This window comes from Brachypodium distachyon, chromosome 1 (genome assembly GCF_000005505.3).
Source record: "Brachypodium distachyon strain Bd21 chromosome 1, Brachypodium_distachyon_v3.0, whole genome shotgun sequence".
In the NCBI taxonomy this organism is placed as follows: Eukaryota; Viridiplantae; Streptophyta; class Magnoliopsida; order Poales; family Poaceae; genus Brachypodium; species Brachypodium distachyon.
Genome location: NC_016131.3, coordinates 48108687 through 48161471, shown reverse-complemented (window position 1 = coordinate 48161471; position 52785 = coordinate 48108687). Strand labels below are relative to the sequence as shown.

At 46.1% G+C, this 52785-nt stretch overlaps 6 protein-coding genes and 1 pseudogene across 10 annotated transcripts; 4 read left to right on the top strand and 3 right to left on the bottom strand.

Moving 5' to 3' along the window:
• Positions 1-13560: 13560 nt before the first annotated feature.
• Positions 13561-22185, top strand: LOC100839162 (annotated as a pseudogene).
• Positions 22186-22461: 276 nt separating this feature from the next.
• LOC100838272 (ubiquinone biosynthesis O-methyltransferase, mitochondrial) lies at positions 22462-29926 on the top strand. Its single transcript, XM_003564276.4, has 9 exons — positions 22462-22814; positions 23554-23643; positions 23923-24001; positions 24462-24539; positions 25895-25943; positions 26267-26316; positions 28004-28153; positions 29313-29393; positions 29468-29926. Exons 1-9 carry the CDS (start codon positions 22531-22533, stop codon positions 29594-29596), a joined length of 990 nt encoding a protein of 329 aa, XP_003564324.1. The 5' UTR covers positions 22462-22530; the 3' UTR covers positions 29597-29926.
• A 563-nt stretch (positions 29927-30489) lies between these two features.
• LOC100837462 (transcription elongation factor 1 homolog) lies at positions 30490-32778 on the bottom strand. The gene is made up of 5 exons (XM_003564273.4): positions 32623-32778; positions 31570-31701; positions 31403-31473; positions 30991-31012; positions 30490-30902 (listed from the first exon to the last, which is right to left on the bottom strand). Exons 2-5 carry the CDS (start codon positions 31680-31682, stop codon positions 30839-30841), a joined length of 270 nt encoding a protein of 89 aa, XP_003564321.1. The 5' UTR covers positions 31683-31701; positions 32623-32778; the 3' UTR covers positions 30490-30838.
• LOC100838857 (pentatricopeptide repeat-containing protein At5g39710) lies at positions 32749-39941 on the top strand. Of its 4 annotated transcripts, XM_024456512.1 has the most exons (4): positions 32749-35137; positions 35977-36263; positions 38620-38822; positions 39325-39941. In XM_024456512.1, exon 1 carries the CDS (start codon positions 32841-32843, stop codon positions 34929-34931), a length of 2091 nt encoding a protein of 696 aa, XP_024312280.1. In that variant the 5' UTR covers positions 32749-32840; the 3' UTR covers positions 34932-35137; positions 35977-36263; positions 38620-38822; positions 39325-39941. The 4 variants fall into 4 exon arrangements, with proteins under 4 accessions (XP_024312280.1, XP_024312279.1, XP_024312281.1 ...); XM_024456511.1 differs by lacking the exon at positions 39325-39941 and having other exon boundaries at positions 38620-39012; XM_024456513.1 differs by lacking the exon at positions 39325-39941 and having other exon boundaries at positions 35971-36263; positions 38620-39012.
• LOC100838546 (GDSL esterase/lipase At1g28600) lies at positions 36762-39599 on the bottom strand. Of its 2 annotated transcripts, XR_002961546.1 has the most exons (6): positions 39284-39599; positions 38603-38812; positions 38380-38525; positions 37996-38269; positions 37179-37567; positions 36762-37119 (listed from the first exon to the last, which is right to left on the bottom strand). XR_002961546.1 is itself a non-coding variant. In XM_010229728.3 (5 exons), the coding sequence occupies exons 1-5, from the start codon at positions 39558-39560 to the stop codon at positions 37353-37355; spliced, it is 1122 nt and encodes a 373-aa protein (XP_010228030.2). In that variant the 5' UTR covers positions 39561-39599; the 3' UTR covers positions 36762-37352. The 2 variants fall into 2 exon arrangements, 1 of the variants encoding a protein (XP_010228030.2); XM_010229728.3 differs by having other exon boundaries at positions 36762-37567.
• An 895-nt stretch (positions 39942-40836) lies between the features above and the next one.
• On the bottom strand, positions 40837-43536 carry LOC100838249 (GDSL esterase/lipase At1g28600). The gene is made up of 5 exons (XM_010229729.3): positions 43230-43536; positions 42405-42614; positions 42183-42328; positions 41644-41917; positions 40837-41259 (listed from the first exon to the last, which is right to left on the bottom strand). The coding sequence occupies exons 1-5, from the start codon at positions 43507-43509 to the stop codon at positions 41045-41047; spliced, it is 1125 nt and encodes a 374-aa protein (XP_010228031.2). The 5' UTR covers positions 43510-43536; the 3' UTR covers positions 40837-41044.
• A 1196-nt stretch (positions 43537-44732) lies between these two features.
• LOC104581647 lies at positions 44733-47583 on the top strand. Its single transcript, XM_010229727.3, has 3 exons — positions 44733-45223; positions 45970-46076; positions 46152-47583. Exon 3 carries the CDS (start codon positions 46826-46828, stop codon positions 47405-47407), a length of 582 nt encoding a protein of 193 aa, XP_010228029.1. The 5' UTR covers positions 44733-45223; positions 45970-46076; positions 46152-46825; the 3' UTR covers positions 47408-47583.
• Positions 47584-52785: the final 5202 nt, after the last annotated feature.

Below are 52785 nucleotides of genomic sequence, written 5' to 3'. Positions count from 1 at the left end.
ACACCAGGTGACCTCTACATCATCACGCCTAGTCATCTAGCGTTGAACCCATAATAGCGTGGCGTTGCCTGTCCAGCATGGCGTTGCCGAGACCCAGGCGTGCTCATGTAGCACCCCGTCATGGGGGCGTTATACTGCAGCCATAGCGCCTTGTCTCTGGACGCTATACCCCCGTGCCTTAAAAAGGCCGAAGCACTAGGGCCTGAGGCAGGGGCAGACAGAAGAGTGGCCTTTAGTTGAAGAAAGGTGTTTGTGGCTCTGCCTCTCTCCCTCACCTCAAATCCTCATCTTTTGAAGGCATTCTTCGTGGAATTGGGCTCTCTTCCTCCCCCCAAGGTAATCTCCTCCAATCTACTCATTTTCATCCATAAATTTCTCCAATTTGGGCAAACCCTAGTTAATGTGTGGATTTTGTATTCTCCATGGAAGAATGACATGGTTCTTTCTGTTTCAGAGCCTACATGGGTATTATATTAGGCTCGAATCCAACCGAAAAATATATCATATCGGCAATGTGTGGTCTATTTTCATGTTTTAGTATTCTCATTGCTCATGTTTAGAAATATTGGCTATTGAGTCACAGTCCATTTTCTGTGTGGGGGAAACATAAGGTTCATAATCAGCTACTAGTCGCCAGCTGCCTGCCTCCCTATGATTGCACAGAAAAGAGATGACATGTTTTGGCTGAATCCACAATATGTCAAGTGAATGGATGATCTGGGCTAAACAATGTAAATATGCAAAGTCACAACAAATGGCATGATTCTTTCTGTTTTACAATCAAAATATTGTTACTAGGGTTTATATTATTTTTTATGTGTGATGAGGCATATTGAGGCATATACGCTGAGTGATTTGGCTTACATTAGGTCTTATGGATGCCTTTTTGCAACTTGATATAGCATTTATCTCTGACTTATTGGTAGTATAAATTGGAATATGTAGGATGGCGCTACTCAAGGATCACTACGATATGCATCACCATGGACGTTTGATTCGGGATGAACAAATGGTAATGAGAATTTACATGTTGCTTCCTTTTGTACTTGTTATGTTAAAATGTATAAGTAACACGATCGTACTTTTATTTTTTGCAGGATCTTGGACCCCTGAAACTTAGGTCTCACGGGGCCTCCTCCACCGTCATGTCTTACGATGAGCGGTACACACCGTACATCTTGAGGACAGGGCTCTTCCCATTCATCCATATGGTGACCCAGACGACACCTTGGTTGAACGCTTGTGCAATCATGGCGCTTGTCGACCGGTGGAGGCATGAGACGCACACATTTCACCTCCAGACCGGGGAGATGACCGTGACTCTTCAGGACGTGTCCATGATCCGACGGCGAACCGGTGTGTATCAACACTGACTCTACGGGATGGTGCGACTAGATGGCGGTTCTTATTGGTAGGGCACCGAGGTCATAGCACCTAGTGACAAGGTGCTATGGCCGGGGAATAACGCCTAGGGCGGGATGGGGCGGTACATGGTGGCGCGTGGGGCCCGGGTATGCCACGCTGGCAGGGATTCAACGCCAGGTGACTAGGTGTTATGCTGCGGAGGTTAACGCCTCGAGTGCAGGTGCTATGAGGAAGGGTCAGATTTGTGAATTAGTTTCGCCAGAGTCCATATTTCAAATTTCTTTCGAGTTTGGCTCAATTTTGTTGATTTTCAGGGTCTCTTCCACACCCCGAAAGAACCACCTTCATCTTCATCTTGTACTCGGTCCAGTCCATAAGTGTCGCACATTTTGTACTAAGTTAGTCCAAATTTTGTACTGAGTGAGTGACACTTTTTATGGATTGGAGGGAGTAACTTTGAAAAATCCACTGTATCATAATTATAATTTTTATATTTATTTATCACTCTTTATGCTTTGAGATTAAATTTAATCGCGATGGCAGAGCAGCGGACGTGCGCGGTTGCCGGCTGGTGAGTGCAAGAAGGGGCGAGATTAATGATGCCGGGTTGGTTTCTCCGTTGAGCCGGTCTGTTCCGTAAGACACAAACTTTTTATCTCTCTTCATTAATTTGATGCCAATTCAGCAAAACTATGACGTGGAGAGTCTAAGAGTCGGTACAAGGTGGAGCACTCGGAGAGGCCTCATGCACATGGTCTCTCGAGAGATCAGGTCTCTTAGGGCAACTCCAGCGGGCCGACCCAAACAAACCATTTTTTGCGTCTCTTTTGGTCCGTATGGGTTGCGGGACGGACAGAAAAAGGCCCTAGTCTGGCCTTCGTCCGTTTGGGTCGGGCCACGCGTCCAGTGGTGCCACCCATTTGTGGCCATTTGATACAATTCTCTCAATACACCAAAAAATAAAACAAACGTTCGGAATTATTGCAAATCATCCTACAAATCATATGTTCGGAATTATTACAAATCCTTCAACACAAATAATGCAAATAGACAAACATAGTCCAAACATTGAAATAAATAGGAAATCCACTATTGATTTCCAACATGCTGCCACAAATGCTCAACCAAATCATCCTGGAGTTGGTTGTGAGTTGCCCGATCCCGAATTTCATGATGAGTATGGAGGAACTGTTAGAAATATGCCGGTCCAGGTTGGGGTTCAACCAAATCACCGCAGAAATCCCACTCTTGATCATAAAAAGGAATCATCCCGCTCGTCCTCGACAATCATGCTGTGCATGATCACACAAGCAGTCATCACCTCGGTCATGACCTCCACATCCCATGTTCTTGCAGGATGACGAACAATCGCCCAATGAGCTTGTAGCACTCCAAATGCCCGCTCAACATCCTTCCTAGCACCCTCCTGTTCTTTAGCAAATCTGCATCTTTTCTCTCCTTGCGGCCTGCGGATGGTCTTCACAACTGTCGACCAGTCAGGGTAGATGCCGTCGGCAAGGTAGTACCACTTGTTGTATTGGTGGCCATTGATCTCATAGTTCACCACCGGAGCTTGGCCTTCCGCAAGCCTAGAGAAGACCGGGGAATGAAGCATGTTGATGTCATTGTGAGAGCCCGCCATGCCGAAGAAAGAGTGCCAAATACAAAGATCATGAGATGCAACGGCCTCAAGAATCACGGTGCATCCCCCGGCATGGCCTTTGTATGCACCCTGCCAGCTGAACGGACAGTTCTTCCACTCCCAATGCATATAGTCGATGCTTCCTAGCATCCTAAGAAACCCCCTGGACTCATTGATCGACAACAAGTGAGGTGTGTCCGCAGTCGTCGGTGCCCTCAGGTATTGTGAACCAAACACTTGAACCACCGCGGTGCAGAATCCATACATTGATTCAAGGCATGTGGTCTCGCTCATGCGCAAATACTCATCAATACTGTCACCGGGAACTCCATAGGATAGCATCTGGATCGCGGCCATGCATTTCTGATATGTGAAGAAGCCAACCCTGCCGATAGCGTTCGGCTTGCATATGAAGTATTCATCATATCCGGCCACCCCTTGCATGAGACGCCTGAACAGCGGCCTCGTCATGCGAAAACGACGTCGGAATAGATGGGCAGGAAACACATGGTTGGTCCGATCAAAGTAATCGTTGAAAAGAAGAACATGGCTGGCCTCTCTGTTGCGGTCTAGCATGGCCCTGCGCCCCCTAATCGAACCCCTATGATTGGACGCTCGATCTGATTCTGCCGATGGAAGTAGAGAGCTACAGTACTCACCAGCAATTCGGTCTCGCCCTTGTAGTCCTCATCAGACGAGGTGTCGATGAAGTAGTTTAAGAAGAACTTGCCGTCGTTATCAGCCATGGCGGGCGCCGCCAAGTTCAACTCGGGCACGGCGGCGGTGGCGGCGAGCAGAAGGCCGCCGGGAGAACTCGGTTGTGCCGGCGAGAAAGACTGGCGAAACAGGTGGTGGCGGAGGCGGTGGCGGGGATGGGGGCAGGAGTCGCGGTGTGGAGATGGAGAATGGAGATGCGACGACCTTGTGTTGTGTGGCTGACGGATGGGTCCCTATGACGCTAGGGCGGACGCGACGGCACTCTGTGTGCGGTCCGAATCGTCGCAAACCTGGCCCAAATTTGGAACGGATATGGGTCCAATCGGACCAGAATCCGGACCGCCGCACAAATGGGTCGCTCCGCTGGGGGTGCGTTTTGTCTGTTTTGGTCCACAGGCCCATTTTCCTCACCCCGCTGAAGTTGCCCTTAGGCCCTCCACAATGTTGGCCAAATACCAATGCCACATTCACTTTTGCTCATTTGGCACCGGTGCCCTCCGTTGCCCGGTCGGTGCCAGAGAAAAAATTTAGGGAACCGGAGCAACTCCTTGCTCCGATGCCCAAACTCTGCCACTAAGAGCATCTTCAACGCAGGTGCTTAATAGGAGTGCTTAAGAAAAAAAAAACCGGTTTATTTCGCCACGTCAGCTGGACCAAGTGCCTGGAGGACGCTTGAGGTGCCCCGTTTTGCTTCGGCGCTTGCCCAGTGCCTGCAGGGAAAAACTGCTCTCTCTGCTAGACAGGTGCTTCACGAGTGCTTCAACAGGGTCCTTCGTCTTAGTGTCCTTTTCCTGCAGCAAGCCTAGTTCCACGCCCTCAGCGATCCCCGGATGTTGTGGGAGGCGCGGCGCGTGCGTCCACGCGGGTGAGGCAACTCACCGCGTCGAGCTCGCCGCCTGGCTCCTGTAGGAGCACCGCCGTTGCTCGCTCCTCGCAGCGTGCCGCCCGCTCGCGCTCGCAGCCTATAGCCCGCCGCTGTGGCACCGCCCGACCGCCCTCTCGCTGGCGAGCTGCACACCTCGGGCAAGCTGTCGAGCTGCGTCGGGGACGAGCTGGGGTGAAGGCACAACTTGTCGGCGAGCTGCACGTCTTGGGCGAGCTAGGGGCGGAGGCGAGCTGAAAACCTAGGACGAGTTGAGGGCGGAGGCGCAGCAAACCGGCGACTTCAAATCCTGGATGAGCTAGGGGCGGAGGCGCATTTAGCATGTGAGCTCCATGCCTTGGATGAGCTAGAAGATGAAAACCCAGTCAATATTTTTTTAACGAAGCATTTGTGCGTTCGACACCAGAGGTGTCTGAATGAGTGCTACAAAAATGCTCACACGAATTAAGCACCTGTCTAGACTTCTCAGCATTGAAGTAAGTTTATTTAGATAGATGTTTAGTGATATGACAAAGCTCTCGCTCTTTTTAAGCACATGTGTACGAGCAGCTTGCATCGAGGATACTCTAATAATAAAATAATGATTCTATACAACTGCCAACCCCGTTGTCTTCCCTTCGTTCCCTGGCTCCGTCGAGAGCAATTCGCGCACATCGCCGCCGGACGCCGCGCCCCGGCTTCGGGGCGCACCTCAGAGCCGCCACTGCGAACCGCGAGACTTGCCTCGGAGTTTCCACATCGGGCATCCTCGCCGATGACTCGAAGCCGCCACTGCGACCTTGGACTCTTGGAGCTGCCTCACCGCCGTGACCGCTCGGTCCAAGTCCACCTGACTTTGAATCGGGAAGAAACAAGGAAAAAAGCATGGGATTTGTTGGATCTTGCTCTCACAAGAGAAGGGGATTTATTCCTCCCCGTTGAAGACCAAGAAGAACTCGCGGGAAGGAATTAGATGTAGGTTGCCAGTCAACTTTTTTATTCAGAGTGGGCCCTATTATTTCAGGGGCGAAAGACTAACGCTGTGAGATCGGTGCCTCAATGAAATTTCTAGGCATCGATATGAGGTTGTGTCAAACATCTGTCATACTGTCATTGACACGCTGTGGAGGGCCTAGGATTATTTCCTCTGAGGTGAGAAGGTGAAAATGGAGGTGCGTTCAATCTGATGTGGCGCCACATCAGCTTGAACCAGAGTAAAACTAGTAATTTCAGGAATATTAAACAAAAGTAGATTTAAGGATACTGCATCTGTTTCATAATTTTTGTCATGGTTTTAATTCAAATTTGTATTAAACCACGACAACAATTATGAAACAAAGAGAGTAAATGTTTAGGGGGGTAACGCGGACTTCATGTGCATAAATTCGTAGGTCCATCAAATACCCACAATGACCGTACTTCATTGTCATACAAGCTAGGGTGCTATAATGAGACAGGAATTGTCCTTCGAAAATAATGAGACAGGAATTGCCCTTCGAAAATAATGAAGATGACCATTCATATGCTAGCCCGCTTGACACGCGCACACAAAATTATCATATTGTCAATTCAAAGAACGAAGATTCTAGGGCCTGTTTGGTTTACAACCAAAATAGCCCCACACAAAATTGGTTTGCCTATGGTTTTTTTTTAGAGTAACAGAAGGCTTGAAACCTCTCGGTCCCATTGCATTAATGAAACCAGGTTATACAGAGTTCAAATTAAAAGGAGTATGTCTTCTCGAGCAAAAACAAAAAAGAAAGAAAACTGCCTAGAAGCAGCAAACGAGATACTGAAACATCCATTACAGGCGCTGAATTCTCAGACATCAGACATCAAGTTGGGCGCGCTCAGCAGTGAGGCGATCCCGCACTTCCTGGAGCTTCTCATGGATTTCAGGAGCGGACCGCACCCCCTTGCTGGGCAGTCCAGGCAGCCAGTTGGAGATGGGTGGCGATGGGTCTGAGATGCTTAGCGAAGAGCATCCTCCAGAGACCGCATCCGCCAGAATTGCTCCAAGCTCAGGGGTCGCTGGTGAGAAGGAAGTAGAGAGGTCGAGAATCTTGTTCATCTCCAAGACAACTGAATTGGTTCCTGGAGGAGACCAGAGATGTGTTTGCAGAACTTGTCTATTGCAACTTGCATCTGCTCCTTGAATAGTAGTTCCCATTTGCGAATAGTTTTCAGGGTTAGCCACCAAATCTGTTTAACATCATGCCAGCGCTGATGATTAAAAATCATGTCATTGCGGAAAGTCCAGATATTCCACAAAACAAACGCAATAATAGAGTTCATAGCATCATCTGGCAAACACGTGCTGACATGAAATTCCGGGACCTGGAGGACCATTGTTTGATTAATATATCTCCCTTTCGCGCAAAAAGAAAACATGCCATTGGAGATGCTGGTTGAGGAGGAGCAGGCGCGTGAAGCAGCAACAGGCGAGGGGGCGATAGAAGTTTTGATGTTGATTTTGGTTGATTCCCTGGTTACTTATGGTGTGTTGTGGATACGATGCGGCAATGAGGTAGAGGTGGAGGGCGACGGGTACCGCGGCGGTGGCAGCAAGCCCTGCTCACGGGCAGGGCGCGCCGCTGCCTCAGTAGCTGAGGATGAGCTCGTGGTTTGACGTAGTGCAGTGCCAAGCAATGTATTCAATGAAATGGTTGTGAAGCAACATGAACGTGGATGTGCCATGCACTTGTGTATAACTTATATTTCTTAACACATTGAAATGTTCGATGTTGTTTACTGTTGATTGCCCGGAACGTGTTTTTATCACAATTCCATGTTGTTTGCTCCTAATTGCTATGTCATGCACTAATAGTTGTCATGTTGTTGGTCACAATTATCATGTCCTAATTGCCACGTTGTGTAGCGGGTTCATTTTATTAAACAAACGCGTAACACAGGTGTTGAGCTAAACGTGCAAAGCTTTAGGTTGTTGGGTTTGAGTCAGCAGTTAGCATTGAAAATAATAGGACAACCAAAGTTAAAGCAATATCAAAGAATGGTACTCCTCCCGTCCCATAATTTTTGTCGAAATATTACATGTATCTAGACGTATTTTAGAAATAGATACATTCATATTTGGACAAATTTGAGACAAAACACAAACAACAAACAAAAATCTTATTGTCCAACTAAATAGCAAAAACTATATAATAATTTATATCAAAATTAATTGATTGGTCTATCTTATGTAATTGACATGTGATGCCTTGATTAGTAGTGATGAGATCGCACTAATCTATAATATCTATAAAATTGGTCCCCACTGAAACTCATTTAATGTTTGGAAGCTCAACATGCAAGGTGTCCACATCACCATCCTTCTCACCATCCAATTCCCCACTAAGGTGCATTTAATATTTGCAAACTACACATGCAAGGTGTCTACATCACCATCCATCTCACCGTCCACATCATACAACCCACAAGCAATTCATTTTGGTGGAAAAATCTTCTATGATTCATTTTTTTAGCACCCAAGACTTTTCACCTAAAATTTTCATCAAGTACCAATATTTTTCTAGGAATTGCAAATATTCAGGTTCCTACATCTCTTTCTTTTTTTACGAAATAATTAGTGTTCATGTACATAAAAATGCTCCTATTATTTTGCTGAAATGTGTTTTGTATGATAAAATCGTTTGGTTCTACAATATTCATATTTCTTTTACATTTGATCATTTTATTATCATTTGTTCGTAACATCAAATGCAAAAAATCAAATAGAATTTTCCGTGGAAACGCGCGGGGAATCACCTAGTTAAGTAGAATGTTGTGTTATAGTTGCATGTGTAGGAAATACTTAATCGTAATGGCTTCATGATAAGTTGCATGTATGCATGAGCAAGAGATCCTACTAAGGGTCTATTTGTTTGGGCTCGCAAGAGCTGCTTCCACAGATCTGCCCCGCCTCCTGCTGGTCCAGCTCGAGCTGCTTGGATCTCCACTGGGCACGCGTGGTAGCCACCTCTCAGCAGCCGCGGATTCCCCTCGTGGTTGCCTGCCATGGTTTCCTCTCTCCCCTGTACCAGCGTGCTCGCCACCGCTCTACTGTTGTAGAAGCTGGCAACCCCAAGAAATGGCAGTCGATCTACATCTCGGATTGAAGATAATAGATGTTGATGATGTGGCCAGGGATCTAGGTTGTTCTATTGTTTTTTATTGGTTGTGTTCGTTATGCTCCGTTGCCTTTTTCTCAGTTTTTTATTGGGCCGTCGATCTACACCGAGGAAGGAGCCTTCTTCTCCCTTGGCTTTTGTTATGTTCTTTTTTTTAGACACCTCAAGAGGGGTAGGGAGCTCCTGCATTGCATTATAGAAGAAATAGAGTTGCCCAATTAATTAAGGAAAACCGGACGAAAACCAGATACAAAGGGAACGAAGCCCTAAACAATCATCAGAACGACCGGAACGACAAGACACACGCACCACCTACACGCCAACACTCCGATGGAAGCAGCTGAAGAAGATCCCCGCCGTGACGAGAACCACGTCACATTCCCCACCAAGCAAGATCCGGCATGACCCGCTGGAAAGGGGCTGAAGGGCCTCGACAGGCTCCGAAGAAGAGCACAATGAAGCTTTGCTAGAGCACCACCACCGCACTGCACACACCGCCACCCTCCGGCGGGGTGAGAAACCAATTCCAATAAGAGAGGAGCAGAATTGGACCGCCCCGACAAAGGTGGAAGTGTGGCACACCTCAAGAGCCCAGCATTTTCTCATCCGATCTGACCGTCTGAGGACCGAAGATTCTCGGGGCCGCCACCCCGGCGTCCAAACCCAACTACGCCCAGCATAGAAAACCTCCTTCACACCCTTCCGAGATCGCCGCCTCGACTTCCTCTGCCACAGCATGTCTAAACAAAACCCGCGCCCAAGACGCCAGATGCCAAGACCCATCGCAGCCTATTTCCCGGACCACCATCCCGGCATCCACCGCCGTAGCCACGCCGGCCAGAAGCCCGCACGTCAAAGCCTCACACGAGGGCAGGGGGACACACTGACTGCACCAGATTAGCAGCCAAAAACGCCACCTCGAAAAACCTTGCCATCCGCCAAACAAGACTGGCCCGGCCGGCCGCCCGTGGCACAGCAGGCCACCGTCAGGACGAGCATCGAGCGAAGCCCCACCACCTTCCTCGTAAGATCCGGGCTTGTGCAACAGACTCCAGTCCGGCCACCGCCGGACCCAAAATCACCGCGAGCCCGGCCCGAAGCACCTCGCGGTAGATCCGGCCACCGCACCTGGCCACCAGCGCCTCCTGCGGCAAACCCCGCCGCGCTGCACCTCGCCACCATGCCCGCAGCGCCAGATCCCGCCACCGCCTCTGCCTACTAAGAACGCGCCAGCAGGGCCGCCGCCGCCAAGCCGCCGAGGCCTCCGCATACCCATCCGCCCGAGAGCGCCGCCACCACGGAGAACACCCACGACCCTTCGGGCTGCGGGCCCGGCCGCCACTGCGGCAGAGGAGGCCAGCAGCGGCGGCGGCGAGGGGGAGATGGAGAGGAGGCGCTAGCGGCGGCGGCTAGGGTTTCGCCCCGCTGCCGCCCGTTGGGAGCAACACGGGACGCGTTATCAATTCGGATTCAACTCGCTTTTGTTATGTTCTGCTCCAGGAGATTGCTGGATATTTTCAGAGATAACAACCACATCAAAATTTATTTAAATGAGTATATAATTCCAATGATTACTAGCTTCACCGCAAAAGAACACATTATTTGTTATTTGTATCTATTATATGATGTATCCAATTATTGTCATGCATTACACTCTCTGATGGAATGAAAAAATGATCATCTGCAGCAAAAAAAAACTCTTAAACAACTAATTTACATGTAAAATAGTACAATCACCACTAACACCAAATTTACGGAACTACATGGTCATTGAAGTCATTTCAATACATTCCAATTGCAGCTGCAGCCAGACCAGCTGTACAAACAAACATGCATCAGACAGTTCCAACCTTTCTAACTGCAGATGACACCCACAACTGATTCTAAAATCTGCAGTTATGAAGTTGCAACCCAAATTAACAAACACAACCTAAGTAGGAGTAGTCGTGAATAGATTATGATATGATAATGTGTTTAAGAAAAATACTCAGTAAAAATGGCTTGTATAAGTATATATATACTCCCTCCATCACAAATCCACGTCACTTATTTGTGGACGGGGATATATAAGATAAGCAAATTAAAATGAAATGAAAATAGCTAGGTAGGATATGATCTATGGAACGAACCAACTAGGCTTAGTTGAGATCACATAATTATCCACCGGTGTTCTGTAGGAGTAGTTATTAACCTGATCCAGCGGTGGCGGCCATGTGTATACGCACTCCAACTTGTTATCCTGCATGCTGTAGCAGTAGGCGGCGTTGTTCAAAACCCAGCGCTGGTCATGGGCATAGTAGATGGGAGTTCCGGCCATGCTGTAGAAGCAGGCGGCGGTGCTAGAAACCAAGTGATAGCAATAGACATAGTAGATCCGAGTCCCGCTGATGCCGTGGGCGTTCTCCCGAAAGCTGGCGTGGTATCCATCCAGGAACAGTTCGTAGTCGCCAGCATCGGCTACCTTGCGCCAGCATTGTCCTCCTGCAGCTAGCTCGAAGAGGTCGAAGGCCACCGGGCGAGACCACTTAACCGTGACCCTGACCAAGACCAGCTTGCTTGGCAACGCAACGAGATGGACCTGATATTCCAACTCGAAGAGGAATGTCGGTAGAAGAGCCAGAGCCGCCGGTGGCGGGGGCTGGACCAAGCAGAGGACGTCAAGCGTCGTGGCGTCGAACACCGTCAGGATGCCGTCGGACTCCAGGACGAACACCTTGCCGGCATGGTAGGCGAAGTCTATGAAGCCGAAGGCGCCCACCTCCGGCCTGGGCTTTTCCACCTTGGTCCAGGCCGCGTCTCCGGGCCGGCAGAAGACCATGCCTGTCGGGCCCAGCAGCGCGTGGTACATCATGATCAGCATGCCCCCCTGATCTGCGCCGGCGGGCGGGACATGGACGGCGAAGCGCATGTACTCTGTGAAAGCCAGGTAGGTGCTGAAGCCCCAGACCCAGAAGCCGGGGCAGCCTATCCTGATCTTCTCGCCTGGACCCCAGAGGTGGCTGCTGCGGCTGCCTCGCCCGCTTTCCTTGTCGGTGTAGTGAAGGTAGTATCTTCCTTGGTCGTGCGTGATGATGCCGCCGCGGCGGTCGGCGCGGCAGACGGCGGTGAGCTTGGGCAGCGCGGCCGTGGCGCCCGTGGCCAGGTGCGAGAGGTGGCAGGAGGCGTCGCGGGCGTCCAGGACGAGGCACCAGCCGCGCGACAAGGGGAAGACGAGCAGCGCCTCCTGGGAACGCCGCGGGGGGATTAGCAGGAGCCGCGGCGCTGGTGCTGCCGCGGCGCGCCATGTCCGTCACACGGAGCGGAACGCGGCGAGGCCGGTGACGGCGTCGCGGGACCTCTGCGCGATGAGATCAACGAGATCGGAGGGCAGCTCCGACCAGTTTTACCTCGGGCCGTTGTTGCTCGTCCATTGTAAACCCCGGCCAGATTTAATTAATTGTGGCCAGATTTCTCTACGGATTGCCCTCGTATATTGTTACTGGAGTTTGTTTACCTCGCGAACCCTTGGGATACCCCACGCCCGCTAGCTTCTCCCGCAGCGTCCGGGACTCCGGGAGTCCTGCGTGGGCCGGCCCATTAAGAACATTTCGAAATTTCTACAACCCGGCCTTCGTCGTATTGGGGCGTGCTCCACGACTGCCCCGGAGTGTTCTTGGTTGCCCGTGCTCAAGGCCTAGGCGCCTAGCTCAGATCTGCCACGTAGTGTCGTATGTGTGTTTGACGAAAATTCGTCGTCGTCCGTACATGTGCTAGAAACAGAAAGAGGTAATTGCAACACTCACCAAACAACTTGAGAGGTGGGAACCAAACAACTTGAGAGGTGGGAGCAGTTTAGTCCATCAAGTTGCAAAATGAGCAAACTCAAATTTGGCAAAAAATGGATGTATCTTTTCCTAAAAAACGCATAAACGATACATGTAATATTTCGACAAGAATTATGAAACGGGGAAGTGGTACTACTCAGTTTTCTGGAATTTTATTAAATTCCCGGTCACTTTTCACACTACTACAAAACAGTGCATATCTGACGAGTCATCAGTGACGGGTCTTTCGCACCCGCCACTGATGATCCCTCATCAGTGGTGGGCGCACCACGCCCGTGACGGGCGCACAACACCCGTCACTCATAATTCATCATCAGTGGCGGGCGTACCACGCCCGTTACTGATGAACCCTCATTAGTAACGGGCACGGAAAGCCCGCCACTCATGGCCAAATATGAAAAATTACAAAAACACACTTCAGTGGCGGGCTTTACATCTATGCCCGCCACAGATGACCCCCGAAGACCTTTGAAGATTAAAAAAATCATAACTAATTCATAAAAAATCAGAAAAATGTGATTTTTTTGCTAAAGTCTTATTTTTTCTTTCTTAACATAGTGTAATAATATCATATGGTAATATTTTAAAAATGACATATGTAGTACAATCTTGATATTTCCCATAGTTGAATTTTAGGTTTTAAAACAAATGACCAAAGTTTTGTCCATTTCTATGCCACATTTCATGATAATATGGTTCCAAATTTCACTTATCCAATTTTCACACACTATTTAAGTTTGGTTTTTATTAGCCCTTCTTTAAAATTCATAATGAGTGATGTAAATTGTACAAGACAAGAACCAAATTGAGTAAAAGATAACAATAAGATGGAAATAATATATGTGTCGGACACTAGTGTCGGTCTTCTATTCTTGCCCGTCACTGATGCCATGAAAACACTATTCGTGTCCTAGGCTCTGATTGGTGGAAGTGTGGAGGCGTGGATCGATGAGGTGGCGTCTTCCGAACCGGTGGATCTTCTCTTTATCCACCGACGAATCCCTTCCACGATCCCACCTGCCCATCGATCTCTCCTTCTTCTGCTTCATCCTCTTTCTCTCCCACCCTCTCTTCTCCCACTGCAGCCACCTACAGCCTCGTTCTCCACCGCACTTCCGGTCCCAGCCGCCGCCGCCGCGCAGGAGGGCGCCGACTCCTTCTCACCCCCCAGCCCCGCCCCCCTTCTCTCCCTCCTCTCCTCTCTCTCCGCCGGCCGCGCCCTGCTGCTCCCCATCGGCTTCCGTGCGCCGGCCTGGTGCTCCCCGCTGACCGACCTCCTCCGACGACGCCACTCCTCCGAAGATGGTCCATGACGCCGCCGACCACCCGACCACGCGCAGATCCGGCCCCCATCGGCCTCCCCGCCGCTGGATCCACCGTCCCCGAGCACCTCCACCACCGGATCCGCGTCCAAGACCCCGCGCGGCGCTGGATCCGCCGCCCCTGAGCACACCTGCCGCCGGATCTGCCTCCGTTGATCTTGGTAAGTACTCTTTATCTCTCTTGCTCCTCTCCCTCTCTCTTCCTCTTTCGGTTTTTGATAAAGCTCTCTCTCTCTCAGATTTCTCTGTGGCCGGCTCTCGGGAAGCAATTTTGGCAAGCGTGGTGAGCAGATTTAATTCGGTGATTTGTTTGGGTATAAATTTGTATATAGGATCTGTATGCATCTCTACTGCTGGATTTACTGATTGTTGTGGTGTCCAAAATACGCTTATATACATATTTTGTTTTGATTTGTGATTTGGTGAACCGATGAACTCGCGGGCCGTGTGGCCTGCCTTTTTTTTTAATGTAAAAAACGATATCAGTGTCGGTCCCTGCAGTGCCCGCCACTGTTTGACCGTTACTGATGATGGTTATCATCAGTAACACGAAGTTAGTAAAGGCGGCCCCGACCATTACTGATGTTATTTTTCGACCGTTACTGATAAACTTTTCTGTAGTAGTGTCAACAAGCCGTTGATATAGCATTGTATGGACCAAAATGGATGTACTCACTCCGTTCCTAAATACTTGTCGTGGTTTTAGTGCAAAACGGAGGGAGTAGTTGTTTTGAGCAGTCTTTGGGCTTTGCTTTGAATTTTGCTTTTTGTTTTTATAAAAAAAACAGGGGCAAGTACGTAATACTTCAGCAAGCCTTTTAGGCATAGGCATATCTTCCCGACGTGGCTTAAGTACAGCACGCAAACTTGGTCAAAATGACATCTAGATTAGATACACGCAAGAGAAGAATTCCTGCGTTGCAGCGCTTTTAATTTTCCTTTTTCTTTTTTTGACGAAACACATCTATCGTTGGGTTATTTATTGCAAGAGAAATGGCCAAACAATTTATGACCAGGGAAAAAGTGGCCCATTTGTAGGGGAAAAGACAACGCTAAAACACGAGCGATAAAAATAAACACAGTACGTGAAAATGGACGATAGAAAAGAGAATCACTAAAGAATCAAATTTTGGTCGACTACGCGTGCAGGTCGCTGGCCTGCCGGCTGCTAAGCGGTGGTATACGTTTACATTACTTTTGCAACAACTGACGGCCGGATTTCAACCGTGGTCTGCGTTCACAAGTGATGAACAAAACTCCTAGCTAGGCGCAGTGTCGCTGTTATTTCAGTGGCGGCGTTGGAAAAAAAGTCAAAAACGGTGCCGTTTCACAGTCTGTTGAGCACTTGAGTGTAAATGTCAAACTGTGGCTGCAGCAGGCCTGATCGTGTGGTAATGTAAAACTCTGTAAATCTTAATCAGGAGGCTGCTAATGGGAGAGGGACCGGTGGCTGTTTCATCTGGCTCACTGGAGGATCATGCTCGCCTAGCTATCGGATGCCCGATCAAATTAATGCTGGACGGAAGAATGCTCTGTCTTGATACTTTTTTGCGAATTGTTTCGCCTGCTGTTTCTGAACTTTGCAACGGAGGAAGGAGCCTGGTAGTCAGCGAGTTTCCCTCATTCTCAACTTCTGCTCGTTTGTTGTGCTGAACAGTGTATTTCCGTTATCTTTCGTAATTGAAACAGGAGAGGTCCCGGGTTGAAAAAGGAGAGGCTCCTAATGGAGATTAATTTGCATTAGAGCAAGTTATGAAGTTAGTATAGCTTGTTGTTTTGGCTAACTGGACGCTTGCAAATAACTTGCACGCGGGTCTCCACAAGTTGGATCGAGGAAGACGATCGATTTAGGCTCTTTGGATTTAGCAGACGTACATCGACATCACAAGTCTCTCTGTGCAGTGTACAACTGAGTGAAGCCTTAGTCAGGAGGCTGCTAGTGGTTGGCAAGTACGAATTGGCTCTGAAATTGCAACGAGCTTTGCTGCAATCTAGTAATAGCTGAATCGCCTATATAAAAGGTACCTGGTTGCCATTATATACTTACCAAATTTGGAAGCTACAAACACACAACGTACACACACCTACAGGCATAATCTGCATATAATCTGCAATTCTGCATGGCGTCCGCCGTCGCTGGTGCCACTGTCGGGAAGGTGCCCGCCGGCTTCGAGCCCTCGGTGTGGGACAACTTCTTCGTCCATTACGAGCCGCAACCACTACAGGCATGCATATACTACGTACTCCGTACCTTTTAATTTCTATTCTATTGTGCTCCTTAATTTGGATAAACAATGAGACACGATGTCTAAATTAAATATGTTATTTGACCGTCGTTTTTAATGTACATAGTAGTGCAAAATTACAAAAAAAATCGTCCCGCAATGCTTCATGCATGTCACCCTCATCGTAAACTCAATTTCGATGGATCGGTTGTTTCTAGCTACTCCCTCGTTCTAAAATACTCTCTCCGTTCCATAATATCAAGGCACACGTGTTTTCAAGATTTTTCTTTGACCACCAATTAGACCAACAAAATGTGAATTATGTGTTATAAAAATTATAAGATTCATATCTGAAAGAAGTTTCCGACGGTATAATTTTTATAATACATAATTCACATTTTGTTAGTCTAATTGATGGTCAAAATTGGACCTCGAAAAGCATGGATGCCTTATTTTATGGAACGGAGGGAGTATAAGATTTTATCTTTGTCCTAGGTCAAAAATAAATAAAGTTAATCAAATTTATAGAAAAATATAGTAATATTCCATAATTCAAATAAACATTATTATGAAGAACTATATATATAATGACCAATTTTGGTACATGACACAATATCAAATGTGTACACAGGGAGTATAACATTTATCTTTGTCCTAGGTCAAAAATAAATAAAGTTAATCAAATTTATAGAAAAACATAGTAATATTCAATAATTCAAATAAACATTATTATGAAGAACTATATATATAATGACCAATTTTGGTACATGACACAATATCAAATGTGTACACAGGTGATCTCTATATATAGGTTAATTAATCCTCACTAACGCTTATATACATGCATGCAGAGGCATGCAGAGGTCAGAGGAATGGATGAAGTTGAGGGCCGATAGCATCTTCTTCAAGACTTGCAGCAGCACGGTGGGAAGGATGAATCTGGTGGATGCAATCCAACGTCTATGAATAGATCACCTATTTGATGAAGAAATCGACGCTGCATTAAGTCACATCCATGGAAGCGAATTCATTAGCTCTAGCCTCCATGATGTTGCTCTTCGGTTTCGATTGCTCAGGGAGCACGCGCTTTGGGTATCTCCAGGTATTTTCTATCTGCTCTTTCCGTTCTGAAATATAAGATGTACTATTCCGGGTTTTATTTCTTAAAATTTGATCAAGTTTATGTAATTTACCAACATTTATAACTTTAAATTAGTTTTGATTTTCTTTAGCACTTATTTTATATTGTAGATGTTAGTATATTTTTTTTGTAAATTTGCTCAAACTTAAAAAAATAGAGGTAATATTAATTAGAGAAATATATATTTATGTGAATAGATGGATATGTAGAAAACAAGCTTACATATATAATGCAAATTAGTCATCAGGGTACCCCGGTGGATTACTAATAAGCACATATAATGATAAAAGGTTTTAACCATAGTCGAGGAAATTGCATGCCAGATCCTCAAACTTGGCAGTGATGTTCAGTTTCATCCATTAACTTGCAAACTTTGAAAACGATACCTTAAACTTGGCAAATTGGTTCATTTTAGTCCAAATCAACGAATTCATGATTAATTCGGCTAAGCTGGCAACTAACGTAGACATGGCTGGCATAAGGGGTCCTTTTTGCAAATTTTCAGGCGATGGAATATTCCGTTTAACCCCATGAAGAGTTAGGTCTCGTACCCGGTCCACAAAGCCAAATCCTTCAAAGTCTTGAACCGATGGTTCAGAAGCGCCGCCAGCTGCTTCGTCGTATAGCAGTCAACACCACTGCCCCATCACCTCCCCCGTTCCCTTGGCCGCCACCGATCGCGAGAACATCGCCGATGTAGGGCCGAAGTGGGTTCACCAGCGAGGGAGGCGACTCTATCATGTCTTGGCCCTAGAGGATGATGAGAGCATATCGTGGCCACAGGGAGGATAGTCAGAGGATGAGGAAGGGTATTTTGTGAAAATATCGTAGTTGTCACCTCCTCCAAGCGAGGGCTAGACCACGGGTTCAAGACCGAACTCTTCCAAAGGGTTAAATGGACGATTTCATCGTCCAAAAATTCGCGAAAAGAACCCGCCCGAGCCAACCATGTCCATATCAGCCGCCAGCATGGCCGAATTTAGCCCGAATTCGTCGATTTGGACTAAAATGAATCGGTGTGCCAAGTTTAAGGTCTCGTTTTTCAAGTTTGCAAGTTAATGGATGAAACTGAATATACCTGCTAAGTTTAAGGACCCGCCATGCAATTTCCTCACCATAGTCACAAACTAACATTTTGTTATTGCAGAAGTATTCTACGGACTCATGGGTGAAGATGGCAGTTTTACAAAGAGCATAACTAATGAAGAACCACGGGGGTTGTTAAGTTTGTACAACGCAGCTTACTTTTTCATCAGTGGTGAACCACAACTCGAAAAAGCCATCTCTTTTGCGAGGCAACATCTTGAATCCATGAGGGCGGGCCTCGAGTCTCCTTTGGCTGAGCAAGTCGAACGAGCACTTTACTTACCACTAACAAGGACCTACAAGAGGCAAGAGGCGGTGCATTACATGTCAGAGTACGGAGAAGAGGAAGGGCATAACCCAAGTCTACTGGAGCTCGCAAAGCTGGATTTTAACCTTCTGCAACATGTCCACTTGAAGGAACTCAATGCTATTTCTAAGTACGTTTGAAGCTATGATATATCCGACCAACACTAATTGCAGTATTATGATAATTTAACGACCCTAAGTTTAAATCCAACTCATAATGATACCTTTTGCACTAATATATCATACTTCTTCTTCCGTCCAACAAAAGATGTCTCAACTTTGACCAAATTTAAATGCATTTATACACTAAGTCATGTCTAGATACATTCAAATTTTGACAAACTTGAGACATCTTTTGTTGGACGGTGGTAATATATACACTTGACACAATTTTAGGTGGTGGAAAGATCTTTACGGATCTGTGAAGTTAAGCTATTCCCGTGATTGAATTGTTGAGGCCTGCTTTTGGTCATACTCGGTGTTTTATGAGCCTTGCTTTGCACGCGCACGGATGATCTTTGGCAAGATAATTGCACTGTTTACCTTCATGGATGACACATATGACGTCCATGCCACCATTCAGGAACGCCGACAGCTAAATGCAGCCATTCAAAGGTTGGGATTAGTTTTATTTTACATTAAATTTGTTTGTTTACAATGTGGCAAAGCATAAACATGGTCAAAGAAATAACAAATGATTTTTCATGCATGTAATCTAATTGTTTGTAGATGGGACGAGAGCGCCGTTTTTCTTCTGCCGGAGTACTTAAAAAGTTTCTATAGCGAATTGCTGAGCAATATTGCTGAGTTTCAGGGTGAACTAGCAGTTGACAACTACAAGATTGCCTACGCCAAGAAAGCGGTATTAATTTCAGTACTTATACTTGAGTTCCAAAACCATATTCCATGTCGCTAATTCTGTGCGAACTACCTTTATATGTGCATGGATGCAGTTCCAAAACCAGTCCACTTATGAGTAAAATACACCACTAGTCCATGAACTCGATAAAAATGGACACTTTAGTCCACGAACTCGGAAAACGCACACTTAAATCTTTAAACTGGGACTACTGTGTCACTTTAGTCTAAAAACTGTTCAGCGAGGCTTAAACACGCCACATGGCCGCCACGTCGGCTTCGGCTAGGACCGCGGGCTGCTATTAGATTTTTTTATGATTTTTTTTTGCAAAATCACCATGCCCGACCCGCCCGCGAGGGGCAAGGCAGCCGCGCCCAGACAGGGATCATAGGGCCCTGAGAACCACGCCGTTGCCGCCGCCGCCTCGCCTAAAGTTGCTATCAAATCCACAACGCTCAATTTTGACAGGAGGACGCCGGTGAAGGGGTCGCCGAAGCCGACGTGGCGGTCACGTGACGTGTTTAAGTCTCGCCGAACTGTTTTTGGACTAAAGTGACACGGTAGTCCCAGTTTAGGAGTTTAAGTGTGCGTTTTTTGAGTTCGTGGAATAAAATGTTCATTTTTATCGAGTTTATGGATGAGCGGTGTATTTTACTCTCCACTTAATATCTCCAGGAAGCCGAATGGTCACACCAGAATCACAAGCCAAGCTTCGAAGATCAAGTGACTCTATTCACCGTGTCCTCGGCCATGCCAATGCTACCTGTGATCATTATGAAGGAGGGAGCAGTGGAGTGGGTCAGGATGGCAACGGGTACAAAACCCGTCGGGTAGTGCCCGCCCAAACCCGTCGCCGTGACCCTGATCGCAGCCCCGTCCCCAAACCCGTCCCCGCTAATGGGTTTCAGTTTTTTCCTGTCCCCGTCGGGTTTTTCAACCCCGTTGGGGAACCCAAACCCGTGAGAATACACAACAAATCCAGGAAAAACAGCATCATAACGACACAAAAACATCCCGTTTTAACAGTACAAAATAGTATAATGACAACGCGGCACAAAGAGTGTGGGCGTGGCGCACCATGGAGGAAGCGACTGAGCGAGAGCGAGTAAGCGCGGAGGGAGTGGGCGACTCGGAATGTTGGTAGAATGGTGGTTAGGGATTTGGAGAGTGAATTAGGGTTAGAAACATGTTATATACCTAAGGTTTTCTCTACGATAAGATGAACTGGGCCATGTATATGAGCTATATCATATTTTTCGTGAAACCCATCGGTTATCGGGTTCGGAGAGTGCGGGACCGGGTTTGAACCCATGAAACCTGCCGGGTTTCACTTTTGACCCATGAACAAACCCACGGGTATTAGATTTGTCCCAAACCCATCTCCTAATGGGGTAAAAACCCGCGAGGATACGGGTTTCGGGGCCCCGTTGCCATCTTGAGGAGTGGGCACTTGGTATACCTGAAGTTATCATTGCAAGCGCAAAGATTGGCCGTTTCACGAATGACATTGCTGCATTTCAAGTAAGTACATACAATTTTGCTCCATTTAGGCCCTAATCATAACCTTCAAATAGCATATTGAGCTAGCATATATACATGCATCATATAACTGTACTTATCTAATTGATCTGTTGGGGTACAGCACGGGAAGAATAGGGGGGATGTGGCAAGCTCTGTGGAGTGTTACATCAAAGAGCATGGTGTCACGGGTGAGGTCGCAATTGCAAGGATCAATTCTCTAATAGAAGATGAACGGAAAGCTACGAACCAAGCTCGCTTTAAGCGTCCTAGGATGCCACAAGCAGTGAAGAGGGTCATCAACTTTACTCTCAGCTGGCCGGTATTCTACGACGACATGAAAGATGGATACACGTTCGGTGAACACCTTCGAGAGACCATTGGGAGCTTATTTGTCAAGCCTGTTCCCATCTAGGCTTTAATGGATCGAGTGCATCAATCGATCCATGCTCGTGTGGTTTTAAATTCCATATGGTGTGTTCGTAGATCTTCTCAGTTTGGCTCCTCTAGGGAAAAAACTGATCTCTATGTTGAACATATAGACGTTTTAGAAAGAAAAAAATATAGACGTATATGTGAGCAAGTATAATATGTACTTCCTTTACACCTTTATATTTGTGATAAGCAATAAGCAGTTGTATTTGTGAGAAGATATGTGAAACCAATTGCATGAACAATCATATACATATTAGACGGGTTTGCTATCGGGTTTGATATGCCCATCATGGTAATCTACACCATCCTATTGCTTGTTGATTCTTGCTACATTTTCACAATATCCACATTTATTACTTCTCATGGTGTAATCATCGTCTCTTTTCCCATTACACACCATAAAATCAAAAAGGATAATCTTCAATCTAGAAATGTGTGGGGAGCCCTCAAACCGGAATGGAGGTAGTAAGATGGTAATGATAGTTCGGACTTATTGCATCTAGGAGGTCCAACGGTTTCCTCTCCTTGGGGCAGCGATCAACAATAGCTCTTTTTGGACAAGTTTGTGACCCATCACCATTCAGTCACTTTGAGTACCAGTGTGGGTTGTGCTGCACAAATTTAAATGGGTAAGATGGTAACGACTTACGAAGACATAAACTTGAACCAAAAAAATGTAAGTTAACAATGAACTGAATGTGGCTAAAAGTTTCATGTTCTCAGAGGCGGTAGAAGATATTTGATTCTTATCTTTTGCTGCTGTGAAAGCACAGTAGGCAAGTTTCATGATTTTTACTCATCAATGTGTGGTGGATCTCGGATCACAGACTCATACTTTTCAACCTTTTAGCCTTTTAGTCGAAACAAGTGTAATTATTTGAATCAAAGATATGCTAGAAACTTGCATAGTTTAAGTTCAAACTTAATAACTTGTATTGTTAATTCATTTGCAATCTGAACCGTCGATTGTGAATCTTACGGTCAACATCGTCCTGTTCAGCCAAAAAATTCCTCAAAGCAACGCGACAAAGGCAAGTTCGAGAGAGCACCACCGTGTCTCCCCCCGACTCCACCCGCGAGCCCTGACCGGAGCAAACGATGCTCCGCCGCCTTCCCTCGTCGCTCCGCCGAGCCCTCGCCTCCTCCGCCATCCCTCCCCGCGGCGCTCGTGTCGCGAACCCTACCCTCTCGTCTCCCCACGCCCTGACTCCCCAATGGCGCGGTTGCGCCTCCGCCTCCGCCGCCGGGTCCTCCTCGCCCTCCTCGCTCCCGCCGCCTCCCCCGTCTCCTCCTCAAGGACCTCCGCCGCACGGGAGAGGATCCGCCGCCTCTTCACTGAACTCCGCCGAGGTGGCCAAGTTCGCCGCCATCGCTGAGACTTGGTGAGATCCTTCCCTGAGACCCTGACTCCCTGGCCTGACCTTGCCTTTTGGGACGATGAACTACCCTGCTTTTTGCCGAATGCTTGGATAAAGTTATTGGAATAGAGATGACTTGTTGATTTAGCAAATTTGTTGGGCTCATTTTTTGGATTCAAAAGCGGCGCTCTCTCTTCTCCGGAAGCGGGTCTCCTTCGTGGCACATGCCACCGTGATGAACATTCCAGGGGATGTTGGCACAGGACTGCAGAACTGGTTACCGGTTCTGATGCAACCAAGAGTTGGTTAAAAATAAGCTGCAATGACTAGTGTAGTTCGGCGATGTCCACCAGTGAATTGGCATACGTTTCTGTGGATATCAACGTACCTCTAGATATGTTCAGGGAAGTGTGCAAAAAGTATGACAGTGTATGGATTACTGTTCATGGAGAATGCCTATTTAGTTGTGCCTTGGTTGCCAAACCAAATCTGGGCTTTGGGGCCCTGTTTTATGTACTCCCTCCGTTCCATATTAAGTGACTCAAATTTGTCCAAATATGAATGTATCTATAACTAAAAAACATCTAGATACATGTAATAGAAAGTCACTTAATATGGGACGGAGGGAGTATAAATATTGGCCGGCAGTGCAACATTTCGTGGCAGTTTGTATGTTTAAGGTGCTCAAAACAAAGGGCATGTCAAGTTTTTTTCTTTGCATATGATTGCTCACTGATAATAACACTGTTTCTGGAATAAATAGGTGGGATTCTCAGGGTCCATTCAAACCATTGCATCTGATGAATCCAACACGACTATCTTTTATCCGATCCACACTCTGCAGACATTTCAGGTATATTTAACTTATTCAATCAATCATTGTCTCTAGTTATTCAAACGTATTTTATTTTCAATGGAGCATTACTGCAGTGTTTTTTCTTTTCTTTTCATTTTCCAAATAGAGGGCATCTATTGCACTGCTACTTGTACCATGCCTTATTCCATATTGCGACAACTTCCCAATTGCTCAGTCCTCATCATGAATATCGTTGCCTTTTGCTATGTTTTGCCTAATTGTGTCCTAAGAAGGCATCCATATTTGCTCTATTTTTTCTAAAGTTAATTCTTCCAGGAGGGATCCATACTCAGCTAAGCCACTTGAAGGTCTTAAAGTTATTGATGTTGGATGTGGAGGAGGTATTCTCTCAGAGGTATCAATGCTTTGTCAGCCAATCATTTATAAGAATTATGACCATCTGATGTTTAACATACTAAATGTATTGTGAGGGTCTTTCATCGGTGTAAAAGGGAGAGTTATGTAGGCTTGGGTGACTGTTTTAGAAATGGATAATGGATATGTCTAATTAGCTTCTTGCATGCCATTTTTTTAATACCTGGTGTTACAGTGAAGTACAGCATAACCACACCGAACTTTCTAGATTTATATTTTGTTCACATCTATAACCATCTTCCAGCATTTTTCTTACTAGTCTCTATAGCCTATAACTAACATCTTAAATTATGCAGCTCTTAACTGTGTTCTTAACTATCAAACCATTTTTTGGTTTTACAATGCAATTGGACTTTAACATGCATCTTCTTTTTGATGTGTGATTAAATTCACGAATAAAATATGAATTGATTTCTTGGATTCTTGGTGTTGCATGACAGCCTCTTGCTCGGATGGGAGCTGCAGTTACTGGAATTGATGCTGTCGACAAGAATATAAAGATTGCACAAATTCATGCTGTATGTATATCTCAATTTCATGTCATTTGGTACAGAGATGATAGATTAGCCATATTTATTTTCCTGAGACTTACTTTATGTATGATTTAGGGAAAGTCACGTGTGAACATGCATACGGGAAGTGAGCTTAGCTCACTTGGTTGGGGAAATGGTTGTATTTGAACACCGACACATCTATGCGTATTGGTATCAGGGTGATATGGATACATGAATATAAGATTTTTCAAAAATACCGATACGTGGATATGTTTCACTATTTTTATTAATAATAAAATAATAATACAGTGGAGCCTTGAGGTTGCTGGGTAGATCACTTCAGGTTGAACCTCTTTCTTCCATCTTCCATACTACACTACTACACAAGGGGGCAAGTTTACTGTTCAGTAAGAGCCAATCGGTGATACAAAGATTCACTTGTAGAGAAGTAAAGGATGAGGAGACTCTTATCTTACCCATATTAATGTAAGCAGTGAGAACTTCAAACTTCAAGCCCCTGCTGGTCAGGGCAGTATCCGTATGGAGAATCTGGAGACAGGGTTAGATAAGCCTTATTGGGCTCTTGCTGGTCAGGGCAGTATCCAATATGCATCAAACAAGTATTGGAAATGTATTGAAATTTATTATGGTTTATTTTTATTGTTATATCTTCTGATACTGATACTTCACTTATACATATTGCGTATCGGTATTGAACAGGCCAGACAAGTATCAGTGCTGTGTCAATCCCATTACCGGAGTTCACGTCCTCATGGTCATGAATTTGAGTTCCCATTTGTACTGTCGGGGTTCCCCTACAGTTTGTTAAAAAAAACATGTGTTTGGGCGCAGACGATATCCGTATAGCCCTTCAAAGTTTGGAAAATTTATGTTTGTTTGTGGATGTACATCATCCTATAACATGTGAGCTTGTAGAAGCATTTAAGTACTGTTTTTTTTGTGCAGGCCATAGATGGTCATATTTTTATTTTTAAAATTTTACATGCTCACATGTTATAGCATGAAAGCCATGAAGTACATCCACAATTTTTTCATAATTTTTAAAAACTTTGAGGTGCCTCTACCAATATTTTGTGTGCTCGCACACCTGCCATAATCTGCCAACATCAATGAAATATGTATACATGATTTTTCATACTTTGCCTGATGATGCAAGTTGTATAACATGATCTCTATGTATACATTATTAAGCTTTTGAGGGCTGATGACATCCATGTTCTTTCCTCACCCTGTACTCCTGTAGCCCTTTGCCCATTTAGACAGTAAATGCCCCTAAACTAAAAGTGCATCAATTGCCAGAGCCAGAGCCATGATATATTTGTTGTGTTCTAGCCAACGTTTTTTGGTTCTTATTGCAGGCGTCTGATCCAACAACTGCTTCCATTGAGTATTGCTGCACAACAGCTGGTAATCACTTGCAGAGCATATTTTGAGTGACAGTTTGGTTATGTTGCTCCACTATGTGCTTAAAATATTTGCTGTCTTGCTCTACTATGTAATATGTATATGTATGGTCTTTATCTTCTCTTGTAAATTTGGTAGTGCATATGTTCTCCATGGTTTGTTGCATAAAATATCTCAATAATTCTATAGAGTTAGTTAACTGGACTGTAAAGGAAGACCAGCAATTTCCATATTTAGACAAGATAGAATAAAAATTAGATATACAAGTAACTTATCCCTGCTAGCTGAACATATCAAAACTTATTTGAATTATTGTTCATATGCAGAGGACTTGGTAAAAGAGAGCAATCAATTTGATGCTGTAATTTCTCTTGAGGTATGGACATTTTTCATCCCGTCTTACATCTGTCCTGTCCTTCAAACAAGATGTTTGATCAAGAATAAAGTGTCACCATAGCTTATTTATCATTTGATACACTATCCTGAGAGGTCATTTGGTAATCTTTTGACCTTCTGTTTTGACTTTTGAATGATATTACAGAATGGATTATTCAGTACTTAGTATTTACAGTTCGCATAGCTTCTGTTAGAGCCGTGTGTTAGAGGGGCAGCTGACATTATAAGGGGATACAATCTCATTAGTTAGGATATTTAGGATTATATTCTGGTTGTTAGGGGTAACCCATATCTATACAAAAAGAAGTGTGTCGCACCAGTGGCACCCGGAGTACCACCGTTGCACGACGCGTGGGCCCCGTCTCCGAGTTCCTGGGAGGATTTCGTCCCGGGCTGCAGCCGCGAGCAGCCCGGCAAGCTACCAGCCCGGAAGGGCTAGCGGGGCTTCAGGGGATATTCCCGCCTGGACACCTCTCGGGAAGCCGCTTCCCGGGAGGGGGGTTCCCGGGTGTGTGGCCTGGGCGCTTCCCGGGGAGCGACCTGCCGGGAGGAGGAGTTCCCGTGCGCAGGCTCCCGCCACAAGGGTGGGGCCCAGCGGACAGAGCAATAGCTCCACACGGACGCGTGGCGGGCGTCGGATGAGCAATCTCACCAGGGCGAGGAGTGAGGCGCACGGCGCATTAAATGAGCCGACAGGAGGGGCGTTACCCGTCCAAATCAGGTGAACAGTGGCTATCTAGTCCTACCTTTAGGGTTTTAGACCCCTAGCAGCAGAGGTGGCGTCCATGCATGCCACCAGCTCACCGAGGGGGAGTGGCGTGTCCCCCTCATCGACACTTGTAGTGCATGCACCGCGGCACCTGTGGTATCCCCTTCAGTATAAAAGGAGGACCCCCGCCGACGGTCAAAGGGTTCCACATTTTTCTACGAGCCATCGATCACACGGTTCGGTGATTCCGCGGTTCCACAATCGGACGGGTAGACAAACTCACACTTAGCCATTAGCAGTAGCCTAAAGCAGAAAAGGGCACTTAGCCAAAGAGAGAGAGCGCCCGGGGACCCTCCCCCCGGCAACGTGTAAACACTTGATCTACAGTCAATACCAGTTCAGACAGGCAGGACGTAGGGTTTTACACCTCCGGGTGGCCCGAACCTGGGTAAAAACGTGTGTGCATGTGTTCTTAGCTTGCATGCATCTGGGGTACATTACTTTGCAGGTTACTAGGCCATCGGCCACGCCGGCGATCGCTGGAGCGATCCCCGACGCCCCTGCCGAACCTAAAAAGGGGGCGTGACCGCACGCCCCCGGTGTCGGAGCCCCGTGCGACGACAACGTGCCAGCTGCACCATCCATTCAATCAAGCTACGAGGAGTTAATTAGTATGTTCTACCTCCCAGGGTAGTCTTCCTCATCATTGTTCTCTTCTCAACCCCTATAGAGTCAAGTCATGTTTTCAACAAGGAGTCATCGGTGAGAGATACCTAGACAATATATACAATATCTATAACACAATATGATAGCACACTGTATAAATTCTTTGTGAATGAATAGGATGATTAAATCCAATGTACCTGCCTGTCGCCACATTTTTTTTCCCAGTCTTGTACCTACATCCTTTTGAACTTGAAGTAGTGTACTGGATGTATTTATCTTCATATATTTGCAGGTGATTGAGCACGTTGCTAATCCTCTGGAGTTCTGCAAATCTTTATCGGCTTTGACAGTTCCTAATGGTGCCACTGTGATTTCTACAATCAATCGGTCAATGAGAGCATATGCGACTGCTATTGTTGCTGCTGAGTATATTCTTAGATGGGTTAGTCTAATTGTCCATCTTGCATGTTTTGATTTCGTTTCCTACGAAAGATTGATTCAATTTGTTGCTAGTCTATCGTGTTGGAGAAATATGCCATTTCGAGGTGGCTAGCTCAGTGAAATCTTGACTCCTGATAGTGTAAGTTGGTAGCGCTTTTCCAATAGCTAATGTTCATGAGAAGCCTGGAGCCAAAACAATATAGGTTTTGAATTCATCTGCTACTCCGGTGCAGTTAAAGAAAGGGTTAATTGGATCTATGCCATTATAATTTCCACCGGTTGGAGATATGCCATTACAAAAACTTGACTTGGAGAAATGCCACTCTAACTTTTTTATACCTCTATTCATGCCATTTTGTCAAATACCATCACGTATACTGTCTAAATACGTATATACATAGCTCTATACGAACAGTTTTTTTTTCATCCCAAGTCAAACAGTTCTATTCATCTTCCTTTTATTATCCCCCACGCGCTCCTCTATCCTGACCCTAACTTGAATGTTTAAATTTTTATAGATTTTTCTGAGAAGTTTGAATTTTGGGCTAAATTTGAATGTTTTGAATCTTTATGGCGCCTGGAAGACTCGAACGTACTGCTGAACGTTGTAAATAGGGGTATTATGGTAAATACTGCTGTACACGCTGAAATGCATGTATTTTATGAGCAGTAATCGGTCTTAAGTGGACAGAATGGCATAGTTAGAGGTATAAGAAAGTTAGAGTGGCATTTCTCCAACTCAAGTTTTTGTAATGGCATATTTCCAACCGGTGGAATAGAGAGTGACATAGATCCAATTAACCCACTTAAAGAAAATGGGTCGCACAATTCACCAGGTAGAAATTGGAACGTGTGTCCTCCCACATATGGCTTTCCTATCCTCCCTACATATGACTTTCCATATCCACTGGTAGGAAAATTCCAGGTCGCGAAATGACAGATAAACAAGTGCGTAGGGGCATGTTGATCTGTATAGCTAGTTAGCTGTGTTCACTGGGATGTAATCCTAGAATTTAGTAATTATTTAGATCCTCCAAAGAAATAGTCATATGCAATCACTTCAGCTGCACAATTATCAACAAGCTGTTTAAACATATGCTCTGTTGAATACGAATCCATATGACATTTGTATTCTAAATTATTTTTTCGTAATTCTACAGCTTCCTAAGGGCACACATGAGTGGTCCAAACTAGTCACCCCTGAGGAGCTAGCCCTAGCACTGCAAAGAGCCTCAATCTCCGTAAGCTACTAATGACTACCACATTACGATTTTGTTGGAGTTATATAACTGATAGCTTGACATGTTATCTCCAGGTACAAGAAATGGCAGGGTTTGTCTATAATCCATTGACTGGAGGGTGGTCCCTGTCTGATGATATTAGTATAAACTACATTGCATATGGCATCAAGAAAAGTGAAACACCCTCAACAATGCCACAGTAGCAAGATTACATAGCTGTGGATGGAGAAAATGGATCGTCTGTGCACTAGAACATTTTCTGGAAGCAAAACTTCGTAGCAAATAGGGGTTGTCCACTTATCCTCCTTTTTGTTATCCCCAGGAACAGGAAGCTCTGAGTAGTCTTGTTTTTGTCGAGGAATTGACGCGAGAGAACAGCTAACAAGTAGGACTAGATTTGTTGTCTTTGATTGTAATAAGGCCATGCTTTATATACAAGAATGTTTGGGACATGCTATAAATACGAAGTCAATTCCCTTTGGGCTAGCAGAAGAACGGAAGGTTCAGTGAAAACTAATCTTTTTGGCGGTGTCTATACCAACACCTAACGAAGTACTGTTTGTACTTTTATACTTGGCTAAGTTGACAATTTGGTACACCTTTTTAGGGATAATTTAGCATACTTAATGGTTCTATGTGATCCTGCAGTGAGATCAAGAAAAATGATACTACCTCCGTTCCATAATTCTTGTTTTAAATTTGAAAAAAATGATGTATCTATTCCTAGACGCGTCTAGATACATGTAATATTTCGACAAGAATTATGGAACGAAAGGAGCAGTACTCTAGATCTTAGCCCGTCATGGACAGCTGCGCCTTTCCATTCCATTTGCTTCTCCAGGCTATTTTCATAGCATGGATTTTCCTACTATGCTTCATTTCAATTCCATTTGCTACTCCAGGCTTAGTTACCGGGAGCTGGCTTGCACATCCCAGATATTTTTATGACATAACAGCATTTCTCCTACCATGCAGCGTCTGTGTACAGATGATCACATTACATGTACATGGACCAATTCTCAGCTCCTAATAAACCTAGCTAGTCCTGAATAAAGGCCTTCTGCAAACAGCAAACATCGAACATATTCAATGGTTCTGAAATTTGAACTTATCTCAACCATGACAACATTACTAAATTACTGATAAAAAATGCCCTTACATGATTTCATAGGTGAAGGATCCATAATCGCATAACCGCTACTGAGGTCCAACACAATCTCATCGGTGACGGATCCATACACATCACACATAACCACTACACAGGTCCAAATACAAGTACACAATATATCCAGTTGTTTATTGAGCGCGGGATAAACTGCCTACTAATGTTCGATCAGCCAGTATGTCCTTACATCATCGCTACAGACATGGCTGATAGTGGCAGTCAATAACACCAACGCGTTACAGGTCATGGTAGTAACCATTTCGTTCAGATTGGTAGATGCTCATGCGCCATCGTCGTCTTCGACAGTGTTGACGCGCTCACACTCATCGATCCATTCGCTGTATCTGCAGGAAAAAGAATTCCCATCTTCAGTTTTAGGTGTGGATGTAAGTGACATATTTTACACTGAGACGCTAGTTGCAGTAGACTTACATATCAATAGGTTCAGTCAGCGCTGCACCAAAGAGAACAGAGAATTAGTACAAGTTTGAAAGCATGCAGCTAGTAAAGGATAACTTCTACATGACACTGTACTTGTGCAGGTTTGCTTTTTATTTCATGCAATTCAGTTAACTAGAGTAGGAAATTTTAAAATAGGGAGCCACATGTTTATATCATCTTAACAGATGTGAAGCTATGATTTAATTGGTACGGAGGAAATACATATGTTTTACAACCTCAGTTCTGCTCCAGTATAACCTAGTTGAATGCTTTAGGAAATATATGCGTAAGCTAACAAACTAATGAGTTGATGATTGCTGCAGAATTTTCTAGCTGACAATTAGTCGAGTAGCATTTAAGTTAGGAGGTGCAATCTGCAGTTCTATGCATAATTTGGACATACCATTAACAGTGGTGCTGAAGTTTTCCTGGCAGATTCTACAATTAGCCTCACCAATCAGATTTTTCATATCACTGAAAAACAAAAAGAAAACTCAGTCAGAATGTTGAATAAGTAAACATGACCAGCATCAACCCAACTAATAAGAAATACTGTAAAAGTGGTCTCACATTCGGCATTCAACACTGCTCCCATGATTGCAGAATGGGCAGGAAAAGACTGTATCAAGCTTGTCCATCCTCTTCTTGGGAGGTGGCTTGGCAGCTGACTTTCTCTTCCCCATGGTTCAACTTCTTTTCTTCCTTCAAAATCAACAAGGTGCAAAGATTATAATCTATCGAATGACGATGAGACGTAGAGTACCTAGCTGAGAAGAACACGCCACAAGAACGCAACAGATAAGATCTATCAAACAAAACAACAATCATATGTAAGGCAACCCAGTGCGTTCTGTACTAATTACCATAAAAACCTACAAGGAATTCTAGGCCAATATCAAGTTACAACACATCGTTTCTTCTAACAGCTATGAAACAAAAACAACAATCATATGTAGTAGAGAACGCACTTGGTTGCCTTACATATGATTGTAAGGCAACCAAGTGCGTTACAAGGCAACCAAGTGCGTTTCTTCTAGTAGCTCTTAGAAAAAATCTACAAGGAATTCTAGGCCAATACCAAGTTGGAGTACAACACATCATTTCTTCTAAGAGCTACTCCAATGGTACAGGTACAGGCATCATCCAGAAAATGGTATCCTGGAACAAATAAGACAATTTCTGACCCTGCCATCGACACTACATCCACAACCCAATAAAGGTAAAGTGACACATCATATCCAATCCAATCTGCCTGTGCCCGCAAAATTCGACGAAACCGACAAATTTGGCAGTAACCCTAGCCATCCATCCGTACACGCCTTCGTCAATAACTAGCCAACCCCAATCTTCCCATGGAACTACAATTCACCAAGGTATCACCCCGGAATTCGATCAAGAGCGGCCTCACGAAACCCCGCGGTAACGGATCCGGCGGATCACCCCGTCAAGTTACACCCATGAACGACGCAAAATCACAACCCAAAACGAACGATTTGTGGCGCAAAAAACCCGCGACAAAATCCTCCAAAGGACGAAACCGCGAAGCAATCGATGGTGCGCGCTAGAAGGAAATGAAAATTACAGCGATTTGGAAGAGTATTTGGGGGGAGGATCCATGCTCACCTCGGGGGGTCGGGGGCGCCTGGTGACGAGGGTTGGGGGAACAACGCTGGAATTGGGGAGAGGAGAGAACTCGAATCGAAACGCCTCATTTTATAAGGCGACACGAGGGGCCTGGTTGTTGGGTCACTGACGCACCGAGTCCACACCCGCTGGGCTTTTGCTGGGCCGCTGGAATGAAAATATGCCGGGCCGTGCGCCGCCGCGAACGCCGCTGAACAATGGCTGCCGCGCGGCAAGCGGCCACGGTCGCCTCCGGCGGCCACCACCCGGTGCTCCATGCCCACCTAGCGGCTCTCCTGAACCCCTCCTCGACCTCGCCTCCGCTCCCGCCCCCGCTCCGCGGGCGCCACCTCCCGCTCTCGCTCCCTGCGGCCACGCGCCTCGCGGCCTCCTTCCCGCCGCTGCCGCTCCTCCTCGCCCTGCTCTCCGCGCTCCGCCTCCTCCCCTCCCCGCCGCCGCCGCGGCCCTTCGACGCGCTCATCAAGTCCTACGCCTCCCTCTCCCGCGGCGGGGGCGGCGCCTCCCTCGCCGCCGCGGCCCTCGCGTTCGCCAGGTCGGCCGGGTACGCGCCCTCGCTCCTCGCGTACAACGCCGTCCTCCTCGCGCTCTCGGACGCCTCGCTCCCCTCCGCGCGGCGCCTCCTCGCATCCATGCTCCGCGACGGCGTGGCGCCCAACGTGTACACCTACAACATCCTCGTCCGCGCGCTTTGCGCCCGCGGGCAGCGGGAGGAGGCGCTGGGCGTCGTGGGCGACGACATGCGCGGCGCGGGGTGCGCGCCCAACGTCGTCACCTACAACACGCTCGTCGCCGCGTTCTGCAGGGCCGGGGAGGTGGACGCCGCCGAGAGGCTGGTCGGTGTGATGCGCGAGGGCGGCGTGCGGCCAAGCCTGGTGACCTTCAACACGGTGGTGAACGGTCTGTGCAAGGCGGGGAGGATGGAGGACGCACGCAAGATGTTTGATGAAATGGCGAGGGAGGGATTGACCCCAGATGGGGTCAGTTATAACACCTTGGTCAGTGGGTACTGCAAGGCGGGCTGCTTGCATGAGGCATTGGCGGTGTTTGCAGAGATGGCGCAGAAAGGGGTTGTGCCAGATGTTGTGACATTTACGTCGCTTATCCATGCAATGTGCAGGGCTGGGAACTTGGAGCGGGCAGTGGCTCTAGTGGGGCAGATGAGGGAGAGGGGCCTCCGAATGAATGAGTTCACCTTCACAGCACTGATAGATGGGTTCTGCAGGAATGGGTTCTTGGATGACGCATTGCTTGCAATGAAGGAGATGAGGGAATGTAGGATCCAGCCTTCAGTAGTGTGCTACAATGTGCTTATTAATGGTTATTGCAAACTAGGAAGAATGGATGAAGCAAGAGAGCTAATCCATGAAATGGAGGCTAAAGGAATGAAACCTGATGTTGTGACATATAGTACGATCCTCAGTGGATACTGTAAGATTGGTGATACAGATTCTGCATTCGAGTTGAACAGAAAAATGCTCAAAAAAGGCGTGGTTCCTGATGCAATCACCTACTCGTCACTCATAAGGGGTCTTTGTGAGGAGAGAAGACTTGGTGATGCATGTGAACTCTTTGAGAAGATGCTTCAACTTGGCCTACAACCGGATGAATTTACTTATACAACACTGATAGATGGTCATTGCAAGGAGGGGAATGTTCAGAAGGCTCTTTCTCTGCATGATGAGATGATAAAAAAAGGTGTTCTCCCTGATGTCGTGACATACAGTGTGCTTATAGATGGGCTTAGCAAGTCAGCACGTACAAAAGAAGCACAACGGTTACTCTTCAAATTATACTATGAAGATCCTGTTCCAGACAATATTAAGTATGAGGCTTTGATGCATTGTTGCAGGACAGCTGAGTTTAAGAGTGTGGTGGCTCTTCTTAAGGGGTTTTCCATGAAAGGTTTGATGAATCAAGCTGACAAAGTTTACCAGTCAATGTTGGACAGACATTGGAAGCTCGATGGGTCTGTGTATAGTGTACTTATTCATGGGCATTGCCGGGGAGGAAATATTATGAAGGCTCTCAGCTTCCATAAGCAATTGCTGCGGTGTGGTTTTTCTCCAAATTCAACAAGCACTATTTCATTGGTTAGGGGTCTATTTGAAGAGGGGATGACTGTGGAAGCAGATAATGTGATTCAGGAGTTGCTGAATTGCTGTTCGCTAGCAGATGCTGAAACATCAAAGGCTCTTATTGATCTCAATCGGAAGGAAGGTAATGTGGATGCTGTGGTTGATGTTCTCCGTGGCATGACAAGGGGTGGGCTACTTCCAAGCTCAGGGTGAATTGTGTATGCAGAAACCTTGCTCTTTTTGTGGAGCACTGGAATTGCATGATGTCCATAGTTCTCTTTGGAGCATTTATTGGTTCTTGCCTCGCTGAGCATTATGATTAGTGCTCTGTGGAAGTACCTTGCCACGAATCATGATGATGCTCCATCGAAGGGTTGAAAAATATTACTTTCCTGCTTCATGCTGCAGGATGATGTGAAGTGAGCAACTATTTGATCTCCTACTAATTTTTCAGCTCCTGCCATGTGAATGCCAGTTGTTCGTAAATCCTACACTTGGTACTATTACCTTGATGCATTTTGTATTTGTCATATTGCTAAGGTTAGATGAATGGTTATTGGTGTTATCAAATTAGAATTATTTGATATGTCCTTTTTCAAGACACTAGAAGATCAGTGTTAGATGGTTTGCTGACCGATTGAAGTTGTCTTGTACTGTGGTCTCAGTTAACAGTTAACACTTCCTAGCTAGCACCTCTGTTGTCCCATTCACGTAGAATTTCTTACCCGGGAAATTGGGCTGGAGCACTGCCTACTCATTAAGAAAATAGAGTGTGGTAACTACAATGCTTGGTGGGCCCTGTTTTAATGGGAACGGGAGTAGGAACCAAAAATAAAAGAAGTTCAGATTACTCCCAAAATGGGAGTAGGTACTATGGCCACCTGAAGTCAGGTTCCACTGGGCAATGTGATCATGAGTGAGGGGAAAGTGATCCTTTTATGTCTGAAAATCTGTGGATGCATTCGTTCCATTCTTTCCACATGATACACAGCAGGGTTCTGCTCAATTTATGGTGTTGGTCCTTGTTTGTTGCGTTGAGCAAACCATCCTGCCAACCAGGATCGCTCGGAAGCTATCCTGTTTATATTCATGTAAAATTGCACTTATTGGCATAGTTTTGTAAAAACACTGTATATCTTTAACTCCGTGACAAGTTTTAATTCACATCTTACAAACATGTGCATTCGCAAGGACCTAAACTAATCCACATGTTTTAGTCAAATTACCTTAGTTCAACTCACTGACTTCCCAGTTTCAGTTTTTTTACTTGCAGAATGAACAACTGAAAGTGCCAGAATATGAAGCATACACTCCAAAGAAGCCACCTATATCCCAACAACACCACTGAAGGGATAGCGAAAACTGGCAATTATGATTCATACTACACTGCTGAATAGGATTGGAAGGATTCTGATACCATTTTGTATAATCTTCACCTTTACCATGGAAAGCTTTGTGAATTGTGTGCTCTTAAATGGAATGAGGCAAGAAGAAAAGGGAATGGTAACTGCAAATTCAAGTACAGACGCAGTTAGCACTTGTCAGGTATGTGTGTGTCTAAGTACCATTTATTTCAGAATTAATCACTTGATAATTCACTTCTTCTAATCGAGTATTAGTTTGTATGTAATCAATTGCAACTTAACTAATTCAGAATTATAACCTAGTCTTCTGCATAAGGCGAGCTAAAATGATTACATAATTATAGGACGCTACTAGGAGGCTTCCACTTGCTTTCTCTAGGAGGCTATAGATTCCAGTATTCTAGATATTTGTAACTAGTATTCATTCTGTCGCCCACCTAACTGTGATTACATGGCTCAGCGACCTGGTTATGCGGCATAACCAACAATTATATGGTGATGCTAGGGCCATCAGTTCCTTGCATACTGGTTGACATACTCGTTTTAGAACTTTGATACATTTACTAACCAGAAGAAAAGGATAAAACTTCACAACCTATTTGGTGGCTTTTGATCATAGTAGTGAAGATTATCCTTTTCTTCGTTTTATGGAAGACGATTATCCTATTCAGATACTAGATTTGTGAAATTTGTATAAATACAAATAAACTTTTTCTTACAATAATGAAATCCATACAAATATAATTCTACTTCTAAATACACAAGACATGGATGTAGCTGGGTGGGCTGGTTTGTTAGAAAGGGGAAAAAATGAGTGATTTCCAGGAGGAACTAGACATAACACCAAAATTTAATTAAGGTGGAGCTTAAGTTTGAACCTACTCTGGCTAGCCCTGCTTCCATGGTGATCGCCAGTAAACCCCCTGGGTGACTTCTCGGTTGGTTTACACCATTACCATGGTTTGGTTTTATTTGCACATAATACCATGTAATTCGACTTCACTAGACTAGTCTTCTTGAGTCCAACCCAATCAATCCTGCAGAACCGGTATCAGGCAAACACCAACCGTGGACCAATTTGTTGAGTTGAACGCACCTGGGATTGTGTGGCTGAGTGTCCGCTCTCGCATGTGTAGGTAGCTTGAATCAACTATCAATCAGCACCAGAAAACAACATTTCAATACATAGGACATTCTTGCAAAAGAAAATACGTCGTAATACATGCATGCAGTTCTCCGGATGTTTGTTCACGCATTTAGCTAAGGGGCTTCACTTCAGAATCGGTGGTTGGCAGTATGGGCCGTTGAGCCAGCCATTGGCTACCCGTTTGTTGGCTGCGTCGCTGAGGTGCATACCATCCCAAGAGAGGTAGCTCCATGGGTCATGGCAAACGCTCGAGCCATCCATACCGCACATGGCGTCCAAATCGAATCCGCTTGGCGAGTCGGCCTTTCCGCAACAGCTTGTGAGGATGGTCTCAAAGCCTGCACAAAGAAATCGGTCGAATCGAAAATGAGTTGATAATCAGGGTTCACAAATTTATTTTCAGTTGATCTTGGCAATCACTGAAATAACAAAAAAAAAACGTGATCTTGAGATCTTGGCAAATTTTTAATCTGAACGGACCAAATAATTTATGTTGGATTTTCAAAATTACAAACAAATTGAGCAAATCTGATTTCCTTTTGAACCCGTCCCAAATTTCAAGTAACATTTTTTTTACCAGAACATAACCTATTTCAGTACCTGCTGAAATGGTGAAATTTTGGTCATATCCCTGAGCCTACTGATGTTTGAATCATCAAATTTAGTTGAAGCTCCTATCCAGTTATTCTTTTAGAAAGAGTAAAAAGACAGCTGCTCTGTTTGCAAGGGATCACTAGCAACATCCAACATGCATGTAGAAACTTACCAAACTTTCTGGGATCCTGCACTATGTTGTAGAGGTGGCTTGAGAGGTCGGCATACATGATCCTTGTGTGCTGATGCTTCTTTTGAAGCTTTGAGAGGCTGCTCCGGAGGAAAGCGTTGTGCCTGTTGAACAAAACGTTGTGGTTCTTGAGGCAGCCATTCTCGTCATAGTCACTCTTGTCGGCGCTCTGGAAAATGAACAGGTACATTGGGTAGCACCCAAGCGGAGCAATGTTCGACACCACGATGTGCACTGCACCGAGTGTAATTAATTTCTGCATGTTTGGGACGTATGTTAGGATACAAACTGCATCGAGTGGCCACATTATTTGTTAACATATAGGAGGTTTCCCAAAATAACAAACACATATAGCTTTGCGGTTACCTCTACACCGGATGTAATTGTGTTCACTGTGATGGGCATGTTCTTGCTGGCCTCATCTACCGTCGATCCATTAATCAGTTGGAGGCTGTAGTCATTTTCCCCCAGTTGAAACACAAATAGGGACTTGGCCAAATAATCCTTGCAATCTACATCCACAGTTATAGTTATAGCAATTTTTCGCATGCGTATATCATCAATCAATAAAATGATCTAAATATATTACTCTGCGGTGTTCCACAGATTGAAGGCAGCAGCCGTTGGAGAGCCTCCATCTGGTTCTTCATGGAGCCATTAAGATTTACGTCGTAGCCGGTGAAAGCACCAGTATCATAGTCAAGCACGGTGCCGCCGACGATGGCCATGTTGGCACCTCGCCGGAAGTCCTTGCCGTCCGCCATGGACGGTATGAGAAATGGCAACCCCAACGCTTGTGCTGCGCACATGTATGAACCACGATCACTTGAACTATTTTTTATATGCATCTTTATCTTTACCTTCATAAAGATCTTAGTTTTTTTTAGGGATTCATAAAGATCTGAGTTGGTGACGGTCCTTTCACCTCCATGGAGATTATTGCATTTTAAATTATTAAGAAATTAGTTACCACAGTTATATATGATTATATATTGTAGACATACGTATCGTGCTTTTTTGCTTAGTTATCAGTACTGATTACACTTTTGAACATTTGAGTTTGCAAAATTAGGGATTAGACAAACGTTTAAACAATTAAAGATGCAACAAAAAAAAACTCCCACTGCAATTTATGAGCATTTAGCTAGTGTAGCCAGCACAGTAACCTTAGTATCAGTTCTCGCAAAATATAAATTCCAGTTGCACTTAAAATTGAAGTTATGAAAGACCAATCAGATTTGAATTTTGGCGCATCGATCTGATATTTTACCGAGGAAGTCGACATTGACCCGGCCATCGCTGCACCGGCAGGTGGGCTTCTGGAAGTAGGTCTTTCCGTAGGGTGGACGGGCGAAAATGCCGAGCACGCCGGTCAGCAGCAGCCGGCCGTCGGGGCACAGGTTGCCGGTGTCCGACGTCGAGTCGCCGAAGTTGAACATGGCGTTGTACCTCCGTTCATCGGCGGCAGCAGTGGCGCAGGCCGCAGCTGCAAGTGTAGCCATCAGGAGGCAGCAGCACGACAAGACGGACGGCATTCCCCTGCTCATGACGATTGATCTTCCTGCGTCCTCCTACCATCTGGCATTCTTGCGCGCTGGTGTTTATGTACAAACAGGGTAGCGCTTGCCATTGCCATCGCTCGTGCCGCGTGCTTAAGTGCGGCAGTTGGCCGCTGCTGCGCACCAGTACGAAATTGGATGAATCCTCTCAAGATCGAGATGGCCCAACAACCAATCCACAGCAACTTTTTCCTAGGACTTACTTGAGACCAACGGTACATATTTCTGTTGATGGGAGTTTTGAGTTTGAGAAAAAAAAGATACTCTGATGACCGACCCAGTTTAACAGAAAGCTAGTTTGAGCCGTTGGGTTATATTTCAGCACACACGCAGATTATTAATTCTCCAAATAACTTCATTTTGAGCTAATTAACCATGTTTTCAAGAATTTGAGCTAATCAAACATGTACAGAGATAGAGTCCCTCTCAAGCCTTTTTTTTTGCGGGTACCCTCTCAAGCCTTTTTTATATACACAGCCTTGAATGCATGCATGTACGTACATGTATTTCGAGTGTAATGCCGCCTATACTTTTCTTTTGCAACAGATCGAACAACCGATCAATCAGAGGTTTAAAACTCAATCCCACTGTTCATCTAAATTGAGAACCATGGCAGGCCAAAACTATGCATCGGCGTCTACTGTGAAAACCGACCCAAGATTTGGAGGCTTTGTGCGGGATGCACCGCGTCCTGCCGCCATTCTCACTTTACTTATACCAGGGCTTGGTTTTATTTGCACATGTAACACCATGTAATCCTATGGAAAGAGACTAGACAATTTATTTCAACACTCACCCTACGTCGAGTCGAACTTGAGACCTCCCACTCTGATATCATATTGAACTGCATGTACTAGCCATCTGAACCAAAAGCCCGAGCTGATGGAAAGAGGCTAGACAATTTACTTCAACAAACTTTGCACTAGTTTTCTTGAATCCAACGACCAACCCGACCAATCCTGCAGTACCGGTACATGCGAACAGTGGCGGATTCAGAATTGTCTAAAGACTAGGGCTAAACTAGGCTATGTATGAAAGCCTAGGGCTAATCCATTGTTAATTAGGTTATTTTGCCAAATCACCATTACAATATACATGACCCCTAGTTGTCCTAGGTGTGATTCAGCCCCTGCATGCGAACGCCAACTATGGAACAAATTTGTTGAGTAGAACGCACTTGGAATTGTGTGGTTAAGCGACCGCTCAAATGTGTATGTAGCTTGAATGAACTACATCAATCATCACCAGAAAACAACAAATTTCAATATTATTTCATAATTTTTAATACATATAGGACGTTCTTGCAGAAGAAAGTAGTACTCCTTCCGATCCTAAATTCTTGTCGTTCTTTTATTAATGTAGGACCGGAGGTAGTACATCGTAATACATATAGCATATTTCATAATTTTTCAATACACATAGGACATTCTAAAGTTCTCCAGATGTTTTGTTCACGCATTCAGCAAAGAGCTTCACTTCAGAATCGGTGGTTGGGAGTATGGTCCGTTGAGCCAGCCGTTGGCTACCCGTTCGTTGGCGGCGTCGCTCGGGTGCATACCATCCCAAGTGAGGTGGCCCCATGGTTCATGGCACACGCTCGCGCCGTCCATCCCGCACAAGGCCTCCAAATCGAATCCGTTTGGCGAATCCGCCTTTCCGCAACAGCTTGTGAGGACGGTCTTAAAGCCTGCACAAACACATCGGTCAAATCGAAAATGAGGTGACAATTAGGGTTCACAATTTATTTTCAGTCTGATTTTGGCAATTACTGGATTTTTGTTTTTAATTTGATCAAACCACAAAACTTATGTTTGAATTTTTTGAAATTACAAAAGAGTGAGCAAATTTGATTTCCTTTTGAACCCGGCCCCAATTTAAGTGCAACGATTTTTTACCAGAACATAAATATTTCAGTACACGCTGAAATGGTGAAATTTTAGTCATATCCCTGAATCCACTGATGTTTGAATCATGGAATTTAGTTGAAGCTCCTGACCAGTTATTCTTTTAGGGAAAAAAGAGTCAGCTGCTCAGTTTGCAAGGTATCACTAATATGCTTGTAGAAACTTACCAAACTTTCTGGGATCCAGAACTATGTGATAGAAGTGGCTCGCGAGGTCGGCATACATGATCCTTATGCGCCGATGCTTCTTTTGAAGCTTTGAGAGGCTGATTCGGAGGAGAGCATTGTGCCTGTTGAACAAGATGTTGTAGTTTCTGAGGCAGCCGTTCTCGTCATAGTCACTCTTGTTGGAGCTCTGGAAAATGAACAGGTACATTGGGTAGCACCCAAGCGGAGCAATGTTTGACACCACGATATGCACTGCGCCGAGTGTAATTAATTTCTGTATGTTTGGGACATATGTTAGGATACAAACTGCATCAAGTAGCTACGTTATTTGCTAACATATATTTGACACTTCTCCATTTGCGGTTTCCTAAAATAACTGTTTGTACATTTCGTGCTTGAGATATTGTTAGAGTATATACTTTGGTCCAACTTTACCTAAATATATATTTGCTATTGGAATGCATGTTCAATGTTAATTTCTTGCAAGTTTCACGAACAGAGGAGTATATATAATACGGAGTATATAGCTTTGCGGTTACCTCTACACCTGATGTAATAGTGCTCACTATGATGGGCATGTTCTTGCTCGCCTCATCTACCGTGGCTCCATTAATCAGTTGGAGGCTGTAGTCATTTTCCCCCAGTTGAAACACAAATAGGGACTTGGCCAAATAATCCTTGCAATCTACATCCAGAATTATAGTTACGGCAATTTTCCGCATGCATAAATCATGAATCAACAAAATGATCTAAACTATTACTCTGTGGTGTTCCACAGATTGAAGGCAGCAGCCGTTGGAGAGCCTCCATCTGGTTCTTCATGGAGCCGTTAAGATTTACGTCGTAGCCGGTGTACGCACTGGTATCGTAGTCACGGGCGGTTCCGCCTACGATGGCCATGTTGGCACCTTGCCGGAAGTCCTTGCCGTGCGCCAGGGACGGCGTGAGAAACGGCAACCCCAACGCTTGCGCTGCACACACATATACGACCCACAATCAGTCAATCACTTAAACTACATCATTCATCTTTATCTTTATCAGTACTTTTGTAAACAGTTGAGTTGGTGACGGCCACCTCCACAAAGATTCTGTATAGTAGATATATGTATCCTGCTTTTTATAAGTTAATTCGACCGATTACTTTGTACTCCCTCCTTTTCACAAAGGTTGGCGTATTTTGTTTCGTTAAGATAATCTTTTGACCAAAAATTACTCTATTAATATGTAAGTTATATGATACGAAACCATGATCATTAGAAAGAACTTTTAAAGACAAATCCATTGATATAAATTTCATGTATGAAAAACACATATCATGGAGTTTTCATTGGTCAAAGCTTTGTTCTAACGAAATAAAATACGCCAACCTTTATGAAATGGAGGGAATATATTTTAGTTTGTGCAAAATCAAGGATTAAACACAAAAGTTTAAACAACTGAAGATGCAACAGAAAACAATTCCACGGCAACGCAATAGTACTATTTGTCTCGCAAAACATAAGTTCCAGCTCTTGCATTCAAAATGAAGCTCTGGTCATGGAAAACCATTGAGATTTGAATTTTGGCGCATTGATCTGGGAATATACAGAGGAAGTCGACGTTGACCCGGCCGTCGCTGCACAGGCAGGTAGGCTTGCCGAAGTAGGTGTTCCCATAGGGGGGGCGAGCGAAGATGCCGAACACACCGGTCAGCAGCAGGCGGCCGTCGGGGCACAAGTTGCCGGTGTCCGACGTCGAGTCGCCCAAGTTGAACATGGCGTTGTACCGCGGCTCACTGGCCGCGGCAGCTGCAAGTGTAGCCGCCGCCATCAGGCAGCAGCACGACAAGGCAACGTAGGAAGACAAGCTTGTGCTCACGACGGCCATGGTTGATCTTGATTCGATTTATCTCGCTGTGTCTCCTCCTGCCCTCATGGCGCACTCGATCGATCATATTTATACATAAATAGGGTGTGTGTAGCCCGGCTTAACTTGCCACCGTGCCGTGCCGTGCGGCCGTTGGCGCGTAGCAGTTGGCGCGCAGCAGCGTCGAGTACGAAATGGGTTCAAACCTGAAGGAGATGTGCATCTGATTTGCTCTCGCCTCAGATCTCGCTGCTCGATCGAGACTTTCGAACTTGGTTCTCCGTTTGCTTTGCGGGTGATCCAGTGGAAAAGGACCTCACTGATCCATAGTGACACCCAACTCACCCAACCGATCCATAGTTAGTTAATTTGTTCCTAGGAGGCTAGAATGAGACCAACAATGAATATTTCTGTTGGCTAGTTAAATGCATGCACGGCGTTGCTACAGAATTAAAACTACACGTATTGCAAGCCTTAGTATTTTTAAAATATTTATGTGCTGATCATATTATTCAATGTTATGCTACATAATAATTCTCTCAAAATATTTAATTTAGAAAACTATCTTAGAAGCATACGTTAAGTCAATAAGAAAATTTCACAGAACCACATTTTTTGTGGCAGTGGTCTCACGAAACCACAGTTGTTGCTAACAGTCTCACAAAACCACAACTCTTGGGACAGAGAGTCTTAAAATCCCTAATCTCGATGATTAGGCAGCTTGATGGTGTTTCTGACGACCCGGATGTGGCATGCGTGGTAGACAGAAGGTATGAATGAGAGAGCAAAAGAGGGAAAAAGGAACGAGAAGATTATGTCTAATTTAATGGGGAGGTAGAGAGCAGCAATGGACGACGGCGGCAACAACCTCGACGAGGCGGCCGGCGGCAGGGAAGAGCCTCGACGCGGGTACGCGTCTGAAGTGGGCAGGGCATGGCAGAGCCTCGACGTGGTAAGGACGTCGTCGCGGATCCTAGGGAGGTTCTGCCGGAGGCTGGTACATGCAGGCGGAGGAGATCGATGCGGCGGCGGCGCACAGCCGGTTGTGGAGAAGACGCACGCGAAGGAGGAGATTCGCTGCGCTTGGATTCGCGCGATGAAGCTGGGCTGGCATCGGGCTGCACAAGCTGGGTTGAAGTACCGCGTGTGGTATTTAGAATTGTTTTTGGCCCACCAGAGAAACTCAAAGCCCAATAACGAAATCTTCTATAAATATGACCGCCCGTCCAAACCCTAACGCGTTGCCTACTCTCCCTCACCCGCTGCCACCCTCTGTGTGTGTCTCTCTCCTTCACCCACCGCCCCCTACCCTGCTGCCTGCTCCACAGTGTAGGTGAGATGATGCTTGCCGCACAGCACCTCCCTTCCGCGCTGCCGGGCCTCCACCCTCTCACCTGCGGGCATCTCCGTCGGCGGGAATGAGACCACCGGCAAGAGCAGGGCGTGAAGGCTCTGCGACCGGCTCACTGCTGGACGCGAAGCCATCTTCGTGGCCGATGGAGGCTGCCTCGAGCAGGGGCCGACGACGCCGTACTCGGCAGTAAGCCCCGGCATCGTCCTCCTCTCCGGTCGCCCATCGGCGCCATCGCCCGATCTCCCTCGACCGCAGCTGCTGGATTCGCCCTCATCGGCAGGAAGCCCCTTCGTCTTCTACCTCTCCGACTGCACGGCGCCTCGATTGTCCGATCTACCCCGGACCTCGCCTGCCCTACCTCCAACCGTCAATCCATCCACGGTTAGCCTCTTTCCCTCTTCCCGGGTATTTTCAAGCGTATCTCAGGCCGCATCTAGCCCGCCCATAGCTCCGCCGACAGTCGCTGCCGATCCCTTCGCTACTGTTAACACACCTCATGGTTGATTTGAACATCCCGATTAGCCACAGTTTCATTGTTGATGGATAATTGATTTTCGTTCACTACTAAACTCATCTTAACACTTCGATTTGATACTATCATTAGTTTGCAATTCTAATTTAAGGCCATTTTATTGGGTGGTTATTAATGTGTAGGTTCTGCAGTTGATTTATGAATTGGTGTGTCCTTCAGCTATATGTAAATATTGCGTGTAATTGTTCTTTTTACCTCATTGCGGAAGCATTGCTTTTTATATGCAGTGAATGGCTTTGTTGGTATCATGTACTTCGGGGTGTGCTAAAGGAGGCTGGCCTTGTAGCTTTGTTTGTAATTAGGACAAGCAAATATCTCTGTTCTAGGTTTGCATCAAATAGCTCATTATTATTAAATAATTGATGATGCTATTAGCTGTTGCATGCAGAAGCCAATCAAATAGCTGCATCTAGATGTTAATGAAGTATCGATCTGACTTAGCACAGAAGTTTATTTTCTTGCCATGCTTCTATCGACTTTGATATTGTCATCTACTGTTCTTGTCGTGTGCCATTGCTGATATGTCAAGACTTGAACCCAGTTTGTATGCTGAATGTTTCTTTTAGTAAAGTTTATGTTTCTTTGCGATGGCCAGGTGACCACGAGCAACGCCTCTGTTCAGTTCCTCCTCCTAAGACTACTCTATGTTGACGAAGTCCTGCTGGTCCTCACCACGACCTCACATCCTACAGATCCATGAAGGTTAGCTGACCTCGCTAAGTCGATATGCAGCATGTTGTTTATCAAAATGTTTACTAATTATCTCTCATTTCATAGGATGATACAGAAGCCTTAGTTGATATAGCAAACACAAGTTTTTGTGGATGCTGTCATTTAAGATTTAGATGGAAGACTTTCCATGTGCGCTCTGTTGCTGGTAGAAATATGTTTTCTTGTGATGTACTCCCTCCATCCCATTTTAGGAGGCGTACTACTCACTACTCAAATGTTCATGTCCGTTTAGCAGCCGTAGTACTCCTTTTACACTTCGCTTCCGAAAATACCCCCACTTCTGGTCCCACGCGAGCTGCTCGCATGCATGCGTAATGATTTCAACTTTCCTTCCGGAGGCCCTCTCTTGCCTTCCCCATGCATGCTGCGTCCCATCAACTTCTCCAGCCCCATGATTCCATCTCCTTCCTTCTCACGGGTCATAGCCATCCAGTACTTCTTCCTCCTTCGGTTCTTTTCCACAGCCATGCCCATGGAGCTCGCGGATTCGCTCGACGCCGTGCAAGCGCAGCTGCAGCACCTTGATGTTGTGCAGGAGCACCGTGCAAGAGCAGATGCAGCGCCTCCACGCCGAGCGCGCGCAGCGACTGGATGCCATGCGGGAGAGGCTGAACCGCCTCAACGCTGTGCAGGAACAGCTACATCACCTCCACGCCGTGCGCCTGTAGGAGCTCGACGCCGCGCGGGAGCAGAAGGGCCACCTCGACGCCATTCAAGAGATGCTGCAGCACCTCGTCACCATGCGCGCTCAGCATGTCGACGCCATAAAGGCACTGCCCGCCGGAGCAGTGCTGGTGGAGCTGCTGGGCGTCGAGGCGGTGCATGCTCAGCACTCCGACGGCGTTGAGCAGCAGCTGCTCAACGCTGAAGCTGTGCATGCGCTGCCTCCTGGTGCGGTGCTTGCTCAGCCACTGCTCGACGTCGAAGCCGTGCTTCCCGGCGAGTCCCAGCAAGTCAAGGACGAGCCAGTCGTGCTCCCCGGCGAGTCCCAACAGATCGACCATGGGCCTGTACGGGACGAGTTCGCGATTCTCGCCAGCCATGGCGACCTAATTGCGGAGGACTCGTACGAAGAAGACGAGGAAGAGAACACCATTGTGAAGAAGAAGCTTAAGGTGCCGCAGTCCAACGATGTTGGGTCCGTCAACTCCCTAGCAGGTGAGAGAGGTGAGACATTCTTGCCCACCTTTAAAGATGAGAAAAAGGATGAAATGTTTCCTCCTTTGGGAACTTTCCTCCATTTCATGAACCCTCACGCATTTGCTCGAGATGGAAGCATAATTCCTCGAAAACAAGAGTAATTTAGATTGAGTACAAGGTTGAATGAGTAGTTGAATGTTATGCATGTTTGTTTCATCTGGATACTCTTATGTACTCCTATTTTGTGTGCACTCTTAATGGACTGTATTGTGTGTGTGTACTCTTACTGGAGTATGTATGTTTGTTTGAATCTCCTATTCTGATTTTCTTGAGTTTACTTAACCATGCATGCATATGCATGTTCACTGATGCATATGATTTAAAGGATGAACAAAGCAAAAGGCTAGTAAGTTCAATTCATAAGTGAAGCACAAAAGATTAGTACATCTCACATCTCATGCTTGATCACACGCAGCTTACCATCATGCTTTCATACTTGTGATTACTACATGCCTCACTGGCCTAAGAACTCAATAGCATGTCTCACTAATTCTGGGTCGCATTCCAATCGAACTGGAAGTGCATGATTCCTCTGTAGACGGTCTTTGTTCATGTGTGGGATGGAATAGTGTTGTCCTCCCCGGTGACGCATAATCTCCATCATGCAAGTTTGTTTAGTGAGGAAGATACGGTTGAGCTTGTCACATGGGTATCGTTCAAAAGTATCAACAACCTTAGCCACTATATCATCCACGCTGCCAGGAAATGATGTTTCAAACAAGGATCGGAGACCTGCAAAAATCCCAAGATCTAGGATGTTTAGATCAGGTGAGTTGGGTGGTTGGTTCATCAACCGTATGTCATATCCACCTTCTTGTGCAGCCCGACAAAAATCGATGTCGGTAGGAGCAACATGCGTCTTTGCGTTATCTTGTTGGATGAAAATTGGCATGCCAAATTCTTCCACCGGCCATTTTTCCTTGATAGCGGGCAAAACCTTGTTGATAAGAAACTCCCGACTAATATCCCTGTCTACTGGCACTGTTTTGGTAACCAAGGTACCAGCAGCCCTCCTCGCGGTACTTCTCTTCGCAGGCTCCACACAAACGAATGGAAAGATACCTATCTTTCTTGTGAATGTGAAATTACCATGCACATCACGCCGAGGTCTTGCTACAGCAGCTAGAAACATGACCTTCTCAATGTGAATCTTGTTCTCTTCAGATTCTTCCTCTTGCGATAGAACCACTTTTCATCTATATATACCATGTTGTACATACTCTTGAAGGTAGGGTTCTCCGGCATGCTCATGGGGTCTAGCATCGACATGCAGTACTGAACTCTTGCTCTCATGTTAGCCTCGGTCAATGTATACTTCACGTCATTCGTGTGCCTCCATATCTGCCTGTCCTTCAACCTCCTGTGTACTGTGCTCTTGGCCATGGTCAATTTGCTTGCTAGTCTTCGAATTGTTGTCCTGTCCTTCAAATCAATCGCGTTAACGGCTTCAGGATTTATGTCAATTCTCTTCCTTCCACAGTTCTTTGCCTTCCTGCTGAATACTCCATGCACTCCACCGGCAACCTTTCCATTCCGCCAGATGCGATGCACAACTCTTAGTGGCACGCCCGTTATTGCCTCTACTTCCTTTGTCACTCCGCGTTTTAGTTTTCCCACGGTTGTCCTCTCGAGTAGCAGGCCATAGATATATCGACGTTCATCGTCAGTGTACCACCTTAATTTCTTTCCAGTGTTGGAATCACCTGAAAATTATGTGTACTGTACTTGATGAAAACAAAACTCACTAAAAACTGGAGTGGCAATCTGCACTAAAAATTCTTAAAAATGGCTAATAGTCTAGCCTAGTTTGATTGAGCATGGCTATTGTACTTCATCATGCATGGCTACTGTACTTCAAAAACAATCCGATCGAGTACGTGCCTTGTTCCTGGTTGCCTTGTCCGGCATCGTGCTCCGAACTCGCGTGGCCGTGGCTGGCATCATCTTCTGCATGGCCGGCGTGCTCCACACTCGCTTGACCGTGGCTGGCGCCATCTTCCGCGTGGCCGGCGTGCTCCGCACTCGCTTGGCCGTGGCCGGCGAGCCCCATGCCCAGCCTGGTTTGTCCGCGGCCACCGAGCCCCAGCCTGGCTTGTTCGCCCCCTGCGAACCGACGCCCCCCATGACCACGGCCGGCCAGCCCTTGTCCTGCGAGCACTGGTGCTGCACGACCACGGCCGGTCAGTCCCAGCCGGTGGTGGCTGCCCCCAGCATGCCCGTCAACGTGCCCACGCCCAGCGCGGCCCAGCACGTCATGCCCACGCCCGCGACAGGCGACGTCGAGTATGATGCGTTCGTGGCCAGCGGCTTCGACAGTACCGTGTCCAAGACCGGACACGCCACGGCCGGCGACGGCGACAGTGGCGTGTCCACGCCCGGTGACGCCACGGCCAGCAACGTCAAGAGTGGCGTGTCCACGGCTGGTCAGATCCAGCCGTGCGTGTCCGCCACCAGCGACGCCGAGTCTGCCGTCTCCACGGCCGGCGACGCCGCCTCTAGCGAGGTGGAGCCTGTCGTCCCCACGTCCTGCCACACCACGGCCCGCGACGTCGAGCTGTGTGGCGTGTCCACGACCGACGACTCCACGGCCGGCGACGCCGCGAGCAGCTACATCAAGTCTGGCTTGTCCACGGTCGGCGACGCCGCGAGCAGCTACATCAAGTCTGGCGTGTCCACGGCCGGCGACGCCGCGACCAGCGACGTCGTTTCTGGCAGATCCTCCTGTTCATCGCTTGAAGACATCAGCGCTTGAAGATCGAGTACAGCAGGACAACAGAAAGATTAAACGGGTAAAGAAAGAGAAAAAGGCAGATCCTTCTGATCAAACGATCACCTTCAATGCTATTCCACCCAAGGTCGTCATTGTTGGGGTCAAAAGCATGACCACTGTACTCCTCCACCTCATCGGGAGGTAAGTTGAGGTCTATCATCGGGATGTAAGATTAGAGAAGAAGAGCGGAGTAGAGTATGTCCTTGCCGATGAGTTCTTGAGAAGACTGGCGCCATTTCCTTATAGTGCTGGGTGAGCTGCTAAGAAGACTGGCGCCATTTCCTTGCTTCAAATTTTCAATTCATGGCGCTAACTCTCCATGCAAAATTTGGGTTGCGCAGGCTTGTTGGCGGTTCATTTTGAGCTGTGAAATTTGACCGAGAGGCGGGAAGCGTTTCCAGAGATCCATGCAAAATTTTCAGCAGGTCAATTTTGCTTCGACGGCCACCGTGTGCCAATACGAAGAAGCCTGCATGGCTGCATGCGCCATGCAATGAGCGGACGATTAAGGAGCTGCGTGGCTGGGCGTGAGGGCCCCACGCAACAGGGAGTCTTTTATAAATGCTTTCGTGCGCTGCTGCAATCTGATCTTTCCGGATACTCTACCGCACTGATTGGCCAACAAAAAGTCATTCCGTGACAGAAGAGAACAGCCAAGTCATGCATCCAGGGGTAGTTTGGTCTCAAATTTGGCTGCAGGAGGTTCCTTTGGTACGTGTGCAAAATCTTACACGCCCCTTAAAATGGGATGGAGGGAGTAATATGAATGAAAATCGTGTGTTCATTTGAAAATCTGGTTTGTATTATTCTATGACCGGAAGGTAGTCTGATGGGAATTATCTAGCCGAAAATAGTACTGGGCCTTATGAGCCAGGGTCCAAACGAAATTGGAACTAAATAAAAAGGCCGAAAATCGAAAAAAGAAAAGTTCGAACAAGCGCCCGGACAATTTAGGGAAGCGTAAAATAAAAAATGTACAAACCCAATTTAATCGTCTCGGCCCATTTATCATGACAGTTCACTGTGAAAATTAGTTAAATGGGCCAAATTGTTGGGCCAGGCCCAGATAGATGACATGCTCGGACCGGGCTGATTTCGTATTACGACCTTTTATTTCGTCACAAAGTTTGCCACGTCGGACAGCCACGTCAGATCCTACGTGTACTGGCCGGACCGATAATGACCAAAAAAATTGGTCATAAAATTTATGACCATCCTAGTTGGTCATAACCGCTTATGACCATTCCACCCCAAAGGTCATTAAGTGTCATTAGCGACGGTTGCTTTTTGACGATCTGTTTTTCGTCATGAGAACCGTCATAAATTGATACTTGTGATGATTTAAGGACGAAAATAGGGGGTCATAAATCAGCATATTTCTTGTAGTGAATGTAGGGAGTAGTCTCGGTTGCAATGAACGGACGACCAACAATTCAAATCTTTTAAGTGTACCGATGGAGTTTTTAGTTTGAGAAGATTTCTGGCTCCATTGTTATACTTCGGCCAGTTTGACCAGAAGCTAATTGAAGCGGGTTTTTTTTTTTGTGAACAGCTAATTTAAGCGTCGTTGTGGTATTATTTCAGCACACACGCAAATAACTTCATTTTGAGCTAAACATCCATGTTCTTTTTAATCGAACATGAAGGAGTCCTTGTCAAGCCTTTTTATACACAGCCTTGAATGTACATGTATTTCGAGTGTAATGCCGCCTATACTTTTCTTTCGAATTTGCTATCGATCAGGCGCCTGAGAAATAAGTATTTCTCAGTCGACGTGTACGGACCGTCCATCTGTTTGCTTGCGCGGAGATTGGTGCGTTTTCTTTTTTCTGTGTGTTGTTTCAGTGTGGGCTGTTGTTGGGGCCGAGTTTGTCCTTCACGATGTGGGCTTTTGGGCTTTTTTCACGGGGGGCGGTCGATAGCGTGATGGAGGGATGCGTATTCTTATCGAGAGATCTGTTCCACGAAAGGGTATTCTTCTCCAGAGACCAGGTCGGGAGCAGGGTCGGGAGGGGAGGCGGAGGAAGAGGAGCTCCATCGCCTAGGAGCCGCTGGGAGTTGCGCTCCGTCCTCGCTGATAAATCCTGCATCCAGGTAAAGTTCTTGCCTCTTCTTCTCGGTATAATAGATCAAGAGGGGAGGAGATGGTTGTGCATCTAGGGTTTGTTTTTTCTGGCTAGGGTTGTATGCGGCGGTGGGATGGTTGTTCGGCGGCGGCGATTTTTTTTTATTTTTGTGTGCTGTTAGATGCATCAGTTTTGATGGAACTTTTGTATGCTGGCCATGTCACTCGGGAGGGGCGTAGTGTTTTTATCGATTTTTTTTCTGGAGTGAATGCCTTGCATAGTTGCTCTAGTCCACTGTCCACAAACTTTAGGAATTAATACATCAACTTATGTTGATTTTATTTCTATAACACCATATGATAGTAGTGATCATGTTTATTTTGTTTCCATCAATGTATATCATTCCAATATGGTCATTTTACTGTATGATTTATAGGTCTGTACAGAGGTTCAGCATGTTATCATACACCTAGCGACAGGGTGTCTCATTTTTGTATTGGGGCTTTGCAAGCTTTTTTCCATTAAGTTTTGTGTGTTTTCTGTGTAGATATCATGGCTCGTCGTTGCAAGGAGCGCAACGATTGAGTTCGATGTACTTGGCAGACACACCGATGTTTGTGTTTCAGCCTTCACAATCCCCATG

What these genes read in the sequence shown, in the direction of transcription:
- LOC100837462 (XM_003564273.4), bottom strand. Translation starts at nt 31,682, where the DNA reads ATGGGGAAGAGAAAGTCAGCTGCCAAGCCACCTCCCAAGAAGAGGATG. An exon ending in AGCAGTGTTGAATGCCGAAT is followed by an intron (nt 31,474 to 31,569) that starts GTGAGACCACTT and finishes TTTGTTTTTCAG; the next exon opens with TGATATGAAAAATCTGATTG. An exon ending in CTGACTGAACCTATTGATAT is followed by an intron (nt 30,903 to 30,990) that starts GTAAGTCTACTG and finishes TTTTTCCTGCAG; the next exon opens with ATACAGCGAATGGATCGATG.
- LOC100838249 (XM_010229729.3), bottom strand. Translation starts at nt 43,509, where the DNA reads ATGGCCGTCGTGAGCACAAGCTTGTCTTCCTACGTTGCCTTGTCGTGC. An exon ending in AATCTGTGGAACACCACAGA is followed by an intron (nt 42,329 to 42,404) that starts GTAATAGTTTAG and finishes TTCTGGATGTAG; the next exon opens with ATTGCAAGGATTATTTGGCC. An exon ending in CTATTACATCAGGTGTAGAG is followed by an intron (nt 41,918 to 42,182) that starts GTAACCGCAAAG and finishes CCAAACATACAG; the next exon opens with AAATTAATTACACTCGGCGC.
- LOC100838857 (XM_024456512.1), top strand. Translation starts at nt 32,841, where the DNA reads ATGGCTGCCGCGCGGCAAGCGGCCACGGTCGCCTCCGGCGGCCACCAC.
- LOC100838546 (XM_010229728.3), bottom strand. Translation starts at nt 39,560, where the DNA reads ATGAGCAGGGGAATGCCGTCCGTCTTGTCGTGCTGCTGCCTCCTGATG. An exon ending in GGTCAATGTCGACTTCCTCG is followed by an intron (nt 38,813 to 39,283) that starts GTAAAATATCAG and finishes ACATGTGCGCAG; the next exon opens with CACAAGCGTTGGGGTTGCCA. An exon ending in GCAGGATCCCAGAAAGTTTG is followed by an intron (nt 37,568 to 37,995) that starts GTAAGTTTCTAC and finishes TTCTTTGTGCAG; the next exon opens with GCTTTGAGACCATCCTCACA.
- LOC104581647 (XM_010229727.3), top strand. Translation starts at nt 46,826, where the DNA reads ATGCTGCAGCACCTCGTCACCATGCGCGCTCAGCATGTCGACGCCATA.
- LOC100838272 (XM_003564276.4), top strand. Translation starts at nt 22,531, where the DNA reads ATGCTCCGCCGCCTTCCCTCGTCGCTCCGCCGAGCCCTCGCCTCCTCC. An exon ending in GCCGCCATCGCTGAGACTTG is followed by an intron (nt 22,815 to 23,553) that starts GTGAGATCCTTC and finishes TGGAATAAATAG; the next exon opens with GTGGGATTCTCAGGGTCCAT. An exon ending in GTATTGCTGCACAACAGCTG is followed by an intron (nt 25,944 to 26,266) that starts GTAATCACTTGC and finishes GTTCATATGCAG; the next exon opens with AGGACTTGGTAAAAGAGAGC.